Source organism: Heptranchias perlo, unplaced genomic scaffold (genome assembly GCF_035084215.1).
Source record: "Heptranchias perlo isolate sHepPer1 unplaced genomic scaffold, sHepPer1.hap1 HAP1_SCAFFOLD_56, whole genome shotgun sequence".
Lineage (NCBI taxonomy): Eukaryota > Metazoa > Chordata > Chondrichthyes > Hexanchiformes > Hexanchidae > Heptranchias > Heptranchias perlo.
Window position 1 is genome coordinate 5,460,284 of NW_027139581.1, and position 72,089 is coordinate 5,532,372.

The following is a 72,089-nucleotide window of genomic DNA, read 5'->3' on the forward strand; positions in this document are numbered from 1 at the left end:
ACTGCTTCAATGTGAGAAACACAGCCGACATACTGCACACAGCAAGATCCCACAAAGAGCAATGTGAAATTGAACAGATCATCTGGTTTTAGTGATGTTGGTTGAGGCATAAATATTGGCCAGGCCAGCGGGGAGAACTTCTCTGCTCTTCTTCGAATAGTGCCATGGGATTTTGTACATCGACTTGAGGGGACAGACTGGCCCTCGGTTTAACGTCTCATCTGAAGGACAGCACCTCTGACAGTGCAGCATTACCTCAGTACAGCACTGAAATGAAGATATTGTGTTCAAGTCTCTGGAGTGGGTCTATGAACCCACAACCTTCTCAACTTCTAACTCAGAGGCAAGAGTGCCACCCACTGAATCACAGCTGACACCTGAAAGGGAGTAATGGAGATGGGGAGAGTGAGGGAGCACATTCTGGGGCGTGGATGTGGCTTAAGAATAAGCTGCCAATAGTAGGCCAAAGAGACTGTGGATACACAAGCAGCCAGGGGTGGAGGAGAAGAGAGAGGGGCTGTAAAGCTGGGGGCGGTTGCAGAGATACGGAGGGGTGAGGTTCTTATGCATTTAAGTTTCTAAGAAAGAAAAAAATAAATACTTCGGAGACTGGAAGCCAATGCAGCTCAGTGAGGGCTTGGATGATTGGTGAAGGAGTTAGTAAGGGAAAGGTTACAGACAGCAGAATTTTGGATGAGTCGAAATTTTTGGAGATGCCGGAGAGGAGAACAAAGGCCAGAGAGGGTAGATAGGCATGGTAAGGGTTTTAGTAGCAGATTGGCAGGGCGAGTGGAACGGGAGTTATTCCGGACCCGGAAGTCGGCGGTCTTTGTGATGGAGAGGATATGGGGTCAGAAGCTCAGCACGGGGTCGAATACGACGTCAAAGTTACGGTAAGTGAGGAATCTCAATGGGACACTTTCAGTCTCCGTCCCCTAATATCACCCACAGTCATTTCTAGGCTGCAATCCTCAACCTGCCCTTTAAATCTCCTCGTGTTAGAGACTCAGAATTCATATTATAACTGGGAAACTGCAGGAAAAGAGTGGAACGGGTCTGGTTGAGACCCTGGATTTAATGTACACTGCGGATAAATCGGTATAAATTTTAAATGAATCGCAAAGAGTGAACATGGCCAATACAATTATATGAAAACTGTAAATGAAGCCGCTCATTATTGTTGGATCAGTCCTGTATGAGCACAGATTTTAACTTTATTCCTGAGAGAGGTCTCATTAAGTTAATGTCCTGGACTTTGAGATGTTTGTGATATATCCACCGCATTATTTATATCGGAGTCAAAGCTGCTGATGTTGACGATACCGGATTCTTTACTCTTAGTCTGGTTCAGCAAAACTGAAAGCGAATACACTTGAAAGTTTTAACACAATTTATTAGCTGCAGCTGGCCGTATCTATAGAATTGATTCCAACTCTTGACAGAGTCTGGTCAATCTCATAGAACAGGCAAATTACACAGTCAGAGTTCACACAATTGTACATTTTCAGAGTGGGGAGGGACATGAGTAGCAAGGGGTTAAAACCAATCATAAGCTGAGTCTGGGCAAGCCATACCAACTGACATAATGACCGACCACTCACAGGTGATACCTGTTCATACGTAGGTCACAGGAAAGGGAGTCTCACTTATCTCAGGCCTGGGATGTTTTTCGACCTTGTCCGAAATAAGGATCCATTCATTCGGTAGCTGCAAAACAACACTCCCTACACCTGCTTACCCCAGAATTCAGCTTATCATATCGCTTTGCTTGATTTATAATAAAGCATACATTTTCATACAGGAAATTAATAACATAAACGAATGCTCAAGGATAAACTCATTTGAAAAGCTCATTGTTCTAATTCCAGCGAGCAAAATGGGCCACTTATATTAACCCTTGGTTTACCATACTGCCATTTTGTTATGGAGGCATCTTATTGAGCGACTGAAAGCTTACTACATATGCATTTCATTAGAGGGGCACCTCGTAGGTATTCTCAATGTAATGTGTTTGTTTAAATGACTGTAACTAATAGCAATGATCAGGAGTATAACCGTGTCAGTGGAGTCTTGTCCCCTGTATAAATCAGGGTTCATTGGAATGTATCAGCTCAGAGTACGTGCCGGAGTTATGGTTACCAGAACAACGGAAGTGACTGCTTCTCACAGAAATGGAATATCCAATAATTTATCAGATAGAAGATATTTACTATCCTGCCCTTGCAGTAATTGGAGTGCCGGGTAAGCTGTTATCTCAGCTGTTAATTGTGTAAATCGGTGTTAACTGTGCTGCTGTACTTGGCAAAATATTTTTGCTCCCTGAATGTCTCACACAGTCGCCTGTTCTGTTCTACCAGTTGACTGATGGAGTCTCTGCTCTTTCAGTTACAGGACTGAGCAGTAATGATCTTTGTGTATCCAACCCTGACCTTGTTACTGGATAATTGTCTGCACTAAGTGTACTGTTCAATAATGGCATCTCTTCAATTGTAAACTTTCGGTCTTGTAGCAATTCCATTATATCTGTAATGAACTTTTTATGTCCAACCCTGGCATTGTCACTGAATTATTCTCTGTACTAAATGTATTGGAATCAGGTGTCTGGGCTAAGAGCTGGTATCAGACCATCAGGAGCTCGGAACAGTTTCATGTTGTGGAACGAACGTGTCCTGCAGTATTTTTTCAAAAATATGTTTTGAGTGATTGATAACGAGACAGCTCACGGTCTCAGTGTTACAAGGAGGCAGCGCAATGTCCTCCCTCCCCAGTAACATGGTTCAGCTTAACTGGGATTTCAATGTATTTATTGGTTCTCACTCTTATGAAATATTATTTCATTGTGTGTATCTGGCGCAGCTCCAAAGTTCTGGCTACTGAACTGAGTTTGCTGCTAACTCTTTCACATCTCCTTCTCTGTGTCACGGTGGATGAGTTCATTGTAAAATGTAATGTTTTGAGGGTATGATAAATCAGTTTGCACTGTATCCATTGGAATCCTGAGCCCTTCTATTTATCTGTCGATTCTTTGCAGCAGCGGTGATGTTGGCGTTTTGTGAATTGACCAACAGCTCCATCTAATGGTGTACTTTATAATTACAGGAGAAGGAATTTCAATTATTGTGAGGTCTGTCTGGAAGAGATATTTGATTCTGTTTCTTCCATGATTTGCAGATGAAGTTAACAGTGTAGGTGAACAGGTGGAGACTTGGATCTTCTGTAGAAACATTAAACTATTCCACAGAGGATTCACAATTTAACAAACTGACACTGAGAATCGGATCCGTGGAACAGAATGCGCTGCAGGATGTTAGGATTGAATCGGATGTGAAAAGGGGCATTGAGAAAGAGTAGAGATGGCAGAATAATAGATAGAGAAGCGATAGAGACAGAGACGGAGACGTAAAACGAGAGGGAGGGGGAGAACGAACGTGAGAAGAGAGAGAGAAAGAGAGAGAGAGAATGGGAGAGAGACAGAGATAAAGCGGCCATGCGGTGAATCATTCATCGGAATGAACTGTTGAAGCTTCCAGTACAATTATGAAGAGGAAATGTGACTTGAGGATGTCAATAAGAAGTTGTCAGATTGTGAGAGTTTTATTGCACTCTCGCTGGGTGTGTTTATCGTTATCAGGGCCTCAGTCTGTTTTGGTGATTGTTACTTTTCCTTATTCACTGACTGAATAAATAAACATAATTCAAATGTAATTAAAGAATAGAATTAGTGATTTCTTGATCCTAATGAATTATTAGGATACTGTATTCAAAAACTCAGAATCAGCAGAATTCACTGAAGAACGTGGTTGATTTAATTCATATATTTTAATTTAGTTTTAATTGAATGTGCAAAGTAAATTTAATGAACACATTTTATATCCAACCAGCTGTTCCCTGACACCAATAACCACTGAAATGAACCGTTCAGTGTATTAGTTGGATTGTGTGAGTGGGACCGATAGATTAGATTTCCTCTCACACTCTGCGGCAGTCTCTCCCTGTGAATCCCAGTCTCTCCAACCACCACATTGAATCCTCTGTCTCCTCATCCATTGCTTCAGTTTATCCGCTTTCCCAAACAATCTGTTCCTAACTCCCCTCCTGCTCCGACATGTCCTTTTCCTTGTCTCCCTCCCAATCTCACTCATTGCCTCTGTCTCCAGCTGCCTCTTCCAATCCGATCCGAAGCCTCAAACTCACGGCCACCGCTTTCGGCCTTTCCCCGTTTTGTGCCAGCCTCTGTCGGTTCTCTTAACCCAGGGCAACAAACCAGCTGCACCTCCCTTGTCCCCTTACCTTCCCGGCCTTCGCTCTCTTTCCCGTCAATCTGGAGCCCAAATTCGGCTTTAACCCGGATTCCCGCTCGGTAAAACTCCTTCTCCCTTCCCCACCGGCACTGCGCTCTCACTCGGCCCTTCCAGTGGATCCGGTGCTCATTTATTCACTTTCTTTATCGCTCTCACAATTCGTTATTGATAATTGAGTTTATAAACATCTCTCAGCCTGAAAGCGCTGTCCAGGTGAATGAATCAGTTTCCACCGTTCGATGCAGCAACAAAGCTGGAAATTTAACCTCAGATCCTGTCAAATTGCTGCTTTGGCTCCAGGTCTGATCAGTAATTTCTCTTCTTCCTTTTCTCTCTCTTACAGTTAACTTGTTGGCGATTGTGATCCTGTCCCGAGGAAAGTGCGGGCTCTCCAAGTGTATCAGTCGCTACCTGCTGGGAATGGCAGCGGCCGATCTCCTGGTCGGTATCACTGATCTGATATTGACACGGGTTGGTCTAAGTTATTTCCCCAATTCATTCTTGTTCATTACTCCCGTGTGTCGTCCCATTATGTTCTTGGGTTCTGCAGCCACAGTGGTTTCTGTCTGGCTCACAGTCGCTTTCACCTTTGATCGATTTGTGGCCATTTGTTGTGAAAATCTTAAAAGAAAATATTGCACCGAGAAAACGGCGGCTGTAGTTATAGGAACAGTGAGTGTGTTGGGCTGTTTAGAGAGTGTTCCCTGGTACTTTATATATCAACCTTACCTTATAATTGATAATGTTCCCCGGTATTGTGTCTTTAAACTGAACTTCCGCACTTCCCCAGTGTGGGCCGCATATGAGTTCGTTCACCTCATTTTAACCCTTTGTGTCCCGTTCTTTCTGATTTTGCTGCTCAATGTTCTGACGGTCAGACGTATTTTAGCAGCCAGTCGAGTCCGCAGGGGACTCCGGGGCCGCAGCAATGAAGAGAATCAGAAGGATCCAGAGATGGAGAACCGAAATAAATCCATCATTTTACTCTTCAGTATATCGGGCAGTTTTATCCTATTATGGGTGACCCAGGTTGTAAATAACATTTATCGGCGAATTTCAGACACTCGGTATTATAATTCCTACACTGACCCTCGTTATATCACAGAAGCCACATCACGAATGCTACAGATTCTCAGTTCCTGCACAAACACGTGTATTTATGTCCTGACCCAGGCTAAATTCAGAGAGGAGCTGAAGAACGCGGTGAAATACCCACTCAATCTAATTGTTAAATTCGTTAAATCGTAGAAAGGGCTGAAGGGTTTCAAGCACAATAACTATTTCTAGCCATTTCATACTCCACCCCCTGCACTACCCACCGGATGGAAAGTACATTTTATATTCGCTGAAATAATCTTGCATCTGATTCTGATGTTACATTATATTGATAATCTGCCCCATTGAGGCGTGATTCGCTCTGCAGACAACACATGAATTGTTGCTCCAACAGGCGGCACGAAAGAGCTCAACTGGACTTCAACGAAATGGCCGCCCTGCAAAATGGGAAAACCTGTCAATGAAAGTAGCGACTGTGGGCCTGATCAGAATGGGTGCACTCCACATAAATGGAGAGATAGAATGACAGAGAGAGATAGACAGACAGACAGACCAACAAACAGATAGATAGATCGTTTGATAGATAGATACATAAAGGCATGGAGAGGAAGAGACAGAGTTACACACAGAGATAAACTTACAAAAAGAGGCAGATAGAAAGGGGAAATGAGAGACAGTTAGAGCCATAAACAGAGAGAAAAGCAGATCATTGAGAAAGAACTAGTGAAGAAAGAGATAGAAAGGAAGACGTAGAGAAAAAGAAAGTGAAAGTGACCGAAGAGCAGAAAGCGGCAGAGAGAAAAGGACTGTTAACAAGTTGAAGAAAGACGGAAAGAAACAGAGTAAGAGATTTAGATGGAGAAACAGCTACAGACAATCAGGAAGAAAAGAAAAAAAACAGAAAAGAGGGAGAGAGGGAGAAAGAATAAAGGGCAGAAACAGAGAGGGGACAGGAAGATAAATAGAAAAGACAAGAGAGATGGAAAAACATGAAAGGAGAAAAATATAATGAGAAAGAAATACAGGGAGAAAAAGCACAAACAGGAAAGGAGCATATTTCCATTGGAAATCAGAGACAGGAAATGAATAACACAGATTAAGAGAAAGAGAGGGAATTTACCAGCGAGAGCTAGTTGAGAGAAACAGGTGGACAAATGGAGAAAGAAACTCAGAGGTGCAGAAGGAAAATGGACAGAAAGTGAGAGGCACACAGGGAAAATTGCAAAGAGTGATTGAAACAGGGCGATAGTGACAAAAGAAGTGAAACAAAGAGAACTGGAGACACAGAAAGAATCAGTGCAGGAGAGAGACAGACAGCAAAAGAGACAAAGTGAGACAACAAAAGAAAGAGGCGGATATTTGCTGGTCTACAAATGGACAATGTAATTCATTAAAAAGGAATTTGTACAGTGCCCTTTATATTAACACATCTCAAAACACTTTACACAATGAATTAATTCTGAACTGCGGAGACAGCTATGTAAATAAATATGTTTATGAATATAATTACTATGTATGTATCTGAACAGAAGAAATGGGTATTTTTATGTTGAAAAAAACATCCAATTTTACTGTTACTTTTTCTTCATTTGTATAAAAGATAATGTTGGACTAATGTGCAAGAATTAATTATGCATTTACGTAGTCTGCGTACAACCAAATTAAAGTTGATTGTGAATTCATAAAAAAGAAGGAGATGGAGAAAGTGAAGAGAGAAATAAAGAAAAGGAGAGACAGAACAGAGAGAGTGAAAGGCAGAGCGAAAGAGAGAGAAAGAGTTGAAAAGGGGGTGAGAAGGCAAAAAAGACAGAGATAGACAGAGAGAGTGGGGAGAGAACGAGCGAGAGGGACAGCGAGGCAAATGGAAAGAAGAGATAAAGATGGAAGACAGAAACCTAGAGATATAAAGAGAGAAGCAAAGGGTGACAGAGAAAAAATATAGAAATGGAACAGTGATACAGAGACAGAAATTAAAAGAGGATGAAGTAACAAGACAGAAAAATGCCAGAAAGACGACTGAGAAAGATAAATATATTGACAGAGAGACAGAACCAGTGAAAGGCAGACAGATAAAAAAAAACAGCAAGGTAGAGACAGGAATGTGATTAACACACAGAGAGCACGAAATAATCATAAAACAACTCATTGTAATCAGCTTGGAGTGGGTGAGTGCAGACTCGCAGAATAGCAGCAGATGAAGCAGGCGAGCCAGTTAATGTCTGTTCTGGGGGAACAGGTTTTGGGTTTAATTTTGACAGTTGTAAAGATGATGCCTGGAGGCTGCACAATAAAGTCACTCAGTCTTGTGTAACTGACCCTGTCCTTTATTTACAGCAGGAGTTTTATCAGCTGCTCTGTACAGTGTGTAACTTTCCCAGTGACCTGCTGGATTCTGTATTAAATCAGCCTGTACTCTTACCCCTTCTGTTGTGTTAGCAAACTGGACAGAGTCCCACAGCACTGCAACAAAAAGCAAAATATTCTAAATCTGAAAGAACAAAGGTTATCGTTTCGGGCGTGGAGAATCTTCTTCATCAAAATTCTTCCAATCAGAAGAATAGACGTGGGCAATCTACACGTATATACATTAAAAAAAACAATATTTATGTATGCAAAAAGCACAAATCAAGAGAGGAATCATGGGTAGAGGGGTGTATCAGATTATCTCAGTCAAATGACCCAATGCAGAATGAGAAAGATAGAAAGTCTTGCATGTCTATAGCGCCTTTCCCAGTGTCACGTTGTCCCAAAGCGCTTGACAATCAATGAAATACTTTTAACTGTACTCACTGTTGTAATGCAGGCAGCCAATTTGAGCACAGCAAGCTCCCATAAACAGCAATGAAGAACATGATGAGATAATCTGTTTAGATGTTGGTTGAGTGATAAATATTGGCCAGGACATCGGGGAGAACTCCACTGCTCTTCTTCGAATAGTACCATGGGATCTTTTACATCCACCTGTGAGGTCCTCAGTTTCACGACTCATCCGAAAGACGGCATCTCCAACAGTGCAGCGCTCCTTCAGCACTGCACTGGAGTGTCAGCCGAGATTTTCTGCTCAAATCCCTGGAGTGTAAACTGTGCCCAGGCAAGGACCATTTTTTACCAATCAATATTTGAAAGTTAAGCGTCCAGCAATCAGGCATCAGCTCATGTAACCTGAACTCCAGGTTACAACAATTCTCTCAAAATGATTGCTGATTTTATTTTCATCCGCCATTTGCGGAGTGTCCATAAAATAAGGTAAACGGAATAAAATGAAAACAAAAAAGATTCTTCATGATAACATAAATCAATACCAGCAGTGGTAATATAGGGAATGGCATCAAACAGGGAATGAGAGATGCAAGTAACAAGGGCATTGTAGTTATCATGGGTGACTTTAATCTACATCTTGACTTGGCCAAACCAAATTGGTAATAATACTGTGGAGGATGAATTCCTGGAGCGAGTCTGAGATGGTTTTTTAGACCAGTACGTTGAGGAGACAACTCGGGAACAGGCTATCCCTAATTGGATATTGTGCAATGAGAAGGGGTTAATTAATGATCTTGTTTGCGTGGTCCTTTTGGAAAGAATGGCCATAACATGATAGAATTCTTCATTTAGATGGAAAGTGAAATAGTCCAATCGAAACTAGGGTCCCAAATCTAAACAAAGGAAACTACGAAGAATGAGGAGTGAGTTGGCTGTGATAGATTGGGGATTACCATGATGGTGGATAGGCAATGGTTAACATTTAAGGAATGAAGGCATGAACTGCATCAATTATACATTCCTTTCTGGCGCAAAAACACAAAAGGAAAAGCGGCCCAACCATGGCTAACAAAAGAAATTAAGCATAATTTAAAATCCAAAGAGGAGTCATATAAAGTTGCCAGAAAATGTATCAAGACTGAGGATTGGGATCAGTTTATAATTCAGCAAAAAAGATTAAAAAGGGAAAATAGAGCATGAGAGTAAACTTGCAAGGAACATAAAAGCAAACTGTTAAAGCTTCTACAAGTATGTAAAAGAAAAAGATTAGTGAAGACAAATGTAGGTGCCTTACAGTCAGAAACGGGGAATTTATAATGGGGAACAAGGAAATGGCAGAGCAATTGAACAAATACTTTGGTTCTGTCTTCACGGAAGAGGACACAAACAACTTCCCAGATATGCTCGGGAACCAAGGGTCTCGTGAGAAGGAGGTGTTAAAGGAAATTAGTGTTTGTAAAAAATAGTGCTGGAGAAATTATTGGGACTGAAAGCCGATAAATCCCCACGGCCTGATAATCTGCATCCCAGAGTATTAAAATAGTTAGCTATGGAAATAGTGGATGCATTGGCTGTCATCTTCAAAAATTGCATAGATTTTGGAGAAATCCCTGCAGATTGGAGGGTGGCAAAGGTAATCACACTATTTAGAAAAGTGGGGGCGGGGGGGAGAGAGAAAACAGGGAACGACAGACCGGTTAGCCTAACATCAGTAGTAGGGAAAATGCTCGAGTCTGTTGTAAAATATATGATAACAGGACACTTCGAAAGTATCAATGGGATTAGACAAAGTCAACATGGATTTATGAAAGGGAAATCTTGTTTGACAAACCTACTGGAGGTTTTTGAGGGTGTAACTGGTAGGATAGATAAGGGGGAAACCAATGGATGTGGTGCATTATGATTTTCAGAAGGCCTTTGAGAAACTCCCACATAAGAGGTTCGTGTGCAAACTTAAAGCACAAGGGATTGGGGGTAACATACTGGCATGGATTGAAAATTGGTTAACAGATAGGAAACAGAGAGTAGGAATAAATGGGTCTTTTTCGGGGTTGCAGGTGGTAACGAGTGGGGTACCGCGAGGATCCGTTCTTTGGTCCCCTTATTTGGATGAGGCAACCAAATGTAATATTTCCAAGTTTGATGATGATACCAAACTGGGTGGGGTGGTGAGTTGTGACGATGATGCAAAGAGGCTTCAAGGCGATTTGGACAAGTTGATGGAGTGGGCAAATACATGGCAGATGCAGTATAACGTGGATAAATGTGAAGTTATCCACTTCGGATGGAAAAACAGAAAGGCAGAGTATTATTTAATTTGTGATAGATTGGGAAACGTTGATATAAAAAATGACCTGTGTGTCCTTGTACACCAATCACTGAAAGCAAGCATGCAGGTGCAGCAAGCAGTTAGGAAGGCGAATGGTATGTTGGCCTTCATTACAAGTGGATTTGAGTGCAGGAGAAAAGAAGTCTCACTGCAGTTATACAGGGCCTTGGTGAGACCACACCTGTTTGTGTGCAGTTTTGGCCTCCTTCCCTAAGAAAGGATATACTTGCCATGGAGGGAGTGAAGCGAAGTTTCACCAGATTGATTCTTGGTACAGCAGCGTTGTCGTATGAGGAGATATTGCGTCGACTAAGCCTGCATTCACTAGAGTTTAGAAGAATAAGAGGGGATCTCATTGAAACGTATAAAACTCTGACAGGGCAAGACAGGCTGGATGCAAGGAGGATGTTTACCCTGACTGGGGGGGTCCAGAACGAGGGGTCACAGGCTCGGAAACGGAGCAGGACATTTCGGACTGAGATGAGGAGAAATTTCTTCACTCACAGGGTGGTGAAGCAATGGAATTCTCGACCCAGAATGTCACTGAGTATATTTAAGAAGGACATTGAAAGATTTCTAGACACAGAAGGCATCAAGGGGTATGGGGAGAGAGCGAGAATATGGCATTGAGATAAAGAATCAGCCATAATCATATTGAATGGGAGAGCAGGCTCGAAGGACCGAATGGTCTACTTCTCCTCCTATTTTCTTTGTTTCCATGTTTCGATGTAAAAAGGAAGAGAGTAGCAAAAGTAAACGTTGGTCCCTTCCAGGCTGAGACAGGAGAAATTAAAATAGGTAATCAGAAAGTGGCAGATCCGTTAAACAAATATTTTTTTATCTGTTTTCAGAGTGGAAGACACAAAAAGCACAACAAGAATAATGGGGAACCAGTGGGTAAATGAGAGGAAGGAACTTAATACAATTAATATCACTGGATAAAAAGTACTGGACAAACTCATGGGACTAAAAGCCGACAAATCCCCTGAACCCGATGGCCAACATCCGTGGGTTCTAAAAGAGGTGGCTGCAGAGATGGTGGATGCATCGGTTATGACCTTCCCAAATTCTCTAGATTCTGGAATGGTCCCAGTGGATTGGAAGATAGCATATATTATCCCGCTGTTCAAGAAGGGAGGGGAGAGAAAACAAGGAACCGCACAGCAATTAGCCTGACCTCTGCCGTTGGGAAAATGCTGGAATCCATTATTAAGGAAGTGGTAACAGGGCACTTAGAACATCATAATATGATTAGGCAGAGTCAACATGGTTTTATGAAAGGGGAATCGTGTTTGTCAAATTTATTAGAGTTTTTTGAGGATGCAACTCGCAGGATCGATAACGGGGAACCAATGGATGTCCAATATTTGGATTTTCAAAAGACATTCGATAAGATGCCACATCAAAGTTTGTTGCACAATGTAAGCGTTCATGGAGTTGGGATAATCCATCAGCACGGATAGAGGATTGGTTAACGGACAGAAAATAGAGTACGGATAAATGGGTCATTTTCAGGTTGGCAGGCTGTAAGGAGTGGGGTACCGCAAGGATCGGTGCTTGGGCCTCAGCTATTTACAATCTATATCAATGACTTAGATGAACGGACCGAGTGTAATGTATCCAAGTTTGCTGATGATACAAAGCTAGGTGTGAAAGTAAGCTGTGAGGAGGACACAAAGAGTCTGCAAAGGGATATAGACAGGCTAAGTGAATGGGTAAGAAGGTGCCAGGTGGAGTATAATGTGGGGAATTGTGAGGTTTTACAATTCGGTATGAAGAATAGAATAGCAGAATATTTTTATATGTTGAGAAATTAGTAAAATTTGGTGTTCAGGGAGAATTGGGTGTCCTCGCACAAGAAACACAAAAAGTGATTATGCAGGTGCAGCAAGCAATGAGGAAGGCAAACGGCATGTTGGCGTTTATTGCAAGGGGGTTGGAGTACAACAGTAAGGAAGTCTTACTACAGTTGTATATGGCATTGGTGAGACCTCACCTGGAGTATTGCGCAGAGTTTTGGTCTCCTTATCTAAGGAAGGATATACTTGCCTCAGAGGCGGTGCAACGAAGGTTCACTCGATTAATTCCTGGGGTGAGAGGTTTGTCCTATGAAGAGAGGTTGAATAGAATGTGACTATACTTTCTGGAGTTTAGAAGAATGAGAGGTGATTTCATTGGAACATATAAGATTATGAGGGTGCTTGACAGGGTAGATGCCGAGAGGCTGATTTCTCTGGCTGGAGAGTCGAGAACTAGGGGGCATAGTCTCAGGGTAAGGGGTCGGCCATTTAAGACTGAGATGAGGAGGAATTTCTTCACGCAGAGGGTTGTCAATCTTTGGAATTCTCTATCGCAGAGGGCTGTGGATGCTGAGTCATTCAATATATTCAAGGCTGAGATCGATAATTTTTTGGACTCTCGGGGAATCAAGGGATATGGGGCTCGGAAGTGGAGTTTTGATCGAAGATCAGCCATGATCTTATTGAATGGCGGTGCAGGATCGAGGGGCCGTATGGCCTACTCCTGCTCCTATTTTATGTTCTTACGTTCCTATAATGCTCGATGCTATATTTAAAAAATTTAAAGAAGTGATTTGATTCCCAAACAGAATTAAAACAATGGGATTCTTGTCATTCTCCAGTGATTTGAACCGGCCATTCCATATCCAGACCCAGTGCTACCATGAGGCTATCAATGTGTGTTCATGGATTTCCAAGTGTCTTATATTTAATTCGTGTTGGAGAGAATGTTCCTGTCACGTTTTCAACATTGGAATCTGTGTATTCAGAGAGAAAAATCCACGCGGAAGACCAGGATTCAATTCCCCGGCTGGGAGGTTACACGTTTGCTGTCTTTAACAGATTCACTTTCATTTCTCCTGTAATTTATCTGCAATATTGGATGCGGAAAATACACTGAAAGACAAACTCGGACCATCCCACTTTCCACAATTTAATTTCACTGATATTCCAGCGATTTTAAAAGCTGCTCTCTGCCTCACCCTTCACCTCGATGTCAGAACCAACAGTTCATCTGTTTTTTGGTGGTCTTGATTGAGGGAGGATTATCATCCAGGTTTCGAAGCATGCGCACAACAAGGTCCCACAAACCGCAATGACAAAGTAACAGGTCCATCATGCCGATGGAAAACGAGTGGACCTGAGCAGTATGAAAGTGTAACGGGATTAAATTAAAGAGCTACCGGGAGTGGGGTTCACCCTGGTGTCACATAATTGGATCTCAGTCCTTAACCACTCGGTCTGGTGCTGAATGACACTTTATTTAACTTTCCACGGGCCACTGGTGAAAGAAGATGAACGACCACTTTTCCATCTCTTTGTTGGATCATGTCCAGAGTCAAATTATGTGAGGAACGCGGGAGAGAGTGAGGGAGAGAAAGAAAGAGACAGAAACCCATTCAGAAAAACGGAGAAAGTGTGAGGTGCGTGCGCACACACACACACACACGGAAATATGCACATCGGGTGACTCAAACATGCAGAGAGAGACAGATAATCGGTCATTTGGCACATTTTTGTTCTATTTCAATCGTAGATTCCGTGAAATCATGCAGATCAATTCCAATGAGCATACAACTCGAGGTGTTAAAAGCCGTGCATTTTTTATTCACGAAAGAATGAGTAATTCCACAAGAAGTTTGCTGCATGTTGAAACGCAGACAATGGGATCCGCAGTCGGCAAGATCCGAACCTGCGCGGAGAGATCCCAATGGATTTCTCGTCCATCGTCTGAACCCCTCGGGGAGACTCACCATTAAGTCAACTCAACGGTTAGAATGGCCGCGTGGTCAAGGCATTGGATTCAAAATCCATCTGATTCTGTAATTGGGATGTTTCGAATCCTATTTCTGTTACATTTTGATGCTGCTCATTGACACTCTTGTTCCATCTGCCTCATGCACCTGTCACTCTGTCATTGCTGTTTGTGGGAACCTGCTTTCCTCAAATTTCGAAACCTGGACGATAATCAACACCACCAAAAAGCAGATGAACTGGCCATCCTTTTCATTGCTGCATGTGAGATCTTTCTGGTAAACCTCCTCTGCGCCCTTTCCGATGCCTGACTCTCTCTGTCCCTCAACACCACACTAACGGGTGCCCGAATAACAGGCGAGGATACTCACCACGATACTAACGAGGAGCTGGTGTCGTCTGGTGATGAACATTCACCACAGGTTGCGTTGGACATTCTTCGAATTTCAGTGAATCTGTTGTCAGCATTTATTTGATGACAAAGAAAAGCGTAGTAGAAGTGACACTCAAGTATATTACACATAAAACTCAACTGTGGACGAACCAGGATGGCCGAGTGGTTAAGGCGTTGGATTTAAGATCCAATGGGTTTATACCCGCGTGGGTTCGAACCCCACTCCTGGTAGTTGTTATTTCCGTTACATTTTTTTGCTGCTCATTGACTCTCCTTCCATTTGCATCACAGAATCGTGGAAAGGTCACAGCACGGAAGGAGGCCTTTCGGCACATCAAGTCCGTGCCGGCTCGATGCAAGACTAATCCAGCTCGTCCCACTCCCTCTCCGTATCCCCGGAGCCCTGCATTTTTTTCCTTTCAAGTCCTTCTCCCGTTCCGTTTTGAAAGCCATGATTGAATCGACCTCCATCACCCCCTCGGGGTGCTGAATTAGCCCGGGTCTGCTCACAACTCTGCCTTTCATTTCTTGCTCATTATTGTGGTTCTGACATCGAGGTGACGCAGAGAGCAAGATTTAAAATCGCTGAAATATCAGTGAAATTATACTGTGGAAAGTGGGATTGTCCGAGTAAGTTTATTAGTGTTTATTCACACATCCAATGTTGGAGACAAATGAAAACGAAGGTTTTGAAGGCAGTAGAAATTCATTGTCCCACGTGGATTTGAATCGAGGTTTAATTGTCTGATAGCTGGTGTTATTCATCACGATACTAACGAGTGACTCGCCTGAGCACCCGATCCACCTGAGCGACGGCTGACACCTGTTCAAGTTCTGTGGCTCTGTGTTGCAGAGCGCTGGATTATTGCGATTTTAAGTGAGCAGCATCGCAATTTGAGCAAGTAGTCGTGGCCGAGTGGTTAAGGCGATGGACTAGAAATCCATTGGGGTCTCCCCGCGCAGGTTCGAATCCTGCCGGCTACGGCTCAGATTTTTCCTTTCATCCCTTTCATCTCTGCGTTTCAACCTCAGCGAGTGTGTGTAAAATGAAAATGCCAAAATCCATTATTAAGAAGTAGGAGCAGGACATTCGCGGACTCATAATACAATCTCGAATAGTCAACATGGTTTTATGAATGGGAAATCGTGTCTGACAATTTTATTCGAGTTTTTGAGGTGGTAACGAGCAGGGTGGATAAAGGGGAACCAATGGATGCAGTATATTTGGATTTCCAAAAGGCATTCGATAAGGTGCCACATAAAAGGTGGTATCCCTGCTGCTTGTTATTCTCCACGCTTGCACCCACCCGTGCCTTCTGCCGCTTCCTGCCACGCTGCAGCCACTGCTTCTGGCCTTTACCTCGCAGAGAATAACAGGCACAAGATAAGAGCTCATAGATTGAGGATTGGCGAACTAACAGAAAACAGAGAGTCGGGATGAAAGGGTCATTTTCAAAATGGCGATCTGTAACTGGTGGGTGCCGCAGGGATCAGTGCTGGGGTCTCAACTATTTACATTATATATCAATGACTTGGATGAAGGGACAGAGTGTATTGTGGCCAAATTTGCTGATGATACGAAGATAGGTGGAAAAGCAAGTTGCGAGGGTGACACAAAGTATCTGCAAAGGGATATTGACAGGTTAAGCGAATGGGCAAATATTTGTCAGATGGAATATAATGTTAGAAAATGTGAATTCACCCACTTTGGAAGGAAAAATATAAAAGCAAAATATTATTTAAATGGAGAAATACTACAAAATGCTGCGGTACAGAGGGATCTGGGTGTCCTCGTACATGATACGCAAAAAGTCAACATGCAGGTGCAGCAGGTAATCCAGAAGACAAACGGAACATTGGACTATTGAGAGAAAGACAGAGAAACGGACACTCACACAGAAAAGCTTAGAAAAAGTGAGACACACACACATTACACACAGAGACATGGTCGTTCTTGGTGCCCGTCTGTTGCAGAGCGATGGATCGTGGCAGTTTTAAGTGAGTAACATTGAGCTGAACTCAAGCAGTCGTGGCGGGGGTTGTTTAGGGAGATGGATAAAAAATTCACTGGGGTCTCCCCGTGCAGGTTCGAATTCCTGCCGACTATGGTTCACAACTTTCTTTTCAGACCCCTCACATCTGCGTTTCAACCTACATCTGTCTGTCAGTGTGTGTATCGGTGTGTGTGAGAGTCCGCATGTGTATCAGTGTCTGCTGTGTCAGTGTGTGTGTATTGTGTCTGTGTGTGTGTCTCACTTCGAGTCTATTATAAAGGATATGATAACAGGACACTTCGAAAGTATCAATGGGATTAGACAAAGTCAACATGGATTTACGAAAGGGAAATCTTGTTTGACAAACATACTGGAGGTTTTTGAGGGTGTAACTGGTAGGATAGATAAGGGGGAAACCAATTGATGTGGTGCATTATGATTTTCAGAAGGCCTTTGAGAAACTCCCACATAAAAGGTTCGTGTGCAAACTTAAAGCACAAGGGATTGGGGTTAATATACTGGCATGGATTGAAAATTGGTTAACAGACAGGAAACAGAGAGTAGGAATCAAAGGATCTTTTTCGGGGTTGCATGTGGTAACTAGTGGGCTACCGCAAGGATCTGCGCTTTGGCCCCCTGATTTGGATGAGGCAACCAAATGTAATATTTCCAAGTTTGCTGATGATACAAAACTAGGTGGGATGGTGAGTTGTGAGGATGATGCAAAGAGGCTTCAAGGCGATTTAGACAAGTTGATTGAGTGGGCAAATACATGGCAGGTGCAGTATAACGTGGATAAATGTGAAGTTATCCACTTCGGATGGAAAAACAGAAAGGCAGAGTATTATTTAACTTGTGATAGATTGGGAAACGTTGATGTAAAAAAGGACCTGGGTGTCCTTGTACACCAATCACTGAAAGCAAGCATGCAGGTGCAGCAAGCAGTTAGGAAGGCAAATGGTATGTTGGCCTTCATTGCAAGTGGATTTGAGTACAGGAGAAAATATGTCTCACTGCAGTTATACAGGGCCTTGGTGAGACCACACCTGTTTGTGTGCAGTTTTGGCCTCCTTACCTAAGAAAGGATAAACTTGGCATGGAGGGAGTGCAGCGAAGTTTCACCAGATTGATTCTTGGGATAGCAGCACTGTCGTATGAGGAGATATTCGGTCGACTAAGCCTGTATTCACTAGAGTTTAGAAGAATAAGAGGGGATCTCATTGAAACGTATAAAGCTCTGACAGGGCGAGACAGGCTGGATGCAAGGAGGATGTTTCCCCTGCGGGGGGGGGGGGTCCAGAACGAGGGGTCACAGGCTCGGAAACGGAGCAGGACATTTCGGACTGAGATGAGGAGACATTTCTTCATTCAGAGGGTGGTGAACCAATGGAATTCTCTACCCAGAAGGCTGTGGAGGCCATGTCACTGAGTATATTTAAGAAGGACATTGATAGATTTCTCGACACAGAAGTCGTCAAGTGGTATGGGGAGAGAGCGGGAATATGTTATTGAGATAAAGAATCAGCTATGATCATATTGAATGGCGGAGCAGGCTCGAAGGGCCGAAAGGCCTACTCCTGCTCCTATTTTCTTTGTTTCTATGTTTCGATGTAAAAAGGAAGAGAGCAGCAAAAGTAAACGTTGGCCTCTTAGACGCTGAGACAGGAGAAATTTTCATAGGTAATCAGGAAGTGGCAGATACGTTAAACAAATATTTGTTTCTCTGTTTTCACAGTGGAAGACACAAAAAGCAGAACAGAAATAATGGGGAACCAGGGGTAAATGAGAGGAAGGAACTTAATGCAATTCATATCGCTAGCGAAAAAGTACTGGACAATCTAATGGGACTAAAAGCCGACAAATCCCCTGAACCTGATGACCGACATCCGAGAGTTCTAAAAGAGGTGGCTGCAGAGATAGTGGATGCATCGGTTATGATCTTCCCAAATTCTCTAGATTCTGGAATTGTCCCAGTGATTGGAAGATAGCAAATGTTATCCCGCTATTCAAGAAGGGAGGGGGAGAGAAAACAGGGAGCTGCACGTCAATTAGCCTGACCTCTGCCGTCGGGAAAATGCTGGAATCCATTATTAAGGAAGTGGTAACATGGCACTAAGTACATCATAATATGATTAGGCAGAGTCATCATGGTTTTATGAAAGCGGAATCGTGTTTGACAAATTTATTCGAGTTTTTTGAGGATGCAACTAGCAGGATAGTTGAAGGGGAACCAATGGATGTCGTATATTTGGATTTTCAAAAGACATTCGGTTCATGGAGTTTGGGTAATCCATTAGCACGGATGGAGGATTGGTTGATGGACAGTAAAGAGTATAAGGATAAATGGGTCATTTTCAGGTTGGCAAGCTGTAACGAGTGGGGTGCCGCAAGGATCGGAGCTTGGGCCTCAGTTATTTACAATCTATATTCATGACTTAGATGCACGGACCGAGTGTAATGTATCCAAGTTTGCTGCTGATACAAAGCTAGGTGGGAAAGTAAGCTGAGAGGAGGACACAAAGTGTCTGCAAAGGGACATAGACAGGCTAAGTGAATGGGCAAGAAGGTAGCAGGTGGAGTAAAATGTGGGGAAATGTGAGGTTATTCACTTCGGTAGGAAGAATAGAAAATCAGAATATTTTTATATGGTGAGAAACTAGTAAAAGTTGGTGTTCAGGGAGAATTGGGTGTCCTCGTACAAGAAACACAAAAAAGTGATTGTGCAGGTGCAGCAAGCAATGAGGAAGGCAAACGGTATGTTGGCGTTTATTGCAAGGGGGTTGGAGTACAACAGTAAGGAAGTCTTACTACAGTTGTATAGGGCATTGGTGAGACCTCACCTGGAGTACTGCACAGAGTTTTGGTCTCCTTATCGAAGGAAGGATATACTTGCCTTTGAGGCGGTGCAACGAAGGTTCACTAAATTAATTCCTGGGGTGAGAGGTTTGTCCTATGAAGAGAGATTGAGTAGAATGGGACTATACTTTCTGGAGTTTAGAAGAATGTGGGGTGATTTCATTGGAACATATAAAATTATGAGGGTGCTTGACAGGGTACATGCCGAGAGGCTGATTTCTCTGGCTGGAGAGTCGAGAACTCGGGGGCAGAGTCTCAGGGTAAGGGGTCGGCCATTTAAGACTGAGATGAGGAGGAATTTCTTCACGCAGAGGGTTGTGAATCTTTGGAATTCTCTATCGCAGAGGGCTGTGTCATTCAATATATTCAAGGCTGAGATCGATAATTTTTTCGACTCTCGGGGAATCAAGGGATATGGGGATCGGGCGGGAAGTGGAGTTGAGGTCGAAGATCAGCCATGATCTTATTGAATGGCGGTGCAGGTTCGAGGGGCCGGATGGCCTACTCCTGCTCCTATTTTATGTTCTTATATTGCTCGATACTGTATTTTAGAAATTTAAAGAAGTGATTTGATTCCCAAACAGAATTAAAACGATGGGATTCTTGTCATTCTCCAGTGATTTGAACCGGCCATTCCATATCCAGACCCAGTGCGACCATGAGGCTATCAATGTGTGTTCATGGATTTCCAAGTGTGTTATATTTAATTCGAGTTGGAGAGAATGTTCCTGTCACTTTTTCAACATTGAAATCTGTGTATTCAGAGAGAAAAATCCACGCGGTAGACCGCGGTTCAATTCCCCGACGAGTAGGTTACACTTTTGCTGCCTTTAACAGATTCACTTTCATTTCTCTTGCAATTTATCTGCAATATTGAATGCGACAAATACACTGAAAAACAAACTCGGACCATCCCACTTTCCACAATTTAATTTCACTGATATTCCAGCGATTTTAAAAGCTGCTCTCTGCCTCACCCTTCACCTCGTTGTCAGAACCAAGAATTAATCTGTTTTTTGGTGGTGTTGTTTGAGGAAAGATTATCGTCCAGGTTTCCAGCCATGCGCAAAGCAAAGTCCCACAAACCGCAATTACAAAGTAACAGGTACATAATACAGATGGGAAACGAGTGGAACTTAGCAGTATGAAAGTGTAACAGGATTAAATTAAAGAGTTTCAATTGTTGCTTGTTATTGTGGTTCTGACAACAAATATCCCACATACAGCAATGAGAAGGATGGCCAGTTAATCTATTTTTTGGTGGTGTTGATTGAGGGAGGATTGTCGTCCAGGTTTTCAAAATGCGCACAGCAAGATCCCACAAACAGCAATGACAAAATAACAATTACATAATGCAGATGTAAAACGAGTGGAACCGAGCAGTATGAAAGTGTAACGGGATTAAATTAAAGAGCTACCGGGAGTGGGGTTCACCCGGGTGCAAAACAATTGAATCTTAAGTCCTTAACCACTCGGCCTGGTGCTTCATGACACTTTATTTAACTTTCCACGGGCCACTGGTGAAAGAAGACTGAGCGAACACTTTTCCATTTCTTTGTTGGATCATGTCCAGAGTAAAATTATGTGAGGAACGCGGGAGAGAGTGAGGGAGAGAAAGAAAGAGACAGAGACCCATTCAGAAAAACGGAGAAAATGTGAGGCCCCCACACACACGGACATGCGCAAATAGAGCGACTCAAACATACAGAGAGAGACAGACGATCGATAATTTGGCACATTTTTGTTCTATTTCTGTTGTAGATTTTGTGAAATCTTGCAGATCAATTCCAATGAGCATAAAACTCGAGGTGTTGAAAGCCGTGCATTTTTAATTCACTGAAGAATGAGTAATTCCACAAGAAGTTTGCTGCATGTTAAAATGCAGATAATGGGATCCCCAGTCGGCAGGATCCGAACCTGCGCGGAGAGATCCCAATAGATTTTTAGTCCATCGCCTGAACCACTCGGGGACACTCACCACCCTATAAACTCAGCGAGTTGGATGCCCGCGTGCTTAAGGCATTGGGTTCACAGTCCCATAGGTTTATACCCGCGTGGTTTCAAACCCCACTTCTGATATTGGTTATTTGCGGTGCATTTTGATGCTGCTCATTGACACGTCTGTTCAATCGGCCTTCTGCACCTTTTACTCCATCATTGCTGTTTGTGGGAACTTGCTGTCCGCAAATTTCGAAACCGAGACGATAATCAACAGCACCAAAAAGCCGATGAACTGGCCATCCATTTCATTGCTGTTTGTGAGATCTTTCTGGTGAACCTCCTCTGCGCCCTTTCCGATGCCTTTCTCTCTCTGTCTCTCCCTGTCCCTCACCACGACACTAACGAGGAACTGGCACAGGACGGAAAATGAAGCTTTTAAAGGCAGCAAAGTTTCCACTACCGGTCGGGAAATTGAACCGCGGGTGCAACGAATAACAGGCAAGGATGCTCACCACGATACGAACGAGGAGCTGGTGTCGTCTGGTGATGGACACGCACCATAGATGGCGTTAGACAGCCTTCAAATTTCAGTGAATCTATTTTAAACATTTATTTGATGACAATTAGTTTAACTTCCTCCTTCAACTCACACCACCAAAATGCAAATTAACTGGCCATTCATTTCACTGTTGTATGCGGGATCTTTCTGATAAACCTCCTCTGCGCCCTGATCAGGGCCTCTCTCAGGCTCCGTCTCTCTTCCTGTGTCTCGCTCTCTGTTTCCCTTTCTTTCTATTTCTCTCTCTATCTCTCTGTTTCGGGTTGCTGGATTAGCCCGGGTCTTCTCACAGCTCGATTCGACGTATTCATTACTTGCAAATTTTTGGGGTTCTGACAACGAGGTGAAGGGTGAGGCAGAGAGCAGGTTTTAAAATCGCTGGAATATCAGTGAAATTAAATTGTGGAAAGTGGGATGGTCCGAGTTCGACATTCAGTGTATTTTCCACATCAAATAGTGGAGATAAATTGCAAGATCAATGAAAGTGAAGCTTTTAAATGCAGCAGCACTGGAACCTCGACACAGGAGAATTTAACCTGGATCAACCGCTTGACAGACGGGGATACTCAGCACTGCACTAACGAGGAACTGGCGTGAGCGGGTGATGGACACTCCCCACAAATGGCGTGAGACACGCTTCAAATTTCAGTGAATCTGTTCCAACCATTCATTTCATGACAAAGAAAAGCGTAGAAGAAGTGACAGTCAGGTACATTACACATAGAACAAATTTGCGAATTGACCAGGATGGCCGAGAGGTTAAGGCGTTGGACTTAAGATCCAATGGGTTTATACCCGCGTGGGTTCGAACCCCACTCCTGGTATGTATTATTCTGTTGAATTTTGATACAGCTCATTGACTCTCTTTTTCCATTTGCATCACAGAATCACAGAAAGTTAACACCACGAAAGGAGGCCTTTACGCCCATCGAGTCCGTGCCGGCTCTATGCAAGACCAATCCAGCTGGTCCCACTCCCCAGCCCGATCCCCGTAGCGCTGCAATTTTTTCCTTTTAAGTACTTATCCTGTTCCGTTTTGAAAGTCATGATTGAATCTGCCCCCATCACCCCGTCGGGGTGCTGAATTAGCCCGGGTCTGTTCACAACGCGACTCTGCCTTTCATTTCTTGCTCATTATGGTGGTTCTGACATCGAGGTGACGCGGGGAGTGAGATTTAAAATCGCTGAAGTATCAGTGAAATTATTCTGTGGAAAGTGGGATTGTCTGAGTTATTTTATGTGTGTTTTTTCACACGTCCAATGTTGGAGATAAATGAAAACTTTAAAGGTAGAAGAAGTTCATCGTCCAGGTGTACTTGAAGCCAGGTCGACCAGGGATACCCACCACCAGACAAACGAGTGGCTGGCATGAACATCCGACGCCCTGAGCGACGGTTGATACCGATACCAGTTCCGTGACTCTGTGTTGCAGAGCGCTGGATTATTGCCATTTTAAGTGAGCAGCATTGGGTTTTAAACAAGTAGTCGTGGCCGAGTGGTTAAGGCGATGGACTAGAAATCCATTGGGGTCTCCCCGCGCAGGTTCGAATCCTGCCGACTACGGTTTAGATTTTTCTTTTCAGAGCTTTTATCTCTGCTTTTCAACCAATCCGAGTGTGTGTCAAATGAAAATGCGAGAATTCATTATTAAGAAGCAGTGGCAGGACATTCGCGGACTCACAATACAATCTAAAATAGTCAACATGGTTTTATGAATGGGAAATCGTGTCTGACAATTTTATTTGAGTTCTTTGAGGAAGTAACGAGCAGGGTGGATGAAGGGGAACCAATGGATGCAGTATATTTGGATTTACAAAAGGCATTCGATGAGATGCCACATAAAAGGTGATATCCCTGCTGCTTGTTATTCTCCACGCTTGCACACACCCGTGCCTTCTGCCGCTTCCAGCCACGCTGCAGCCACTGCTTCTGGCCTTTACCTCGCAGAGAAGAACAGGCACAAGATAAGAGCTCATGAATTGAGGATTGGCGAACGAACAGAAAACAGAGATTCGGGATAAAAGGGTCATTTTCAAAATGACAATCTATAACTAGTGGGGTCCCACACGGATCAGAGCTGGGGCCTCAACTATTTACAATATATTTCAATGACTTGGATGAAGAGACAGAGTGTATTGTGGCCAAATTTGCTGATGATACGAAAATAAGTGGAAAAACAAGTTGTGAGGGTGACACAAAGAATCTGCAAAGGGATATTGACAGGTTAAGGGAATGGGCAAAACATTGGCAGATGGAATATAATGTGGGAAAATGTAAATTCATCCACTTTGGAGGAAAAATAAAAAAGCAAAATATTGTTTGAATAGAGAAATACAACAAAATGCTGCAGTACAGAGGGATCTGGGTGTCCTCGTGCACGAAACACAAAACGTCAACACACAGGTGCAGCAGGTAATCCAGAAGGCAAACTGAATGTTGGACTATTGTGAGAAAGACAGAGAAACGGACACTCCCACTGAAAAGCTCAGAAAAAGTGAGACACACACACATTACACACAGAGCCATGGTCGTTCTTTGTGCCCGTCTGTTGCAGATTATCTATCTGTGTATCAGTGTCTGTTTGTACATGGCTGCGTGTGTGTAATGTGTCTGTGCGAGTGTGTCTCACAGCTGAGTGCAGTGGATACAACAAAAGCTACGGGCCCCGAAACATCCCGGCTCTCGTGCTGAAGACTTGTGCTCCAGAACTAGCGGCGCCTCCAGCCAAACTGTTCCAGTCCAGGTACAACACTGGCATCCACCCGACAATGTGGAAAGTTGCCCAGGTGAGTCCTGTCCATAAAAAGCAGGACACAACCAATCTGGCCAATTACCGCCCCATCAGTCTACTCTCAATCATCAACAAAGTGATGGAAGGTGTCGTCGACAGTGCTATTAAGCGGCACCTGCTCACCAATGCTCAGTTTGGGTTACGCCAGGACCATTCGGCTCCAGACCTCATTACAGCCTTTGTCCAAACATGGACAAAAGAGCTGAATTCCAGAGGTGGGGTGAGAGTGACTGCCCTTGACATCAAGGTTGCATTTGACCGAGTGTAGCACCAAGGAGCCCTCGTAAAATTGAAGTCAATGGGAATCAGGGTTAAAACTCTCCAGTGGCTGAAGACATACCGAGCACAAAGGAAGATGGTTAGTGGTTGCCAAAGGCCAATCATCTCAGCCCCAGGACACTGCTGCAGAAGTTCCTCAGGTCCATCCACCACCCTAAACATTCACTCCCTTCACCACCGGCGCACAGTGGCTGCAGTGTGTATCATCTACAGGATGCACTGCAGCAACTCGCCAAGGCATCTTCGACAGCATCTCCCAAACTCATGACCTCTACCACCTGGAAGGACAAGGGCAGCAGGCGCATGGGAACAACACCACCTGCACGTTCCCCTCCAAGTCACACACCATCCCGACTTGGAAATATATCGCCGTTCCTTCATCGTAGCTGGGTCAAAATCCTGGAACTCCCTTCCGAAGAGTACTGTGGGAGAACCTTCAACACACGGACTGCAGCGGTTCAAGAAGGCGGCTCACCAACACCTTCTCAAGGGCAATTAAGGATGGGCAATAAATGCTGGTCTCTCCAGCGACGCCCACATCCCATGAACGAATAAAATAAAACAACGCGACTGTTTATTTCATTTCTTGCTCATTATTGTGGTTCTGTTATCAAGGTGACGCAGAGAGGAAGGTTTAAAATCGCTGGAATGTCCGTGAAATTATATTGTGGAAAGTGGGATCGTCCGAGTCACTTTCTCAGTGTTTTTTCACGCATCCAATGTTTGAGATAAATTGCAAGAGAAATGAACGTGAAACTTTTAAATGCAGCGAAAGTGCAACCTCCCCGTTGGAGAATTGAACCCCCGGTCACTTGCGTGATAAGCGGTGATACTCACCAGTACACTAACGAAGAACTGGTGTGGGTCAGTAAAGGACACTCACCACAGATGGCGTTAAACATGCTTCAAATTTCAGTGAATCTATTCTAACCATTTATTTGATGACCTTTCGTCTCTGCGGTTCAATCTACACGTGTGTGTGTCTGTCAGTGTGTGTACCTGTGTGTGTGTGTGTGTGTGTGTTAGTATCTGTCTATGTATCAGTGTCTGCGTGTGTACATGGCTGTGTGTGTCTAAAATGAAAATGCTGGAATCCATTATTAAGGAAATTATCCTTCCTCCCTCAACTAACAAAACCAAAACGCAGATTAACTGGCCATCCATTTCATTGTTGTATGTGGGATCTTTCTGGTAAACCTCCACTTGCAAGAGGAATGAAAGTGAAGCTTTTAAAGGCAATAAAAATGTAACCTCCCGGTGGGGAAATTGAACCCTGGTTTCCAAGGGCCACTATTGAAAGAAGACTGACCTTTCACATTTCCATCTCTCTGTTCGTCAAGGTCCAGAATAAAGTGATGTGGGGAGAGCGGGAGGGAGTGACAGAGAAAGAAAGACAGAGAAAGAGAGACCCACTCAGAGAAGCTTAGAAAAATTGAGACACACACACACACACACATTTCGACACATTACACACGCAGGCATATATATATATATATATATATATATACACATACACACAGGCACATTACACACGCAGGCATACACACATATACAAACATTTTTATACTCGAATTTTTGGAGCAAAACCAGACGAAAGTTCAAGTTTATTGGAAAGCTTTGCGCACAAAGGGAGAGTGGGAAGCTTCCTCAAGCTCGCACCTCACTCTCAAAGAAACATCAGCACTAAACATACACACAGGCACATTACACAAAGAGGCATAATCGTTAAATCTCTCTCTCTCTCTCTCCCTCTAAGTTTCAATGTGTGTCTCACGATCAGTCTTTGTGTGTGTCTCTCTCTCTGTCTCTGTCTCTCTGTCGCTCTCTCTCTGTCTCTTTGTCTCTCCCCTCCCTCTCTCTAATACCCGCAGATCTGAGAATCACAGGGTCAAAGAAGGAAACAGATCGGAACACATTTGTGCTCTGCAACAGGCGGGCCCCAAGAATTCAGTCCCCAAACAGTCTCCGCTCAATAATATTCTGAAAGTGACAATCACCTGTTTCATTCTTTTTCTGTTCTATTTTTCTCTGTCGTTTTTGAAGAAGAAGCGAGGCAAACAAGTAAAATTTGTAATTGGCGTCTTAAAAATGCTTCCTCCCCGTCGGGGAGCTAAATCCCTGGCTGAGGGGGGATATCTCACCACGATGGAGAATATCCAATTGGAAATGATTTTTCCGAAGCCTTTTAATCGCCCCACGTCCCCGTGTCTCGCCATCTCAGGGAAGAGGTCAAAGTCGCCAGAAAAACTTTGACCATTTAACGATTCAACCGGAGCCGTTTTCCTGGGAGTCGGTTTTGAAACAGGACACAGGCTCAATGTGTTCCAACATGTTTCCTTCTTTGACCCTGTGATTCTCAAATCTGCGGGTATCAGACAGATGGAGGGAGAGAGACTGACACAGACTCAGACAGACCGAGAGAGTCTCTTTCTGTCCCAGTGTCTCTCTCTCTTTCTGAGTGTCTCTCTTTATCACTCTTTTCCTCGCACCCCACATCACTTTATTCTGGATCTTAACAAACAGAGAGATGGAAATGTGAACGGTGAGTCTTCTTTCAACAGTGGCCCGTGGAAAGTTGAACAAACTGTCATCAATTCGGTCATTTCGTTAAAATTTATAGCCTGAAGCAGGTGCGGACGGGGATCGAACCCGCGCTCTTCGGTTTACGAGACCGACGCCTTTCCACTTGGCCACCGCACCTCATAAGCCAAACGCGGATGATAATGTTCTTCAGCGGGTGAAGTCATGTCAACAGGTTTTTGCAACTGATTGCGACAATCGACTGATTGAGGAATCATGGATTTCAACTCATCCGCCTGAACTAATAATTTCATCACAGTTTATTTAACGGGCAATTGTGGAAAGAGTCAAAGAGAGAGAGAGATAGAAAGAGAGAGAGAGAGAGAGAGACAGATAGAGAGAGAGAGATGGACAGATGGAGAGATAGACACAGATGGAGACAATGGAGCGGGGCGGAGCGGGGGGGGGGGCGGAGAGAGAGACCTTAATAGAGTTTAAAATTGCTGGAATATCAGTGAAATTAATTTGTCCAAACTGGGATGATCCGAGTTAGACTTTCAATGTATTTTCCACATCAAATATTGGAAATACATTTCTTTCTGTTCGTTTCTCTCTCTCTCTCTCTCCCTCTCTGTTTCGAGCGGCTGAATTAGCCCGGGTCTGCTCACAGCTCGATTCTGCGTATTCATAACTTGCACATTATTCGGGTTCTGAAATCGAGGTGAAGAGTGAGGCAGAGAGCAGGTTTTAAAATCGCTGGAATATCAGTGAAATTAAATTGTGCAAAGTGGGATGGTCCGAGTTCGACTTTCAGTGTATTTTCCACATCTAATATTGGAGATCAATTGCAAGTGAAAGTTTTTCGGACGGAGGGAGGTGTACAGTGGTGTTTCCCTTTAGGTCGGTATTGGGACCACTGCTTTTTTGATATATATGAATGACATGGACTTGGGTGCACAGGGCAAAATGTTAAAAATTGCAGATGACACAAAACTTGGAAGTGTAGTGAACAAATATATATTCCTTAAGGCACAAAAACCCAACAGGAAAAGTCGTCCAACCGTGGCTAACAAGATAAATTAAAGATAGTATTAAATCAAAGGAAGAGGCAATAAAGTTGCCAGAAAAAGCAGTAAGCCTGAGGATTGGGAGCATTTTAGAATTCAACAAAGGAGGACCATCACCCAGAGCCCTGTGAGAGTCTGAATTCATCAGCCCACAGATACACCCACACCCAGTGCCATGTGAGAGTCTGAATTCATCAGCCCACTGATATACCATCACCCAGAGCCCTGTGAGTGTCTGAATTCATCAGCCCACAGATACACCCTCACCCAGAGCCCTGTGAGTGTCTGAATTCATCAGCCCACAGATACACCCTCACCCAGAGCCCTGTGAGAGTCTGAATTCATCAGCCCACAGATATACCATCACCCAGAGCCCTGTGAGTGTCTGAATTCATCAGCCCACAGAGACACCATCACTCAGAGCCCTATGAGAGTCTGAATTCATCAGATCACAGAGACACCATCACCCAGAGCACTGCGAGAGTGAATTCATGAGGTCACGGGCGCGATATTCCGCAGGGTTTCCCAGTTCATCAACCTTGACATGTCCCCAGATCGACAAAGGAATCGGTCTACCGTGTTCCACAGGATTGCTGGATTCCGCAAATGGAGAGGCCTACCGTGTTCCACAGGATCGCTGGATTCCGCAAATGGAGAGGTCTACCGTGTTCCACAGGATCGCTGGATTCCGCAAATGGAGAGGTCTACCGTGTTCCACAGGATCGCTGGATTCCCCAAAGGGAGAGGTCTACCTTGTTCCACAGGATCGCTGGATTCCCCAAAGGGAGAGATCTACCATGTTCCACAGGATCGCTGGATTCCCCAAAGGGAGCGGTCTACCGTGTTCCCCAGGATCGCTGGATTCCCCAAAGGGAGAGGTCTACCGTGTTCCCCAGGATCGCTGGATTCCGCAAATGGAGAGATCTACCATGTTCCACAGGATCGCTGGATTCCGCAAATGGAGAGGTCTACCGTGTTCCCCAGGATCGCTGGATTCCGCAAATGGAGAGGTCTACCGTGTTCCCCAGGATCGCTGGATTCCGCAAATGGAGAGATCTACCATGTTCCACAGGATCGCTGGATTCCCCAAATGGAGCGGTCTACCGTGTTCCCCAGGATCGCTGGATTCCGCAAATGGAGATGTACACCGTGTTCCCCAGGATCGCTGGATTCCGCAAATGGAGAGATCGACAGTGTTCCACAGGATCGCTGGATTCCCCAGAGCTCAGGGTGCTGTCGATGGTACCCATGTGATGTGGAAGGCACCCAATGAGGCACCTGTCACTAACATCAACAGGAAGGGGTTCAATTGGTTCAATGTGAGGATCCTTTGCGATGCCGACCTGTGGATCATGAGTGTAAATACAGATCACAAGGGAAGTGCCCATGATGCCTTCGTCCTTCGCCACTCAGACTTGCAATGATACCTTCACCGGAGAGCAGCAAGGATCTGGATGGATATCAGGTGACAAGGGATACCAGCTGAAGCCGTGGCTGATGACACCCTGCCACAGGACCAATAGTCCAGCTCAGGAGAGGAACAACCGTGCCCAAGTGTGCTCGCGCCAAGTCATGGAGAAGAGAATCGGGGAGCTGAAATCACGCTTTCAATACTTGGACAGGTCGGGGGATCTTTGCCGTACTCACCTGTCAAGGTGACCAGGGTTGTGGTTGTCTGATGCGCATTGCACAACTTTACACTGCGGGAAGGACTGACCTTTGACCAGGAAGACGAGATGCCGCTGGGAATGGACGAGATGCAGGATGACAACTCGGATGTTGCTGTGGCCTTGTTTGGTGCCGACACTCCCACCCCCGAGGAAACCGTCGCTGCAGGGGACAGGACAGCGAGAGAGCACCCAGTGGCTGATGCTTTTAGACATCGATGAAAATGGGTAATTGTCTCCCCGCCCCCTCCCGGGAAAGCAGATAACAGGACAAGCAAGATTGAAAGTGAAACAGTGAGCTTTAATTGCAGCATCAAAAAATTAGTGCAAAACGTTACATTAACATTTTGAAGTCGTTAGTTATTGCAAAACTTTATTGTGCACATTGAGGTGTGTAGTGCAAAACTTTGAATAAAAATTACGTTTACTTATTAATTTTTTTGATTGAAAGCATTTGTGATGTTAACATGGTTAAGATTCAGAAAATCTTCGAACAATTACAAATGACTTCTGACTAAGATTGAAGGGCAGCAGCAGCAGCAACAAAAAATATCACACAAACAATCAGGAGCGATTCATTACATAATAAAATATCAACAAGCGAATAAAAACAAACAACCAAAACATCAACCGAACAAACAGCAATAAGATTTACAGACGCCCCCTTGCGGCATGCTCGAGGGTCGCTGTGACACTCGGAACAAGAGAAGGTGAACTCTGTGCGAAAGGAGCATCCGATTTCCTCGTGGCCCCCATCCCTCCCTGTGATCGAGCCCCTCTTCAGCCAAGGGCACGAAATCTGTGTCTTACAAAATGGCTGTAATCAGGGAGTTCGGAGCTGGGGTGCTGCTGTTCCATGGGGACATGAATAAAAGTAGCGTCAGGTGCAGGAATAGCTCCTGGCTCTTGGGCCTGTACTCTGTCTGCGGCAGGAAGTGGCACGGGGTGTGTCACGGGCTTCAGGTGCAGCACAGCGGTACTCGCATTCAACTCCATGAAATGTACGAGAGCCTGGTGAATATTTGTCAGCTGGGCAATGTTCTGTCCAGTATGGGCCAGCTGGGCAATGTTCTGTCCAGTATGGGCCAGCTGGGCAATGTTCTGTCCAGTATGGGCCAGCTGGGCAATGTTCTGTCCAGTATGGGCCAGCTGGGCAATGTTCTGTCGAGTATGGGCCAGCTGGGCAATGTTCTGTCCAGTATGGGCCAGCTGGGCAATGTTCTGTCCAGTATGGGCCAGTTGGGCAATGTTCTGTCCAGTATGGGCCAGCTGGGCAATGTTCTGTCCAGTATGGGCCAGCTGGGCAATGTTCTGGCCAGTATGGGCCAGCTGGGCAATGTTCTGTCGAGTATGGGCCAGCTGGGCAATGTTCTGTCCAGTATGGGCCAGATGGGCAATGTTCTGTCCAGTATGGGCCAGCTTGACAATGTTCTGTCCAGTATTGTCCAGCTGGGCAATGTTCTGTCCAGTATGGGCCAGCTGGACAATGTTCTGTCTAGTATGGGCCAGCTTGACACGAATGTTGTGTCCAGCATCCTTGATCTCCTGTCTCATCGAGACGAAACAGTCATGGTAATTGTCGCTCTCATCAGCCGTCAATCGTCTCACTTGTTGACCGTTGATGTCCTCTCCCAATTCATCATGCACATGGGGGCGAGGGGGGAGGGGGATGACGTCTACGTCGCCTCACGGGGGACTGGGGCACATCTACCCCAACTCGCATCGGTTCCTCACACCCCGACAGGTCGGACTCAGCTGACGGCTGCCTGTGAGAGGGGGATTGTGTGTTTCTCGCACAGAGCCAGAGGGGCCTGGGGTTGGAGAGGCGGTGAGGTGAGGCTCATCATAGTAAAGCGCTCCCCCCACATCAACACCCTGAGGGTGGCAGGTGGGGTCAGGAGCTGAAACACCATCACCCTCGGCAGCTCAAACACCATCACTCTCTGCAGCCCAAACACCATCACTCTCTGCAGCCCAAACACCATCGCTCTCTGCAGCACAAACACCATCACTCTCTGCAGCCCAAACACCATCACCCTCTGCAGCACAAACACCATCACCCTCTGCAGCACAAACACCATCACTCTCTGCAGCAAAAACAACATCACTCTCTGGAGCACAAACACCATCACGCTCTGCCGCCGCCGACTCACCACCTTCTGCAGCCCGAGTGTCCTCAGACGGCTGTGAACCTGTGGGAAGGAAGAACAAAATGTTCCACTGGTGAAGCATGTTCATCGGTCACATCACAGACGCCCACACGCTGCACGAGCATGGTCAGACTCTAATCTCCTTTTCCCATCCTTCAGACAACACGCAGGTTTTAAACATGCAGCTGGCCAATAGAGGAATGTGAAACTCACCTTTCCTCGCTCCAGTGTCTGATCGGTCACCAGGCACTAAACTGGAAGTGTTGCCCTGCAGCTGAGTGGCCCTTTCTTCATGCTCGGTCATCTCCCTCATAAAGGCTGAACCGCCGCCGCTCTTCGACCTCTCACGGTTAGTAAAAGCCATTTTACTCTACAGGACATTTAACAATAAAAATCAGTTTGTGCTTGTTTGTGTGAGAGAGATAAGTTGGGGGTTTGGAGACGGGGTCTAATTCACTAATTTTAATTCAACACCTCAAATCTCTGGAGTTGGGATAAGAGATCTCTCAAAGCATTTAGTGAGACCCGTCCACAATGGTAACTGAGTTTTACGACAAGTTGCCATGAGATTGAACCTTGACCACACCACCCAGAAACAACCTGTGTTTATGCATTCGTTAAACTCAGCTCATTTAAATCTGAACTTTTGAATTTCAAAAACTCTCTATACATCCTGGCCGACTGCATTAAATCATTGATTATTTGCGGCCCTGTTCCGCTCTCCGTGACACGGTGCTGTTTGTGCTCAGAACCTGTGCCACCTCCTTCCACACCAACACGCTAACTTTCTGTGCCGCCCGAGACTTCCGTTCCCCAGAAGCCGCCGAAGCCTCACCTCAACCTCATTGAGGAGTGTGTAGAGGTCTTCATCACAACATTTGTTTCACCTCTTCTCATTCATCTTTTGCTGTTCCATCATTTTTCTCAGTGTAAAAACAGCCTTTTCAAAAACAGTTCATTTTATTTTACACTCCTTTTTAAAGACTGTTTATTTAAGTTTGTGATGTTAACATGGTTTATATTCAGAAAATCTTCGAACAATTACAAATGACTTCTGACTAAGATTGAAGGGCAGCAGCAGCAGCAACAAAAAATATCACACAATCAGGAGCGATTCATTACATAATAAAATATCAACAAGCGAATAAAAACAAACAACCAAAACATCAACCGAACAAACAGCAATAAGATTTACAGACGCCCCCTTGCGGCATGCTCGAGGGTCGCTGTGACACTCGGAACAAGAGAAGGTGAACTCTGTGCGAAAGGAGCATCCGATTTCCTCGTGGTCCCCATCCCTCCCTGTGATCGAGCCCCTCTTTAGCCAAGGGCACGAAATATGTGTCTTACAAAATGGCTGTAATCAGGGAGTTCGGAGCTGGAGTGCTGCTGTTCCATGGGGACATGAATAAAAGTAGCGTCAGGTGCAGGAATAGCTCCTGGCTCTTGGGCCTGTACTCTGTCTGCGGCAGGAAGTGGCACGGGGTGTGTCACGGGCTTCAGGTGCAGCACAGCCGTACTCGCATTCAACGCCATGAAATGTACGAGAGCCTGGTGAATATTTGTCAGCTGGGCAATGTTCTGTCCAGTATGGGCCAGCTGGGCAATGTTCTGTCCAGTATGGGCCAGCTGGGCAATGTTCTGTCGATTATGGGCCAGCTGGACAATGTTCTGTCCAGTATGGGCCAGCTTGACACGAATGTTGTGTCCAGCATCCTTGATCTCCTGTCTCATCGAGACGAAACAGTCATGGTAATTGTCGCTCTCATCAGCCGTCAATCGTCTCACTTGTTGACCGTTGATGTCCTCTCCCAATTCATCATGCACATGGGGGGGAGGGGGAGGGGGATGACGTCTACGTCGCCTCACGGGGGACTGGGGCGCATCGACCCCAACTCGCATCGGTTCCTCACACCCCGACAGGTCGGACTCAGCTGAGGGCTGCCAGTGAGAGGGAGATTGTGTGTTTCTCGCACAGAGCCAGAGGGGCCTGGAGTTGGAGAGGCGGTGAGGTGAGGCTCCTCATAGTAAAGCGCTCCCCCCACATCAACACCCTGACGGTGGCAGGTGGGGTCAGGAGCTGAAACACCATCACCCTCTGCAGCACAAAAACCATCACTCTCTGCAGCCCAAACACCATCACTCTCTGCAGCCCAAACACCATCACTCTCTGCAGCCCAAACACCATCACTCTCTGCAGCACAAACACCATCACCATCTGCAACACAAACACCATCGCTCTCTGCAGCACAAACACCATCACTCTCTGCAGCCCAAGCACCATCACCCTCTGCAGCCCAAGCACCATCACCCTCTGCAGCACAAACACCATCACTCTCTGCAGCCCAAGCACCATCACTCTCTGCAGCCCAAGCACCATCACTCTCTGCAGACCGAACACCATCACTCTCTGCAGCCCAAACACCATCACCCTCTGCAGCCCAAACACCTTCACCCATCTGCAGCAAGAACACCATCACTCTCTGCAGCCCAAACACAATCACCCTCTGCAGCCCAAACACCATCACCCTCTGCAGCCCAAACACCATCACTCTCTGCAGCACAAACACCATCACTCTCTGCAGCCCAAACACCATCACCCTCTGCAGCTCAAACACCATCACTCTCTGCAGCACAAACACCATCACCCTCTGCAGCCCAAACACCATCACCCTCTGCAGCACAAACACCTTCACCCTCTGCAGCCCAAACACCATCACTCTCTGCAGCCCAAACACCATCACCCTCTGCAGCCCAAACACCATCACTCTCTGCAGCCCAAACACCATCACTCTCTGGAGCACAAACACCATCACTCTCTGCAGCCCAAACACCATCACTCTCTGCAGCCCAAACACCATCACTCTCTGCAGCCCAAACACCATCACTCTCTGGAGCACAAACACCATCACTCTCTGGAGCACAAACACCATCACCCTCTGCAGCACAAACACCATCACTCTCTGGAGCACAAACACCATCACTCTCTGGAGCACAAACACCATCACCCTCTGCCGCCGCCGACTCACCACCTTCTGCAGCCCGAGTGTCCTCAGACGGCTGTGAACCTGTGGGAAGGAAGAACAAAATGTTCCACTGGTGAAGCATGTTCATCGGTCACATCACAGACGCCCACACGCTGCACGAGCATGGTCAGACTCGAATCTCATTTTCCCATCCTTCAGACAACACGCAGGTTTTAAACATGCAGCTGGCCAATAGAGGAATGTGAAACTCACCTTTCCTCGCTCCAGTGTCTGATCGGTCACCAGGCACTAAACTGGAAGTGTTGCCCTGCAGCTGAGTGGCCCTTTCTTCATGCTCGGTCATCTCCCTCATAAAGGCTGAACCGCCGCCGGTCTTCGACCTCTCACGGTTGTTGAAAGCCATTTTACTCTGCAGGATATTTAACAATAAAAAAACAGTTTGTGCTTGTTTGTGTGAGAGAGATAAGTTGGGGGTTTGGAGACAGGGTCTCATTCACTAATTTTAATTCAACACCTCAAATCTCTGGAGTTGGGATAAAAGATCTCTAAAAGCATTTAGTGAGGCCCGTCCACAATGGTAACTGAGTTTTACGACCAGTTGCCATTAGATTGAACCTTGACCACACCACCCAGAAACAACCTGTGTTTGTGCATTAGTTAAACTCAGCTCATTTAAATCTGAACTTTTGAATTTCAAAAACTCTCTATACATCCTGGCCGACTGCATTAAATCATTGATTTTTTGCGGCCCTGTTCCGCTCTCCGTGACACGGTGCTGTTCGTGCTCAGAACCTGTGCCACCTCCTTCCACACCAACACGCTAACTTTCTGTGCCGCCCGAGACTTCCGTTCCCCAGAAGCCGCCGAAGCCTCACCTCAACCTCATTGAGGAGTGTGGAGAGGTCTTCATCACAACATTTGTTTCACCTCTACTCATTCATCTTTTGCTGTTCCATCATTTTTCTCAGTGTAAAAACAGCCTTTTCAAAAACAGTTCATTTTATTTTACACTCCTTTTTAAAGACTGTTTATTTAAGTTTCCACTGCTTTTTAAAAATGCATTTAAATTCGGCTTTTTATAAAAACTTTGTTTTGAATTTACAATTACATGAAGAACACTAACTTTCAATGAGAAGTCTGTTCACCTCTTTGAGCAATGAAGGCTGGAGCTGTGGGCGTGACTTCACTTCCTGACAGATTTTGTGGGCGTGTCTTCTCCTCTCAGACATTTCCAGCCGCGGCAACCAACGCTGCTCAGAGGCTCGGGGGACAGAGCAGGATTGGATTCATGGTCCAATTCAAACAATTCGACGCAGAAAAGCCCGCCGGAAGGAATTTCGTTAATTTAAATCGAAGGAACGGCGGTGACCGTTGATTCGACGCTCCGAGCGATTTCTGGCAAGATCTGCCTCATGGATCCTTCCTGACAATTGTATTATCAGACCCCATGTATCCTTACTGACCATTGTATTATCAGCCCCATTGTATCCTGACTGACCATTGTATTATCAGCCCCCATGTATCCTTACTGACCATTGTATTATCAGTCCCCATGTATCCTCACTGACCATTGCATTATCAGTCCCCATCTGCCCTTACTGATCATTGTATCATCAGTCCACATGTATCCTTCCTGACCATTGTATTATCAGCCACCATGTGTCCTTACTGACCATTGAATTATCAGCCACCATGTATCCTTACTGACCATTGAATTATCAGCCCCCATGTATCCTTACTGACCATTGTATTATCAGTCGCCATGTTTCCTTAATGATCATTGTATTATCAGTCCGCATGTACACCGACTGACCATTGTATTATCCGCCGCAGTGTATACTTACTGACCATTCTATTGTCACTCCCATGTATACTTAATGACCATTGCATTGTCAGCCCCGTTTATACTTACTGACCATTGTATTATCAGCCCCTGTATACTTACTGACCATTGTATTATCAGCCCCTGTATACTTACTGGCCATTGTATTGTCAGCCCCCATGTATATTACTGACCATTCTATTATCAGCCGCCGTGTTTTCTTACTGACCATTATATTATCAGCCCCCATGCATCCTTACTGACCATTGTATTGTCAGCCCCCATGTATATTACTGACCATTCTATTATCAGCCGCCGTGTATACTTACTGACCATTATATTATCAGCCCCCATGCATCCTTCCTGACCATTGTATTATCACCCCCCATGTATATTACTGACCATTCTATTATCAGCCGCCGTGTATACTTACTGACCATTGTATTATCAGCCCACATGTATACTTACTGGCCATTGTATTATCAGCCCCCATCTTTACTTACTGTCCATTCTATTACCACTCCCATGTATTCTTACTGGCCGTTGTATTATCGCTCCCATATATTCTGACTGACTGTTGCATTTCCACCTTCATATCTTCTTACTGACCATTACATTATCTTTCCCATGTATTCTTACTCAGCATTGTATCAGCACACCACATATATCCTTACTGACAATTGTTTGTATTCTTACTGACCATTTTATTTTCATCCACATGCATTCTCACTGACAACTGTATTATCTGCATCCAAGTATCATTACTGACCATTGCACTGACACATCCCAGGTACTCTTACTGACCATTGTATTATCCCACCACATGTATTCCTACTGACCATTGCATTATCACACAATATGTGTCCATACTGACCATTCTGTGATCACCCCCATTTTTACTTACTGACCATTGTATTCTCACTCCCCATGTATCCTGACTGACCATTGTATTATCACTCCCCGTGTATCCTTACTGACCAACGTATTATCAATCCCATGTATTCTGACTGGCCATTCTATTATGAACCTTCATGTATTCTTAATGACCATTGCATTATCACTCACACGTATTCGTACTGACAATTGTAATATCTGTGTCCAAGTACCTTTACTGACCATTGTATTACCACCACCATGTGTTCTTACAGACCACTCTATTATCAGCCCCCATGTATCCTTACTGACCATTGTATTATTTGCCGAAAGTATCCTAAATAAGCATGTAAATGGCAGATCCTATGTATTCTTACTGACCATTAAATTAACGGCCCCATGTATCCTGAATGAATATTGTATTATCAGCCCCGTCTATTTTTATGGATCATTGTGTTATCACCCCCGTGTATTTTTACTGATCATTGTATTATTACCACCGATGTATCCTTATTGCCATTGCATTATCACACCCCATGTATAATTACTGACCATTGTATTATCAATCCCATCTCTCCTTACTGACCATGACATTATCAGCCCCCAAGTATCCTTACTGCCCATTGTATTATAACCCCCATGTATCATAATTGACCATTGTATCATCTGCATCCAAGTATCCTTATCGACCATTGCATTATCACATCTCAAGTATCCGTACTCACCATTGTATTATCACCCCTACACATTATTGGTGACCATTATATATTCTGCCCCATTTACAGTTACTGACCATGGCAGTATCACACCCCATGTATCCTTACTGACCATTGTAGTATATACCCAGGTATTCTTACTGACTACTGTATTATCATTCCGCTGTGTTCTTACTGACCATTACATTATCACACAAATGTGTTCTTCTGCAAATTGCATTAGCAAACCCCGCTGATGATCATTGCATTATCTGCATTCAAGAATCCTTACAAAACATTCAGTTGTCACCCACATGTATCCGTAAAGGACATTGCATTTACACCAAATGTGTTCTTACTGACCATTGTATCATCAGTCCCCGTGTATCCTTACTGACCATTGTATTATCAGTCCCCATGTATACTTACTGACCATTGTATTACCAGTCCCCGTGTATCCTTTCTGACCATTGTATTATCAGCCCCCGTGTATCCTTGCTGACCATTGTATTATCAGCCCACATGTATCCCTACTGACCATTGTATTATCATCCCCCATGTCTCCTTACTGACCATTGTATTATCAGCCCCCGTGTATCCTTACTGACCATTGTATTATCAGCCCCCGTGTATCCTTGCTGACTATTATATTTTCAGTCCCCATGTATCCTTACTGACCACTATATTATCAGTCCCAATATATACTGACTGACCATTACTTTAATCTATCCTTGTTGTCTTTTGCACTTTTGTTAACTCCACCCCAGAAAACGTATTTGAAAAATTCTGAAATTGCCGGCTGAATTCACAGAAATAATCTGAACTCTGTCAGTGAAGCTGCTCTCTCTTCACATCAGTACTGTCAGACTGCGGGATTCATATTTTCTTTTTTTACTTCATTTTCTTTAAGTAATATTCAGAACTTTCGGTAGCTTCACTTCACATCAGTAAAATGCTTGTTTACCTGTAATTTTCAATATGGAGTGACGGTGTTAAGGGATTTACCTAACCTGTTTGTTTACTGACCTCAATTAATGTCAATGTGTCGTTTAATTGTCTCACTGGAGAGTTCCCTCAGGCCATAAATAGGGACTGTTTTCAAGGCGTCACATCAGAGTGTTTGATGCAGCTTTGCCTCCAGTACAAACAGTGATCATTGGATCTCAGAGATAATGAAAGAATGTTCTGGTATATTCCAATTCAGCTTCGGATTCTGTGGGCAATTATTGATGCACAACAGATTTACTATCCGCTCCTCGCTGCTGTTGGCGTTCCTGGTAAGTCATTATTTCAGCAGTTAATTCTGTAAACCATGTTTAACTGTTCTTGTCCTTTAGACCCGGTTATTAATTGTATTCAGTGTAATCCTCTTGTTCAGTGTCTGGTAATGCACCTTGTTTCCTTCATGTAACATGTGAACAGTTCCCGATTCACTGCCCCAGTTCGATGAACACCATTTCCTTTTCATAACTTTCTTCAACTGATGGTCATTTTTTAGGATTTGACTGTTATTTGAGTCTCGTACACAAGGAATGTTGGGTGGACGATTCTCTTTATTGAACAGTTTGCCGTCTGCTCTCTGCACTGAACCCTAGTATCGGATCAGAAATATGTGTTCATAGAGTAAGACAGCTGCCTGGAGCTGAATCATTATTGGATATTGTCCAATATTTCAGAGTGTATTGGTGACCTATCTGTCAGCGCTGGTTTCCACAGATCAGTGTCATTAACTATAACCAGCAGACCTTAAAACTCCTGTTACCTGTGAACAAGTAACTTGAATTGTCTTTCCCAAGGGTTTCTATCTGTTTCAGCATTGTTTTTTCCAAGTTGTTTTCTGTTGAGGTTCTGATCAGTTGTTTTGAGAACCGAAAGCCAGTTCGAAGCTTTTCGAAGCTTCTACTCATCGTTGCTTTCATTCAGATCAGTTGTTGTTGAAAGCTGAAGCTTCTCAAAGTTTCTGCACATTGCTGCCTTTGCAGTTTAAACTTACAATGTCCAAATGTAAAGTCCAAAGGGGCAAAGTTAACTCTTTCATTCACGGTTCTCTCTCGTCTCCTCTTCAAATCTGCCGTCATCACCCCATCCTCAAAAAAAATCCATGACCCCTCGGTCCTTGTAAATTACGGCCCCATCTCCAACCTCCCTGTCCTCTCCTTGAACGTGTTGTCTTTTCCAAAATCTGTGCCCATCTTTCCTGCAAATGCATTAGCAACCTCTCCAATCAGGTTTCCACCACTGCCACAGCACTGAGACGGCCCGAATCAAAGTCACAAATGACATCCCATGTGACTGACCGTGGAAAACTATCCCTCCTCTTCCTTCTCGGCCTGTCTGCAGCCTTTGACACGGGTGTCCACACCATCCACCTCCAACGCCTCTCGTCCGTTGTCCAACTGGGTGGGACTGCCCTCGCCTGGTTCCATTCCTATCAATCCAGGCTGAGCCAGAGAATCTCCTGCATTGATTTATCTTCCAGCCCCCGCACCGTTATCTCTGGTGTCCCAAAAGGAACAATCCTTGACCTCCTCCTATTTCACATATTCAAGCTTCCCCTCGGTGACATCATCCGAAAACACAAAGTCAGATTCCACATGAAAATGACACCCAGCTGTACCTCACCACCGCCTCTCTCGACCCCTTCACTGCGAATCCAACGTCCAGTCCTGGATGAGCAGAAGTTTCGTCCATTAGAAAGACTGAAGCCATTGTCTTCGAACCCCATCAAAAATTCCGTTCATCCGCTACTGATTTCATCCCGTTCCCTGGTCACAGTCTGAGGCTGAACCGGACCAGTAGGCGTTCTATTTGACCCTGAGCTGAGCTTCTGATCCCATATCCTCTCCATCACCAAGATCGCCGACTTCCACCTCCCGAACCTCGCCCGTCTCCGCCCCAGCCTCAGCCCATCTACTGCTGAAATCCTGACCCATGGTTTTGTTACCTCCGGGCTCGACTATTAACTTGAGCTCATCCAAAACTCTGCTGCCCGCATCCAAACTCGCACCAAGTCCCGTTCACCCATCACCCCTCTGCTTGCTGACCTACATTGGCTCCCGGTCGAGCGAAGCCTCTATTTAAAAATTGCTAAACTCGGGTTACATCGAATTACATAGAATTTACAGCTCTCAAACAGGCCATTCGGCCCAACTGGTCTATGCCGGTGTTTATGCACCACACGAGCCTCCTCCCATTCTACTTCATCTCACCCGATCAGCATATTCTTCCATTCCTTTCTCCCTCTTGTACTTAGTTAACTTCTCCTTAAATGCATCTATTCTATTCGCCTCAACTATTCCTTGTGGTAGCGAGCTCTACATTCTAACCAGTCCCTGGGTAACTCAGTCTCTGCTGAACTGCTTATTGTAAACAATTTTACAACACCAAGTTATAGTCCAGCAATTTTATTTTAAATTCACAAGCTTTCGGAGATTTTCTCCTTCCTCAGGCAAATGTAAAACATTTGCCTGAGGAAGGAGAAAATCTCCGAAAGCTTGTGAATTTAAAATAAAATTGCTGGACTATAACTTGGTGTTGTAAAATTGTTTACAATTGTCAACCCCAGTCCATCACCGGCATCTCCACATCAGAACTGCTTATTGGATTTGTTGGTCATTATCTTATCTTTATGACCACGAGTTTTGTCCCCCCACTACACCACAAGTGAAAAAAAGGAGAGAAAAGAGCCCCAGCCTGTTCAGCCTCTCCTGATAAGTATATCCTCTCAGTTCTGGTATCATCATTGTAAATCTGTTTTGCACTCACTCCAGTGCCTTTAAACCATTGTTATTAATGGAGATCACAACTGTGCACAATACTCCAAGAGTGGACTAACCACTGGTTATAAATCACTGGTCAGGCCTCAGCTGTCCAATTGTCTCCAATTATGGGCATCACACTTTAGGAAGTATTTCAAGGCCTTGGAGAGGGTGCAGAGTAGATTTAGTAGAATGTTCCCAGGGATGAGCGACCGGGCTGCTGCTTTTACTCTCAGTCTGATGTACAATTCCCTGTTTTTCTCTTCCTTACAGTGAACTTAGTGACGATTGTGCTCCTGTCTGGAGGAAGGTGCGGTCTCTCCAAATGTGTCACTCGTTACCTGGTGTCCATGGCAGCGGCGGATCTCCTGGTCGTTATCACTGATTTGATATTCAGGCAAATTCCTATTCTTTTTTGGACTCAGTTTCAGTTCATTTGGGGCTTTAAAGTGTGTAATATCCACGCCGTCCTGCTTTACGCAGCCACAGACTGTTCTGTCTGGTTTACAGTCACTTTCACCTTTGATCGATTTGTGGCTATTTGTTGCCAGAAGCTGAAAACAAAATATTGCACCGAGAAAACGGCGGCTGTGGTTCTGGGAACAGTGAGTGTGCTGTTCTGTGTGAAGAACACTTTCTGGTACTTTATGCTTGGAGGTGAATATTGGATTAGTAATTCTCCCTGGTTTTGTTTTGCATCAGATTATGTTCGTTATTCACAGGTGTGGGCAGTAATTGAATTCCTTCACTATATTGTCACCCCATTTGTTCCATTTGTTCTGATTCTGCTGCTCAATGCTTCAACCGTCAGACACATTTTAGTGTCGAGCAGAGTCCGCAGGAAACTCCGGGCCCACAGCAGTGGGGAGAGTCCCAGTGACCCAGAGATGGAGAAGAGAAGGAAATCCATCATTTTACTGTTTGTTATATCGGGGAATTTTATCCTGTTATGGGCGGTGTTTCTGTTGTTTTCTGTATGGAAACGATTATATGTGTTAGACTTTATTCCTGTGATTCTACCTAAATTTGTACAAGAACTGGGATTTATGCTCCAGCTCCTGAGTTGCTGCACCAACACGTGTATTTATGCCGTGACCCAGACTAAATTCAGAGAGGAGTTGAAGAATGTGGTGAAATATCCCTTTACTGGAATTGTTAAATTAATTAAATAATGAGAAGATTTTCCATCATCACAAGGTGTTGGTCTGGTGTTCTGCCCAATCCCCTCATCTCTGTGATACAAACACAGTGAGGCCGGTTTTCATCTTTCACCGCCCGGATTTAATGACTGACAGGGACGGTCGAGGTGGGGAAGTCCGCGGAGATCAGTCCCGCTTGATTCCTTCTGGTTTTTAGCCCCGTTCAGTCCTCTGGTGCGGCCTGGGGCGGGTGGATGAAGCTCCGGTCCGCCAGGCTCTTGTTTCATGTGTTTACACAAAGCGGGCGGGCGGGGCACACATGCAGCCCGTGGTGTGAGGACCAGAGAATCGTATTTTAAGAATCATTTTACTTCACCTTAGGAACAGAGGAACAGGAGTCGGCCATTGAAACCATCGAGCGTGTTCCCCCATTCCATTAGATCAAGTTCGATCTGTGTATGAACTCAATTTACCCGCCTTGGATTTGAACACTTAATACCCGCGCCAAACAAAAATCGATCAATCTCAGTTTTGAAATTTTCAATTGATCCCCAGCATCAACAGCTTTTTGGAGGAGAGGGTTCCAGATTTCCACTGCCCTTTGTGTGAAGAAGTGATTCCTGACATCACCCTTGAACGGACTACCTTTAATTTTAAGGTTATGCCCCCTTGTTCTGGACTCCCCCACCAGAGGAAATAGTTTCTCTCTATCTTCCCCATCAAATCCTTTAATCATCTTAAATACGACCATTAGATCTGCTCTTAATCTTCTGTACTGAAGGGAATACAAGCCTGGTCTGTGCAGTCTGTCCTCATAATTTAACCTTTTTAGCCCCGGTATCATTCTGGTGAATCTGTGCTGTACCCCCTCCAAGGCCCATATATCCTTCCTGAGGTGCGCTGCCCAGAACTGAATTCAGTCTCCAGATGGGGTCGAACCAGAGCTCAGCACAGCTTTAACATAACTTCCACCCTTTGTGTTCCAGCCCTTTTTGATCAGGCTCAAAGTTCCATTCGTCTTTTCAATTATTTTTTGTACCTATCCTTCAGCTTTTAGTGATTTCTGGACTTGGACTTCACAATCTCTCTGCTCTTCCACAGACCCGAGCATCTCACCATTTAGATAACCGGATCTAACTTTCTTAGGTCGAAAGTGGATGACCTCACACTTTCCCACATTGAACTCCATCTGCCACAGTTTTGCCCATTCATTTAATCTTTCAACGTCCCTTTGCAACTATCTGCTCCCATCTACAATATTTATTGTGCTTCCTAACTTATTGTCGTCAGCGAACTTAGATATACGGCTGTCTATTCCTTCATCCAAGTCATTTATAAATACAGTGAAAAGCTGCGGTCCCAGTACAGATCCCTGGGGACACCACTGGTCACATCCTGCTGATTTGAGTCCATACCCATTATCCCCACTCTCTGTCTCCCACCACCTAACCAATTCCCTGTCCAAGCCAATGGGTTGTCTCCAATTCCATGCACTCTCGATTTTGTGAACGGACTCTTATGTGGAACCTTGTCGAACGCCTTCTGGAAGTTCATATAAATAACATCCACAGACACTCCTAATCTACCACATTAATTCGCTCCTCAATAAAATCAACTAGCTTCGTCAGACATGGTAGCAGGACAGGTAGATAAGGTGGTTAAGAAGGCAGCTGGAAGGCTTTGCTTTATTAACTGAGGCATAGAATATAAAAGCAGGGATATTATGCTGGAACTGTATAAAACACTAATTAGGCCACAGCTTGAGTACTGCGCACATTTCTGGTCAACACATTATAGGAAGGATGTAATTGCACGAGAGAGGCTGCAGAGGAGATTTACGAGGATTGTTGCCAGGACTGCAGAATTATCGCTCTGATGACAGATTGGATAGTCTGGGGTTGTTTTCCTTGGAACAGAGGAGGCTGAGGGGTAATTTGATTGAGGTGTACAAATTTGTGTCGGGCCTCGGTAGAGTGAATCAGAAGGACCGATTTCCCTGAGCGGAGGGATCAATAACCAGGGGGCATAGATTTAAAGTGATTGGTGGAAGGATTAGAGCAAAAATGAGGAAAATGTTTTCACCCAGAGGGCGGTGGGGGCCTGGAACTCACTGCCTGAGAGGGCGGTAGAGGCAGAAACCCTTAACTGATTTAAACAATACCTGGATGTGCACCTGAAGAGCCGTCACCTGCAGGGCCACGGACCAAACTCGGGAAAGTGGGATTGGGCTGGGTGGCTCGTTTCTCAGCCGGCGCGGACACGATGGGCCGAATGGCCTCCTTCTGGGCCGTAAATTTTCTATGATTCTATGATTCTAAGAGGTCCAGGATCAATTTATAGCTTATTGAGTAAGACTTGTCACTGTCTCAGACTTTCCCTGTCCCTCAGTATCTGTGTCCGGGGAGAAGCTGATGGATTTGTGTTACCTTCTTCAGGTGAATCTTTGTGCTCATCGAGGTGATCGATGTCAGAGTCTGGAAATGGGACATTTAATCAGTTAGAGCACCTCTTGTCAGTGTCCGGGACTCCCAGGTCAGGCACAGAGCAGTTTACATACAACAACGACAACTTGCATTTATGTAGCGCCGTTAACATAATAAAAGGTCCCAAGGCGTTTCACAGGAGCGATTATCAAACAAAATTTGACTCCGAGCCACACAAGGAGATATTGGGACCGGTGACCAAAAGCTTGGTCAAAGCGGTAAAATTTAATGAGCGTCTTAAAGGAGGAGAGAGAGGCGGAGAGGCGGAGAGGTTTAGGGACGGAATTCCAGAGCTGAGGGCCGAGGCAGCAGAAGGCACGGCCGCCAATGGTGGAGTGATTTTGGAGAAGGGCAGAAATCTCGGAGGGTTGTGGGGCTGGAGGAGGATACAGAGATAGGGAGGGGCGAGACCATGGAAGAATTTGGAAACAAGGATAAGAATTTTAAAATCGAGGTGTTCCCAGACCGACCAAAAGCAAGCACAGGGGTGATGGATGAACAGGACTTGGTGCGAGTTGGAATACGGGGAGCAGAGTTTTGGATCAGCTCAAGTTTATGGAGGGTGGAAGATGAGAGGCCGGCCAGGAGATCATTGGAGAAGTCAAGTCTCGAGGTAACAAATGCATGGATGAGGGTTTCAGCAACAGATGAGCTGAGGTGGGCTGGAGATGCGCAATGTTACGGAGGTGGAAGCAGGCAGTCTTGGTAATGGAGAGAATATGTGAGTAAATCTCTCTCTTCACTGTCCCATCAAACACACCCGGGCAGGTACAGCATGGGTCAGATACAGAGTAAAGCTCCTTCTACACTGTCCAATAAATCATTCCCAGGGCAGGTACAGCACGGGTTAGATACAGAGTAAAGCTCCTTCTACACTGTCCAATAAAACACTCCCAGGGCAGCGACAGCACGGGTTAGATACAGAAGAAAGATCCTTCTACACTGTCCAATAAAACACTCCCAGGGCAACGACAGCACGGTTTACATTTTTTTTTTCGTTCATGGGATGTGGGCGTCGCTGGCGAGGCCGGCATTTATTGCCCATCCCTAATTGCCCTTGAGAAGGTGGTGGTGAGCCGCCTTCTTGAACCGATGCAGTCCGTCTGGTGAAGGTTCTCCCATGGTGCTATTTGGTAGGGAGTTCCAGGATTTTGACCCAGCGATGATGAAGGAATGGCGATACATTCCCAAGTCGGGATGGTGTGTGACTTGGAGGGGAACATGGAGGTGGTGGTATTCCCATGTGCCTGCTGCTCTTGTCCTTCTCGGTGGTAGAGGTCGCGGGTTTGGGAGATGCTTTCGAAGAAGCCTTGGCGAGTTGCTGCAGTGCATCCTGTGGATGGTACACACTGCAGCCACTGTGCGCCGGTGGTGAAGGAAGTGAATGTTTAGGGTGGTGGATGAGGTGCCAATCAAGAGGGCTGCTTTGTCCTGGATGGTGTCGAGCTTCTTGAGTGTTGTTGGAGCTGCACTCATCCAGGCAAGTGGAGAGTATTCCATCACACTCCTGAATTGTGCTTTGTTGATGGTGGAAAGGCTTTGGGGAGTCAGGAGGTGAGACACTCGCCGCAGAATACCCAGCCTCTGACCTGCTCCTGTAGCCACAGTATTTATATGGCTGGTCCAGTTAGTTTCTGGTCAATGGTGACCCCCAGGATGTTGATGGTGGGGGATTCGGCGATGGTAATGCCGTTGAATGTTATGGTGAGGTGGTTAGACTCTCTCTTGTTGAAGATGGTCATTGCCTGGCACTTGTCTGGCGTGAATGTTACTTGCCGCTTATGAGCCCAAGCCTGGATGTTGTCCCGGTCTTGCTGCATGCGGGCTCGGACTGCTTCATTACCTGAGGGGTTGCGAATGAAACTGAACACTGTGCAATCATCAGCGAACATCCCCAATTCTGACCTCATGATGGACTGTAGGGGAATCAAGAGATCTGGGGATCGGGCGGGAAAGTGGAGTTGAGGTCGAAGATCAGCCGTGATCATATTGAATGGCGGAGCAAGCACGAGGGGCCGAATCGCCTATTCCTGCTGCTATTTCTTATGTTCTTATCTTCTTATACAAAATCACAGATGGTGTAATGAATGTTGATTTCAGACAGTAAGGATGGAGGGAGGAGGGAGAGTGTGTGGAATGGGGAATTTACAGATTAGGAGGGACAGGAGGGGACTGAATATTCGACAGAAACACCAACAACTTGTATTTATACAGAGCATTTAATGAAGTAAAACATCCCAAGGTGCTTCACAGGAGTGAAATCAAATAAAATGTGACAGTAGAATTTGAAACTGGAGACAAGAAACGAGAATTGTCTGTTCTGAAATTCTATCCTGTAATTAAAGTAGGAACTTTGGTAAACTCCTTTTACAGGATATTAGAAGGGGAGGATTTACAGATGGGAAACTCAAACCAAACATCACGTCAAGGTCTGACAGTCACTCGATTCATCAGGACCTGAATATCATCGGCCTTTGGATGTCGAAGGAAAAATCACCAATCACAGCGGTGACAAACTGGTCACGTGTTCTGTGTGTGAAAATCCTTTCAGCCAATCGTCTGGCCCGTGAGACACAAACACAGATGTGCCGGGAATCAACAGTGCAAATGTGGGGACTGTGGGAAGGGATTCAGTTGCTGGAAACTCATCGACCCAGTCACACGGGGAGAGGCCGTTCGCCAGCTGAGTGTGGGAATGGATTCACTCGCTCATCTCACCTACTGCCACACCTGAATCTTCGTAATGGGGAGAATCCGTTCACCAGCTCTGTGTGGAAAGGGATTCACTCGATCATCCCATTTACTGACACACCGGCACAGTCTCACCGGAGAGAGACCGGTTAGAGAAAAAGTACCAGGTAAACTAATGGGTCTAAAGGCTGACAAGTCCCCTGGACCTGACGGCTTGCATCCAAGGGTCTTAAAGGAAGTGGCTGCAGAGATAGTGGATGCATTGGTTGTAATCTTCCAGAATTCACTAGATTCTGGAAAGGTCCCAGCGGATTGGAAAACCGCAAACATAACACCCCTATTCAAGAAGGGAGTGAGACAGAGAGCAGGTAACTATAGACCAGTTAGCCTAACATCTGTCATTGGGGAAAATGCTAGATTCCATTGTTAAGGAAGTAGTAGCAGGACATTTGGAGACTCATAATACAATGAAGGGGAGTCAACATGGTTTTATGAAAGGGAAAACATGTCTGACAATTGATTAGAGTTCTTTGAGAATGTAACGAGCAGGGTGGATAAAGGGGAATCAATGGATGCAGTATATTTGGATTTCCAAAAGGCATTCGATAAGGTGCCACATAAAAGATTACTGCACAAGAGAAGAGCTCATGGTGTTGGGGGTAATATACTGGCATGGATAGAGGATTTGCTAATTAACAGAAAACAACGAGTCAGGATAAAAGGGTCATTTTCAAAATGGCAATCTGTAACTAGTGGGGTGCCGCAGGGCTCAGTGCTGGGGCCTCAACTATTTACAATATATATCAATGACTTCAATGAAGGAACAGAGTGTCTTGTGGCCAAATTTGCTGATGATACAAAGATAGGTGGAAAAGCAACTTGAGATGAGGACACAAAGTGTCTGTAAAGGGATATTGACGGGTTAAGTGAATGGGCAAACATTTTGCAGTTGGAATATAATGTGGGAAAATGTGAAGTCATCCACTTTGGGAGGAAAAATAAAAAAGCAAAATATTATTTCTATGGAGAAATACTACAGAATGCTGCAGTACAGAGGGATCTGGGTGTCCTCGTACATGAAACACAAAAAGTCAACATACAGGTGCAGCATGCAAACAGAATATTGGCCTTTATTTCGAGGGGGATGGAGTATAAAAGCAGGGAAGTCATGCTACAACTGTACAGGGTGCTGGTGAGACCACACGTGGAGTACTGCGTACAGTTCTGGTGCCTTTATTTAAGGAAGGACATACTTGCATTGGAGGCAGTTCAGAGAAGGTTCACGAGGTTGATCCCGGGTATGGAAGGGTTGTCTTATGAGGAAAGATTGAACAGGTTGGGTCCATACTCATTGCAGTTTAGAAAAATGAGAGGAGATCTTATTGAAACATACAAGATTCTGAGGGGACTCGACAGGATCGATGCTGAGAGGATGTTACCCCTCAGGGGGAATCTAAAACTCGGGGTCATTGTCTGAGAATAAGGGGTCGCCCGTTTAAGACAGAAATGAGGAGGAATTTCTTCTCCCACAGGGTCGTGATTCTTTGGAAATCTTTACCCCAAAAGCTGTGGAGGCTGAGTCATTGAATACATTCAAGGCTGAGTTAGACAAATTGTTGATCAGCGAGGGAGTCAAAGGATATGGGGAAAGGGCGGGAAAGAGGAGTTGAGGTAAAAATCAGATCAGCCATTGAATGGCGGAGCAGGCTCGAGGGGCTGAATTGCCTGCTCCTGCTCCTATCTCTTATGGTCTCCCCGGTGCCCCGTCATGTGATCTCCCCGGTGCCCCGTCATGTGATCTCCCCAGTAGTTGCCTGAAGTTGATCTTCCAGTTAGTGGTGGGGGTAAAAACCTCAAGTTAACCGAGGGAACTTAGACTGGGGAATCTGAGGTTTGTATGAAAGGAGTGAGTAATAAAAAGGAAATTAATAAAAACTGATTGAATAAGAGAAAGAAACAGGTGAATTATACTAAAGTGAGCAATAAAAAGTAACTAAAAGAATACAAATTAAACCCATCTGCTAATCAATGTTTAGTATTAAAATATGAATCAATTATCTCTGGAAATTGATAAATAAATAACTGCAAAGAAAGAATGAAATCTCCAGGACCTGACGGTTTTCCCTCAGGGTATTAAAGGAAACAGGTGGGGAAATTACAGAAACATTAGTCATAGTTACCCAAAGCTCTCTGGACTCGGGAATTGTGCCTTTGGATATGAAAGTACCACTCCAATATTTAAGAGAGGAGGAAGAGAGAGAAAAGGAAACGACAGATCTGTCAGTTTAACGTCAGGAGTGGGGAAGTTACAGGAATCTATCACCAGAGACAGAATGATTGAGGACTTTAACAAGTCTGAGCTGATCAAAGAGTGTCAGCGTGGATTTGTGAAGGGTGGGTCATGTCTGACTAATCAAGATGAATTTTTTGAAGTCACTAACAGGCTGGACAGGGAGTGTCGATGGACATTGTCTGTGTGGACTTCCAGAAGGCATTTGATAGGGTTCAGCACAAGAGATTATTCGCAAAAATAAAACTGCACAAAATTGAAAGTGACCTTGTGACTTGTGTTGGGAGGTGGGAGACAGAGAGTGGGGATAAAGGGAACGTTCTTTGATTGGTGGGATGTGACAAGTGGTGTTCCCCAGGGATCTGGACTGGGGTCTCAGCTTTTCACCATATTTATCAACAACTTGGATGAAGGAATAGAGAGTTTTATATCCAAGTTTCCAGATGACACTAAGATCGGAGACACAGTAAGTTGTGTGGATGGGAGCAGGAAGTTACAAAGGGACAGATTAAGTGAGTGGACAAAACTGTGGCAGATGGAGTTCAGTGTGGGGAAGTGTGAGATCATCCACTTTGGATACAAGAAGGAAACATTGGAGTATTTTCTTAAAGTGAGAGACTGGGAACTGTGGAGGAGCAAAGGGATTTGGGGGTCCATGTACACAAATCACTAAAAGCTAGTGCCCAGATACAAAAAGTAATCACAAAGACGAATGGAATGTTGGCCTTTATCTCGAGGGCTGGAATACAAAGGGGAGGAAGTTATGCTTCAGTTCCACAGAGCCTCGGTCAGAGCCCCTCTGGAGTACATATATCCAGAATATTAAACTCCAGCCCAGTTCTGAGGGTTATTTCCATCAGAAACAAACCCCAACTGTCAGAATGAACATGGTTCAGTCCTGGATGTGATGAACAGCAGAATGCAACCCCCGCATCACAGGTGAACTCGCTGGTGTGTCAGAAGGTGGGATGAACGAGTGAATCCCTTCCCACACACGGAGCAGGTGAACGGCCTCGCCCCAGTGTGAACTCGCTGGTGTTGCAGCAGGTGTGACGACTGAGTGAATCCCTTCCCACACACGGAGCAGGTGAACGGCCTCTCCCCAGTGTGAGTACGTTGGTGTCTCAGCAGGTTGGATGAACAAGTGAATCCCTTCCCACACACGGAGCAGGTGAACGGCTTCTCCCCAGTGTGAACTTGCCGGTGTTGCAGCAGCTTGGAAGACTCATTGAATCCCTTCCCACACACGGAGCAGGTGAACGGCCTCTCCCCAGTGTGAACTTGCTGGTGTTGCAGCAGCTTGGAAGACTCAGTGAATCCCTTCCCACACACGGAGCAGGTGAACGGCCTTTCCCCAGTGTGACTGCGTTGATGAGTTTCCAGCTGGGATGGGTAATTGAATCCCTTCCCACAGTCCCCACATTTCCACCGTTTCTCCGTGGTCCGGGTGTCCTTGTGTCTCTCCAGGTTGGACGATCAGTTGAAGCCTCGTCCACACACAGAACACGTGGACGGTTTCTCCCCTCTGTGAATGGTGCGATATTTTTTCAGGCTGTGTAACTGGTTAAAGCTCTTTCCACACTCAGTGCACTGGAACACTCTCACTGGGGTGTGTGTGTCTCGGTGATTTTCCACTCACACTGATGTTTGATATCTTTTCCGACAGACAGAACAGACAAACATTTCTCCTTCCACATTCAAAGGTCGATGATATTCAGGACCTGATGAATCGAGGGACTGTCAGATCCTGACGTGAGGTTTGGTTTGAGTTTCCGTCTGCAAATCCTCCCCTTCTAATACCCTGTAAAAGGAGTTTACAAAAGTCCTCACTGTAAATACAGGATAGAAATTCAGAACAGAAAATTCTAGTTTCTATGGAACATTCTTCCCGCTCATTCCCCCAGACTGTAAATCCCCGTCCCACACACTCTCCCTCCTCCCTGTGCTGAAATCCACACCCATCGCACCATCTCCATCATTTCTTCCCTCCACTCCCAGTTTCCTCCCTCCCTCTACTCTGGTCGGGTTCAGTTCTCCACCCCCTGGGAGCAGAGTGAGAGGAAAATAAATGAGGCACAGGGACCCTGAAGCCCCGCCCACTCTTTGTTCACAGTCACAGGGACCCTGAAGCCCCGCCCACTCTTTGTTCACAGTCACAGGGACCCTGAAGCCCCGCCCACTCTTTGTTCACAGTCACAGGGACCCTGAAGCCCCGCCCACTCTTTGTTCACAGTCACAGGGACCCTGAAGCCCCGCCCACTCTTTGTTCACAGTCACTGGGACCCTGAAGCCCCGCCCACTCTTTGTTCCCAGTCACTGGGACCCTGAAGCCCCGCCCACTCTTTGTTCACAGTCACAGGGACCCTGAAGCCCCGCCCACTCTTTGTTCCCAGTCACTGGGACCCTGAAGCCCCGCCCACTCTTTGTTCACAGTCACAGGGACCCTGAAGCCCCGCCCACTCTTTGTTCCCCGTCACAGGGACCCTGAAGCCCCGCCCACTCTTTGTTCACAGTCACAGGGACCCTGAAGCCCCGCCCACTCTTTGTTCACAGTCACAGGGACCCTGAAGCCCCGCCCACTCTTTGTTCCCGGTCACTGGGACCCTGAAGCCCCGCCCACTCTTTGTTCCCGGTCACAGGGACCCGGAAGCCCCGCCCACTCTTTGTTCACAGTCACAGGGACCCTGAAGCCCCGCCCACTCTTTGTTCACAGTCACAGGGACCCTGAAGCCCCGCCCACTCTTTGTTCCCGGTCACAGGGACCCTGAAGCCCCGCCCACTCTTTGTTCCCGGTCACTGGGACCCTGAAGCCCCGCCCACTCTTTGTTCCCGGTCACAGGGACCCTGAAGCCCCGCCCACTCTTTGTTCACCGTCACAGGGACACTGAAGCCCCGCCCACTCTTTGTTCCTGGTCACTGTGACCCTGAAGCCCCGCCCACTCTTTGTTCACCGTCACAGGGACACTGAAGCCCCGCCCACTCTTTGTTCCTGGTCACTGGGACCCTGAAGCCCCGCCCACTCTTTGTTCACCGTCACAGGGACACTGAAGCCCCGCCCACTCTTTGTTCCTGGTCACTCGGACCCTGAAACCCCGCCCACTCTTGAGCAAAGATGGCTGCGCATGCGCCGTGAACCCTGAACTCTGACCAAGATGGCGGCCAGTTCCCCGCTCACCCGGGCGGCTGCCGGTCGGGCCTGTCACCGCGGTGTGAACACGGGGCCTGTGGGCTCTTATTCGGGGCCTGAGGCCTACACCGGGTGTTTATGAAGCTTCCCTGCCCACCCACGGGTCCAATTCCTCCCCCGCGCCCACCGTCTCCGACCGGATCCCGACCCGCCTGTTCCGCCTCAGTCCATCTCCACCACTCGCACCGCGCATGCTCAGAGCACCGCCCAGTCCCGCGCCTGCGCACTGGGCTCCTGTAGTCACTGATAGGGCACTTTCTGGGCCGCGGGGGATTCTGGGTAAACTCTCCGCCATTGAAGGTCCGAATCGGTGAACAGAAATTTCGTCATCGCATCGAGATTGGGGCCGGAGGGACAATAAACATTAAACAAAATCAATCAATAAATTATTCAGAATCCCGAGTGCCCGGGCCCTCAGACAGGGAGCGAAGTTCACCGGTCGCCACTTTTCCTTCACCAACTCGCACCTCAGGCCCCGCCCAGTCTGGTTCAATTGATCAATGTTTTCCAACTGTGTTTTCCAACTCGAGTTCAGGCCTGTCATTCTCAGAGAAACTTCGAGGCCTCATTTTTTCTGTGTGCTGTAAGAACCGATATCGTTCATCTTGATCTATTTCTAGTTTAATAAGTTTTGCTGAAGCCTTCTTTGCAGAGGCGGGTACAATTTTGTCTTTTAAAAAGCATTTGGACAGTTACATGGGTAAGATGGGTATCGAGGGATATGGGCCAAGTGCAGGCAATTGGGACTAGCTTCGTGGTATAAACTGGGCGACATGGACATGTTGGGCCGAAGGGCCTGTTTCCATGTTGTAAACTTCTATGATTCGATTCTATGAATGTGGCCCAGGCCAAGTGTCAGGAGATTGGATCAGGCCCACCATAGAAAATGAGTTTGACCCCCCTGAGATAGTCAATGTGAACCGGATTATCCTCATCCACTGACCCAGCAACTTCCTCAAAAAACTCAAGCAAGTTTGTGAGACGCGACCTTCTTTTCCGGAAGCCGTGTTGAGTGTCTCTCACGGACCCTCCCCATTCCCCTCGCAATAAACGCCAACATTCCATTTGCCTTCCGAATCACTTCTTGTATCTGCAGACCAACTTTCTGTGATTCATGTACTACGATACCCAGATCCCTCTGTACTTCAGAATTCTGCAATCTTTCTCCATTTAAATAAAATACTGCTTTTCTATTCCTCCTGCCAACGTGGACAAGTTCACATTTTCCCACATTATAGTCCATCTGCCAAATTTTTGCTCACTCACTTAACCTATCCATATCCATTTGCAGACTCCTTATTCCTCTTCACAACTTATTTTCCTACCTACCTTTGTCTCATCAGCAAATTTAGCAACAATTCATTCGCTCCCTTCATCCAAGTCATTGATATCGATTGTAAATATTTGAGCCAGATCTTTACAAAACACTGGTCAAGCTTCAGCTGGAGTATTGTGTTCATTCTGGGCAGCACACTTCAGGAAGGATGTCAAGGCCTGAGAGAGGGTGCAGAGGAGATTTACTGGACTGGTACCAGGGATACAGGATTCAGTTACATGGAGAGACTGGAGAAACTGGAGTTGTTCTCCTTGGAGCGGGGAAGGTGAAGGGGAGATTTAATCGAGGTGTTCAAAGTCATGAAGGGTCTTGATAGACTGAATGGTGAGAATCTGTTTCCAGTGGCAGGAGATCAGTAACCAGAGTACACAGCATTCAGGTAATTGGCAAAAGAACTAGAGGTGAGATGAGGAGAATATTTTAACGCAGCCATTTGTTATGAGCTGGAATACACTGCATGAAAGGGTGGGGGAATCAGAGTCAATTATAATTTTCAAAAGGGAATTGGATAAATACTTGAATAGGATAAATTTGCAGGATAAAGGGCATGAGAATGGGACTAATTGGATAGCTCTTTCCTAAAGCCAACACAGGCATGATGGGCCTAATGGCCTCCTTCTGTGCTTTATCATTCAATGATTCTATGATAAAGGGCCAGACACTGCTTCATCCTTCACTAACAGGGTCCCTATTAACAGTCGCTCCCTTCTGTATTCAGTGCAGTGAATGGAAACCTGTCTATTTTAGTGAGTTCAGCCTTTCTAAAATCTCTCACTATTTTCGAAGATCCATTTGACACACTTGTTTCATTTTGAAAGACTTCTGATTTTTCTACTGTGTGTCGATGGTTTTGTTTAAAGGTGGAATGACATTTGTTTCAAAATATTCTGTTCTAACCCCCGGCCCAGTTTAAAACCCTCTGCACTACTGACCAGGAAGATCACAAGTCCAATCCTTGATCTCAGCCAAGGCAGCAGTTCAGGGGCTGGAATTGGCCTCAGTACCACTGGGCTAAATAAGAGTAACCCTGCTCTCGAAGGAGATCCAGTGACCTCAACTGGGAAATTTATGGCTGTCATTTGAGGGCAGGACTGGCCTCGACCGTGATGCCTACCACAGTGGATAGTCCTGCTGTCACTCACTGTGTGGGCTCATGTATAAATGTTCCCTTACTGTTAGATTATTCACTATGTCTGGCTCATTACTCATTACTGAATCTAGTCCACCCTCCTTAAAACCTACCTCTTTGACCAAGCTTTTGCTCACCTGTCCTAATATCTCCTTATGTGGTTCAGTGTCAAATTTATTTTGTTAATCACTCCTGTGAATGGCCTTGGGACGTTTTACTATGTTAACGGCACTGGATAAATTGATCAATAAAACAGGGAACTCTTGGAAACACACTGTAGGTCCTTCTTTATCTGGACAGCAAATCACTGCTGTTGTGTTGAACCAGCAGTTAACATAAGAACATAAGAAATAGGAGCAGGAGTCGGCCATATGGCCCCTCGAGCCTGCTCCACCATTCAATAAGATCATGGCTGATCTTCTGCCTCATTTAACATGTATCCAGAATATTAAACTCCAGCCCAGTTATCGGGGTTATTAACATCAGAAACAAACCCCAACTGTCAGAATGAACATGGTACAGTCCTGGATGTGATTAACAGCAGCAATAACAGCAGAATCCAACCCCAGAAGTCACAGGTGAACTCGCTGGTGTCTCCGCAGGTTGGATGAATGAGTGAATCCCTTCCCACACACGGAGCAGTTAAACGGCCTCTCCCCAGTGTGAACTCGCTGGTGTGTCAGAAGGTGGGATGAACGAGTGAATCCCTTCCCACACACAGAGCAGGTGAACGGCCTCTCCTCAGTGTGAGTGCGTCGATGATGTGTCAGCAGTTCCCATTTGCTCTTAAAGCTCTTCCCACATTCAGAACATTTAAACGGTCTCTTATCAGTGTAAACAAGTTGGTGTGTCAGTAGGTGCTGTGACTGAATGAATCCCTTTCCACACACGGAGCAGGTGAACGGTCTCTCCCCAGTGTGAGCACGCTGGTGGGCAATGAGAGTGGATGACTGCCTGAACCTCTTCCCGCAGTGAGAGCAACTGAACGGTCTCTCGTCAGTGTGAATTCGCTGGTGTCGAATCAGTCCCTCCGAGCTTTTAAACCTGTTCCCACAGTCAGAGCATTTAAAAGGTCTCTCCGCAGTGTGAATAAGCTGGTGTGTTCGGAGGGCGGATGACTGAGTGAATCCCTTCCCACACAGAGAGCAGGTGAACGGCCTCTCGCCAGTGTGACTGTGTCGATGAGTTTCCAGCTGGGACGGATAATTGAATCCCTTCCCACAGTCCCCACATTTCCACGGTTTCTCCGTGGTCCGGGTGTCCTTGTGTCTCTCCAGGTTGGACGATCAGTTGAAGCCTCGTCCACACACAGAACACGTGGACGGTTTCTCCCCGCTGTGAATGGTGCGATGTTTTTTCAGGCTGTGTAACTGTTTAAAGCTCTTTCCACACTCAGTGCACTGGAACACTCTCACTCGGGTGTGTGTGTCTCGGTGATTTTCCACTCACACTGATGTTTGAAATCTTTTCCCACAGAGAGAACAGACAAACATTTCTCCTTCCACATTCAAAGGCCGATGATATTCAGGTCCTGATGAATCGGGTGACTCGGTCTGATCTTGACGTGATGTTTGGTTTGAGTTTCCCGTCTGCAAATCCTCCCCTTCTAATACCCTGTAAAAGGAGTTTACAAAAGTCCTCACTGTAAATAAAGGATAGGAAATCAGAACAGACAATTCTAGTTTCTCTGGATCATTTTTTCATCTTTTGAGCCTCGAAAGCTGTAAATCCCCGTCCCACACACTCTCTCTCCTCCTTGTGCTGAAATCCAAACCCATTGCACCAACTGCAACATTTATTCCTCTGCTCTTTTGAATTCAGTTCCACACTCACTGGTTCCCCTCTCTCTCCTCCCCTGAAGGTGCTGACTGTCCTTCCCGGATCCTAACTCGCACCAAGTCCCATTCACCCATCACCCTTGTACTTACAGACCGACAGTGACTCCCGGTCCAGCAATGCGTCATATTTAGATTCCTCATCCTCGTGTACAAATCCATCCATGGCCCTCGCCCATCCCAATCCCTGTAACCTCCTCCAGCCCTCCGACCCTCCCCTATCTTGTAACCTCCTCCGACCCTCCCCTATCTCTGTACCCTCCTCCGACCCTCCCCTATCTCTGTAACCTCCAACATGGCCCGCCGACCCTCCCCAATCTCTGTAACCTCCTCCATCTCTGTAACCTCCTCCAGCCCTCCGACCCTCCCCTATCTCTGTAAGCTCCTCCAGCCCTCCGACCCTCCCCTGTCTCTGTCACCTCCTCCAGCCCTCCGCCCCTCCCCTATCTCTGTAACCTCCTCCAGCCCTCCGACCCTCCCAGATCTCCGCTATCCTCCAATTCCGGCCTCTTGCTCCTCCCCCATTCCCTTCGCCCCACCATTGGGGGCCGTGCCTTCAGCTGTCTGAGCCCCAAGCTCTGGAATTCCCTCCCTGAACCTCTCCCCCTCTCTCTCCTCCTTCAATCCCCCCTCTTTGACCCAGCTTTCGGTGCCCTGTCCTAATCTCTCCTCATTCCTCTCTTCCCGCTCCTGTGAACCCTCTTGACCCATTTTGCTCCGTTAAAGGCGCGATAGAAATGCAAGTTGTTGTTGACTCTGCGGGTTCAGTTCGAGCGGAGATTGGGTCGGGCCCGATCCCGGGAAGCGGCGGGTAGTGGAGGGGGGATAATGCCGCCTGTTTTCTCTCGGGTCCTGGGCCCTACACTCGGTGTTTCTGGGCCCTGTGATCCCCGCCCTTTATTAACCCGCTCTCTCCACACCTCCTCTGACCTGCTCGAACCGCGCTCTCTGCCTCAGACCCTTCGGGCCGCGCATGCTCAGCTCACACTGACCAACAATCAGCCTCTCCTGCGCCGGCGCACTGGGCTCCTCTCACATCGATAGGGGACATTCCGGCGCGCGGTGCAGTCTGGGGACGGACCGCCGCCATTGGAGCTCCGATCCGACCCTCAGTTTCTCTGATGGGACTGAGATTGAGGGCGGGGGAAAAGCGCTTTTGGAGCAGCGGAGGGCGGAGCGGAAATAATAAAATAAAAATAAACCTAAACCCGAGAGCCCGGGGCACTCTGGGTAATGGAGACCGCCATTAAACCGTCAGAAACACTCAGAGCGCAGGCGCGCACCGCCTCGCCTCGAGAAAACTTTGGGAAATGTATGTTTCCCCAAAACTGTTGGTAATTTAGTCTCATTACACATTGGAACTGACGGGCTGGATTGATGTTTATTTTCCAATTGCAGCTCAGGACCTTCAATCCCAGCGTCAACCCGGAGCAAATGCGCTGCCGACCAATAGGAAGAGCGGAGAGGGACTGGAGGACCGAGCGGGCGGTTGGTCCTCCAACCAATAGGAGTGTGTGAGGGGTGGGACTTGCGGCGGACGGTCTGAGCCCGGATCTCACTCCTTCTCTGGAATTCTGCCTCATTTTTGAAACTTGATTTATCTGAAGATAAAACTCCAGAAGAAAACTGGACCTTTCAGTTGTGGCTTCAAACAGATGAAACCCTGTGGTGTCGAGCAAACAGTTCAACATTTGTGAGTAAAATGACTATGATGAAGTAATGGAGTGCCATGTATCCAAGTTTGCTGATGAGATTGAGTAAAGAGGCACAGTGAATAGTGTAGATGGGAGCAGAAAGTTGCAAGGGGGCAATAATAGATTCAGTGAGTGGGCAAAACGGTGGCAGGTGGAGTTGAATGTGGGGAAATGTGAATTCACCCACTTTGAACCTAAGACAGAGATCAGAGTATTTACCAAACGGCAAGCAGCGAGAAACTGGAGGAGCAGAGAGATTTCGGGGTCCAAGTACCGAAATCACTAAAAGCTAGTGGACAGTTACAAAAAATAATTTTAAAGGCTAAAGGAATGATGGCCTTCATCTCAAGGGGGCTGGAATATAAAGGGGTGGAAGTGATGTTACAGTTGTACAGAGCTCTGGTTAAACCCCATCTGGAGACTGCCTTCAGTTCTGGGCACTGCACCTCAGGGAGGATATACTGGCCTTGGAAGGGGTGCAGCACAGATTCACCAGAGTGATACTGACAGGTTGCATAGACTGGGCTTGTTTTGAGTGGAGTTTGGAAGATTAAGGGGTGATCTAATCGAGGTGTTCAAGATGATTAAAATATTTGATAGGGCAGATGGAGAGAAATTACTTCCTCTGTTGGGGGAGTCCAGAACAAGGGGGCATAACCTTAAAATTAGAGCGAGGCCATTCAGGGGCGATGTCAGGAATCACTTCTTCGCACAAAGGGCAGTGGAAATCTGGAACTCTCTCCCTGAGAGCAGTCGAGGCTGGGGGTCAAGTGAAAATTTCAGATCTGAGATTGATAGGTTTTTGTTAGGCGAGGGTATTAAAGGTTATGGTACCAAGGCGGGTGGATGGAGTTAAGATACAGATCAGATATGATACAATTAAATGGCGGAACAGGTTGGAGGGGCTGAATGGCCTCCTCCTGTTCATAATGATTAAATGTTCCTATTCTCTGCACAATTACAGAACGGACCGATTGTTAATAGGAGCTCCGTTAGTAAAATCCCCGAACATTCAAAGATAAACGGGACTGTCCCTTTAACTGTAAACAAAGGGGAGTGCCTGTCCCTTTAAATATCTGCCCCATTCCCACAGGCAGTGGGAGGAGGAACAGCGCGCGGTCTCATTCCGCCCAAAACCAGCGGGGCCTCGCGCGAGGGAGCAGCTCCATGAGGGGGCGGGGCCAGTGTGTGAGGGCGGGGCCTCGGCTCTGAGCCCAGGCGCGGGAGAGGCTCTGCGCGTTCGCCAGACGGAGTCGGAGGGTCGGGAGCAGGTAGGCGGGGGGCCGGGGACAGGACACTGAGAAACCGGGCGGAAGCCGCGCCCCACGGCTTATAAACATGGAGCGAGGCCGCAGGACCCGAGTCGGATCCTCTGGTCCCGAGTGTGAGCAGCCGGGCGGCAACTGCGGGACTTCTCCCCGGGGACAGGCCCGGGTTACCGGCCGCCATCTTAGTACAGGAGGAGGGATCGTCACGGCGCATGCGCGGCCATCTTGGTACAGGAACAGAGTGGGCGGGGTTCAGGATCTCAACCCGTGCTGTCCCTGCCCCGGGAGTGTTTGATGGGACAGTGTGGAGGGAGCTTTACTCTGTATCTAACCCGTGCTGTACCTGCCCCGGGAGTGTTTGATGGGACAGTGCAGAGGGAGCTTTACTCTGTATCTAACCCGTGCTGCACCTGCCCTGGGAGTGTTTGATGGGACAGTGCAGAGGGAGCTTTACTCTGTATCTCACCCGTGCTGTACCTGCCCTGGGAGTGTTTGATGGGACAGTGTGGAGGGAGCTTTACTCTGTATCTCACCCGTGCTGTACCTGCCCTGGGAGTGTTTGATGGGACAGTGTGGAGGGAGCTTTACTCTGTATCTAACCCGTGCTGTACCTGCCCCGGGAGTGTTTGATGGGACAGTGCAGAGGGAGCTTTACTCTGTATCTAACCCGTGCTGCACCTGCCCTGGGAGTGTTTGATGGGACAGTGCAGAGGGAGCTTTACTCTGTATCTAACCCGTGCTGCACCTGCCCTGGGAGTGTTTGATGGGACAGTGCAGAGGGAGCTTTACTCTGTATCTAACCCGTGCTGTCCCTGCCCCGGGAGTGTTTGATGGGACAGTGTAGAGGGAGCTTTACTCTGTATCTAACCCGTGCTGTACCTGCCCCGGGAGTGTTTGATGAGACAGTGCAGAGGGAACTTTACTCTGTATCTAACCCGTGCTGTACCTGCCCCGGGAGTGTTTGATGGGACAGTGCAGAGGGAGCTTTACTCTGTATCTAACCCGTGCTGTACCTGCCCCGGGAGTGTTTGATGGGACAGTGTAGAGGGAGCTTTACTCTGTATCTAACCCGTGCTGTACCTGCCCCGGGAGTGTTTGATGAGACAGTGCAGAGGGAACTTTACTCTGTATCTAACCCGTGCTGTACCTGCCCCGGGAGTGTTTGATGGGACAGTGCAGAGGGAGCTTTACTCTGTATCTAACCCGTGCTGTCCCTGCCCCGGGAGTGTTTGATGGGACAGTGCAGAGGGAACTTTACTCTGTATCTAACCCGTGCTGTACCTGCCCCGGGAGTGTTTGATGGGACAGTGTAGAGGGAACTTTACTCTGTATCTAACCCGTGCTGTACCTGCCCTGGGAGTGTTTGATGGGACAGTGTAGAGGGAGCTTTACTCTGCATCTAACCCGTGCTGTACCTGCCCCGGGAGTGTTTGATGGGACAGTGTAGAGGGAGCTTTACTCTGCATCTAACCCGTGCTGTACCTGCCCCGGGAGTGTTTGATGGGACAGTGTAGAGGGAGCTTTACTCTGTATCTAACCCGTGCTGTCCCTGCCCCGGGAGTGTTTGATGGGACAGTGTGGAGGGAGCTTTACTCTGTATCTCACCCGTGCTGTACCTGCCCTGGGAGTGTTTGATGGGACAGTGTGGAGGGAGCTTTACTCTGTATCTAACCCGTGCTGTACCTGCCCCGGGAGTGTTTGATGGGACAGTGCAGAGGGAGCTTTACTCTGTATCTAACCCGTGCTGCACCTGCCCTGGGAGTGTTTGATGGGACAGTGCAGAGGGAGCTTTACTCTGTATCTAACCCGTGCTGCACCTGCCCTGGGAGTGTTTGATGGGACAGTGCAGAGGGAGCTTTACTCTGTATCTAACCCGTGCTGTCCCTGCCCCGGGAGTGTTTGATGGGACAGTGTAGAGGGAGCTTTACTCTGTATCTAACCCGTGCTGTACCTGCCCCGGGAGTGTTTGATGAGACAGTGCAGAGGGAACTTTACTCTGTATCTAACCCGTGCTGTACCTGCCCCGGGAGTGTTTGATGGGACAGTGCAGAGGGAGCTTTACTCTGTATCTAACCCGTGCTGTACCTGCCCCGGGAGTGTTTGATGGGACAGTGTAGAGGGAGCTTTACTCTGTATCTAACCCGTGCTGTACCTGCCCCGGGAGTGTTTGATGAGACAGTGCAGAGGGAACTTTACTCTGTATCTAACCCGTGCTGTACCTGCCCCGGGAGTGTTTGATGGGACAGTGCAGAGGGAGCTTTACTCTGTATCTAACCCGTGCTGTCCCTGCCCCGGGAGTGTTTGATGGGACAGTGCAGAGGGAACTTTACTCTGTATCTAACCCGTGCTGTACCTGCCCCGGGAGTGTTTGATGGGACAGTGTAGAGGGAACTTTACTCTGTATCTAACCCGTGCTGTACCTGCCCTGGGAGTGTTTGATGGGACAGTGTAGAGGGAGCTTTACTCTGCATCTAACCCGTGCTGTACCTGCCCCGGGAGTGTTTGATGGGACAGTGTAGAGGGAGCTTTACTCTGCATCTAACCCGTGCTGTACCTGCCCCGGGAGTGTTTGATGGGACAGTGTAGAGGGAGCTTTACTCTGTATCTAACCCGTGCTGTACCTGCCCCGGTAGTGTTTGATGGGACAGTGTAGAGGGAGCTTTACTCTGTATCTAACCCGTGCTGCACCTGCCCCGGGAGTGTTTGATGGGACAGTGTAGAGGGAGCTTTACTCTGTATCTAACCCGTGCTGTACCTGCCCCGGGAGTGTTTGATGGGACAGTGTAGAGGGAGCTTTACTCTGTATCTAACCCGTGCTGCACCTGCCCCGGGAGTGTTTGATGGGACAGTGTAGAGGGAGCTTTACTCTGTATCTCACCCGTGCTGTCCCTGCCCTGGGAGTGTTTGATGGGACAGTGCAGATAGAGCTTTACTCTGCATCTAACCCGTGCTATACCTGCCCTGGGAGTGTTTGATGGGACAGTGTAGAGGGAGCTTTACTCTGTATCTAACCCGTGCTGTACCTGCCCTGGGAGTGTTTGATGGGACAGTGCACAGCAATCAATGACCAATGATTAACCCTATTAAAATCTGGGATATAGTTTCTGAACAGCTTCATCAACGGAGCCTCTCACTTTTCCTCTCCCTATTCTTCTTCCCAAAATCTATCACTTCACATTTCTCTGCATTAAATTTCATCTGCCATCTATCTGTCCAATTTATTATCCAGTGTCCGTGACACTGAAGTCACTTCCAGTCCTCTTCACAGTTCCCCACACTCCCCATCTTGGTGGCATTTGAGTTATCTGGAGATTTTCATCTTGTGCCCGAAATTCCTGAGCCCAGATCATTTCCCTGTATTGAGAAGAGCAATGGTCCCAACACTGACCCTGGGGGACACCACTGTTTACATCCCTCCAGTCTGAACAATATCCATTATCCACGACTCTCTGTTTTCTGCCCTTTCCCCAACTTCCTGTCCACGCTGCCCCACTCCCTTCAATTCCGTGAGCCTTAATTTTATCAACAAGTGTGCGGCACCTTCTCAAACACCTTTAGACAATCCATCCACACAACACCCACTGCATTCCCTTTCTCACCACACTGTGTTATTTCCTCAAATAATCCCTGCTGTCTGTCCTGAATTCATCCATTTTACTAACAAATGTTGAAATGTTTGCTCCACCCCACAGGGTTCCATCTGTTTAAAGCCACACAGAGAGAGGTGGGGGAGGCCCACTGTTGGACAGTGTGAGCTGAGGGGTGGGAGAGGCTCATTGTCGGACAGTGTGAGCTGAGCAGGCACAGGAGACGCAGACTTGCGAAAACACCGAGTGCCGCCCCAGACCCCAATATAAAACAGTCAACAGTTTCCCCCCAGACCCCAATATAAAACAGTGAACATTATCCCCCAGACCCCAATATAAAACAGTGAACATTATCCCCCCAGACCCCAATAGAAAACAGTGAACATTATCCCCCAGACCCCAATACACAACAGTGAACATTATCCCCCCAGACCCAAATATAAAACAGTGAACATTATCCCCCCCAGACCCAAATATAAAACAGTGAACATTATCCCCCCCAGACCCCAATATAAAACAGTGAACATGATCCCCCCAGACCCCAATATAAAACAGTGAACATGATCCCCCCAGACCCCAATATAAAACAGTGAACATGATCCCCCCCAGACCCCAATATAAAACAGTGAACATTATCCCCCCAGACCCAAATATAAAACAGTGAACATTATCCCCCCCAGACCCCAATATAAAACAGTGAACATTATCCCCCCAGACCCCAATATAAAACAGTGGACATTATCCCCCCAGACCCCAATATAAAACAGTGAACATTATCCCCCCAGACCCCAATATAAAACAGTGAACATAATCCCCCCAGACCCCAATATAAAACAGTGAACATTATCCCCCCCAGACCCCAATATGAAACAGTGAACATTGTCCCCCCCAGACCCCAATATAAAACAGTGAACATTATCCCCAGACCCCAATACAAAACAGTGAACATTATCCCCCCCAGACCCCAATATAAAACAGTGAACATTATCCCCCAGACCCCAATATAAAACAGTGAACATTATCCCCCCCAGACCCCAATATAAAACAGTGAACATTATCCCCGCGAGACCCCAATATAAAACAGTGAACATTATCCCCCCCAGACCCCAACAGAAAACAGTCAACATTATCCCCCCCAGACCCCAATATAAAAGTGAACATTGTCCCCCCCAGACCCCAATATAAAACAGTGAACATTATCCCCAGACCCCAATACAAAACAGTGAACATTATCCCCCCCAGACCCCAATATAAAACAGCGAACATTATCCCCCCAGACCCCACGATAAAACACTGAACATTATCGCCCAGACCCCAATATAAAACAGTGAACATTATCCCCCCAGACCCCAATATAAAACAGTGAACATTATCCCCCCCAGACCTCAATATAAAACAGTGAACATTATCCCCCCAGACCCCAATATAAAACAGTGAACATTATCCCCCCCAGACCCCAATATAAAACAGTGAACATTATCCCCGCGAGACCCCAATATAAAACAGTGAACATTATCCCCGCGAGACCCCAACAGAAAACAGTGAACATTATCCCACCAGACCCCGATATAAAACAGTGAACATTATCCCCGCCCCACACCCCAATAGAAAACAGTGAACATTATCCCCCAGACCCCAATATAAAACAGTGAACATTATCCCCCCAGACCCCAATATAAAACAGCGAACATTATCCCCCCAGACCCCAATATAAAACAGTGAACATTATCCCCCCCAGACCCCAATATAAAACAGTGAACATTATCCCCCCAGACCCCAATATAAAACAGTGAACATTATCCCCCCAGACCTCAAGAGAAAACAGTGAATATTATCCCCCCCAGACTCCAATATAAAACAGTGGACATTATCCCCCCAGACCCCAATATAAAACAGCGAACATTATCCCCCCAGACCCCAATATAAAACAGTGAACATTATCCCCCCCAGACCCCAATATAAAACAGTGAACATTATCCCCCCAGACCCCAATATAAAACAGTGAACATTATCCCCCCAGACCCCAATATAAAACAGTGAACATTATCCCCCCCAGACCCCAATATAAAACAGTGAACATTATCCCCCCAGACCCCAATATCAAACAGTGAACATTATCCCCCCCAGACTCCAATATAAAACAGTGAACATTATCCCCCAGACCCCAATATAAAACAGTGAACATTATCCCCCAGACCCCAATATAAAACAGTGAACATTATCCCCCCCAGACCCCAATATAAAACAGTGAACATTATCCCCCCAGACCCCAATATAAAACAGTGAACATTATCCCCCCAGACCCCAATATAAAAGAGTGAACATTATCCCCCAGACCCCAATATAAAACAGTGAACATTATCCCCAGACCCCAATGTAAAACAGTGAACATTATCCCCCAAACCCCAATATAAAACAGTGAACATTATCCCCCCCCAGACCCCAATATAAAACAGTGAACATTATCCCCCCCAGACCCCAATATAAAACAGTGAACATTATCCCCCAGACCCCAATATAAAACAGTGAACATTATCCCCCCCAGACCCCAATATAAAACAGTGAACATTATCCCCGCGAGACCCCAATATAAAACAGTGAACATTATCCCCCCCAGACCCCAACAGAAAACAGTCAACATTATCCCCCCCAGACCCCAATATAAAACAGTGAACATTGTCCCCCCCAGACCCCAATATAAAACAGTGAATATTATCCCCCCCAGACCCCAATATAAAACAGTGAACATTATCCCCCAGACCCCAATATAAAACAGTGAACATTATCCCCCCAGACCCCAATATAAAACAGTGAACATTATCCCCCCCAGACCTCAATATAAAACAGTGAACATTATCCCCCCAGACCCCAATATAAAACAGTGAACATTATCCCCCCCAGACCCCAATATAAAACAGTGAACATTATCCCCGCGAGACCCCAATATAAAACAGTGAACATTATCCCCGCGAGACCCCAATATAAAACAGTAAACATTATCCCCCACAGACCCCCAATATAAAACAGTGAACATTATCCCCCCAGACCCCAATACAAAACAGTGGACATTATCCCCCCAGACCCCAATATAAAACAGTGGACATTATCCCCCCAGACCCCAATATAAAACAGTGAACATTATCCCCCCCAGACCCCAATATAAAACAGTGAACATTATCCCCCCCAGACCCCAATATGAAACAGTGAACATTGTCCCCCCCAGACCCCAATATAAAACAGTGAACATTATCCCCCCCAGACCCCAATATAAAACAGTGAACATTATCCCCAGACCCCAATACAAAACAGTGAACATTATCCCCCCCAGACCCCAATATAAAACAGCGAACATTATCCCCCCAGACCCCAAGATAAAACACTGAACATTATCCCCCCCAGACCCCAATATAAAACAGTGAACATTATCCCCCAGACCCCAATATAAAACAGTGAACATTATCCCCCCCAGACCCCAATATAAAACAGTGAACATTATCCCCGCGAGACCCCAATATAAAACAGTGAACATTATCCCCCCCAGACCCCAACAGAAAACAGTCAACATTATCCCCCCCAGACCCCAATATAAAACAGTGAACATTGTCCCCCCCAGACCCCAATATAAAACAGTGAACATTATCCCCAGACCCCAATACAAAACAGTGAACATTATCCCCCCCAGACCCCAATATAAAACAGCGAACATTATCCCCCCAGACCCCACGATAAAACACTGAATATTATCCCCCCCAGACCCCAATATAAAACAGTGAACATTATCCCCCCCAGACCCCAATATAAAACAGTGAACATTATCCCCCAGACCCCAATATAAAACAGTGAACATTATCCCCGCGAGACCCCAATATAAAACAGTGAACATTATCCCCGCGAGACCCCAACAGAAAACAGTGAACATTATCCCACCAGACCCCGATATAAAACAGTGAACATTATCCCCGCCCCACACACCAATATAAAACAGTGAACATTATCCCCCCACACCCCAATATAAAACAGTGAAAATTATCCCCCCAGACCCCAATAGAAAACAGTGAACATTATCCCCCCCAGACCCCAATATAAAACAAGGTACATTATCCCCCCCAGACCTCAATATAAAACAGTGAACATTATCCCCCAGACCCCAATATAAAACAGTGAACATTATCCCCCCAGACCCCAATATAAAACAGTGAACATTATCCCCCCAGACCCCAATATAAAACAGTGAACATTATCCCCCCAGACCTCAATATAAAACAGTGAATATTATCCCCCCCTGACTCCAATATAAAACAGTGGACATTATCCCCCCAGACCCCAATATAAAACAGTGAACATTATCCCCCCAGACCCCAATATCAAACAGTGAACATTATCCCCCCCAGACTCCAATATAAAACAGTGAACATTATCCCCCAGACCCCAATATAAAACAGTGAACATTATCCCCCAGACCCCAATATAAAACAGTGAACATTATCCCCCCCAGACCCCAATATAAAACAGTGAACATTATCCCCCCAGACCCCAATATAAAACAGTGAACATTATCCCCCCAGACCCCAATATAAAAGAGTGAACATTATCCCCCAGACCCCAATATAAAACAGTGAACATTATCCCCAGACCCCAATGTAAAACAGTGAACATTATCCCCCAGACCCCAATATAAAACAGTGAACATTATCCCCCCCAGACCCCAATATAAAACAGTGAACATTATCCCCCCCAGACCCCAATATAAAACAGTGAACATTATCCCCCAGACCCCAATATAAAACAGTGAACATTGTCCCCCCCAGACCCCAATATAAAACAGTGAACATTATCCCCGCGAGACCCCAATATAAAACAGTGAACATTATCCCCCCCAGACCCCAACAGAAAACAGTCAACATTATCCCCCCCAGACCCCAATATAAAACAGTGAACATTGTCCCCCCCAGACCCCAATATAAAACAGTGAACATTATCCCCAGACCCCAATACAAAACAGTGAACATTATCCCCCCCAGACCCCAATATAAAACAGCGAACATTATCCCCCCAGACCCCACGATAAAACACTGAACATTATCCCCCCCAGACCCCAATATAAAACAGTGAACATTATCCCCCCCAGACCCCAATATAAAACAGTGAACATTATCCCCCAGACCCCAATATAAAACAGTGAACATTATCCCCCCCAGACCCCAATATAAAACAGTGAATATTATCCCCCCCAGACCCCAATATAAAACAGTGAACATTATCCCCCAGACCCCAATATAAAACAGTGAACATTATCCCCCCAGACCCCAATATAAAACAGTGAACATTATCCCCCCCAGACCCCAATATAAAACAGTGAACATTATCCCCCCCAGACCCCAATATAAAACAGTGAACATTATCCCCCAGACCCCAATATAAAACAGTGAACATTATCCCCCAGACCCCAATATAAAACAGTGAATATTATCCCCCCCAGACCCCAATATAAAACAGTGAACATTATCCCCCAGACCCCAATATAAAACAGTGAACATTATCCCCCCCAGACCCCAATATAAAACAATGAACATTATCCCCCCAGACCCCAATATAAAACAGTGAACATTATCCCCCAGACCTCAATATAAAACAGTGAACATTATCCCCCCCAGACCCCAATATAAAACAGTGAACATTATCCCCCCAGACCCCAATATGAAACAGTGAACATTATCCCCCCCAGATCCCAATATAAAACAGTGAACATTATCCCCCTCAGACCCCAATATAAAAGAGTGAACATTATCTCTTTCCTCCTCCCCCCCCCCCCCCCGCACCTGCTCAAAACCAGACCTGAATGATGATGGATCAGGGAACGTCTGTCAAGGAAGCAGAAATGGTTACGGGTCACAGAGTGTCTCATTCAAAGAAAAATTGGGATGTATTCGTGAGCGTTTGTACAAGAGGGAGAATTGGAGATGGGTCAAGGAGAGCCCATCACCAAAATTGGGAGATGTTGCAGATGGACAGTATATCGGGAGGGACAGAGTGTTGGGAAGAGGGGGAGAGAGCACGTACACACAGACAGAGTCAGTAACTTCAGGGGAGGAGAGAGAGGGGAACCAGTGAGTGCAGAACTGAACCCAGTCAGAGTCAGCACCTTCAGGGGAGGAGAGAGAGGGGAACCAGTGAGTGTAGAACTGAACCCAGTCAGAGTCAGCACCTTCAGGGGAGGAGAGAGAGGGGAACCAGTGAGTGTCGAACTGAACCCAGTCAGAGTCAGCACCTTCAGGGGAGGAGAGAGAGAGGAATCAGTGAGTGTGGAACTGAACCCAGTCAGAGTCAGCACATTCAGGGGAGGAGAGAGGGGAACCAGTGAGTGTCGAACTGAACCCAGTCAGAGTCAGCACATTCAGGGGAGGAGAGAGAGGGGAACCAGTGAGTGTGGAACTGAACCCAGTCAGAGTCAGCACCTTCAGGGGAGGAGAGAGAGAGGGGAACCAGTGAGTGTAGAACTGAACCCAGTCAGAGTCAGCACCGAAAGGTGAGGAGAGAGAGAGAGAGAGAGAGAGGAACCAGTGAGTGCAGAACTGAACCCAGTCAGAGTCAGCACCTTCAGGGGAGGAGAGAGAGGGGAACCAGTGAGTGTGGAACTGAACCCAGTCAGAGTCAGCACCTTCAGGGGAGGAGAGAGAGGGGAACCAGTGAGTGTGGAACTGAACCCAGTCAGAGTCAGCACCTTCAGGGGAGGAGAGAGAGAGAGGAACCAGTGGGTGTAGATCTGAACCCAGTCAGAGTCAGCACCTTCAGCGGGAGGAGAGAGAGGGGAACCAGTGGGTGTGGATCTGAACCCAGCCAGAGTCAGCACCTTCAGGGGAGGAGAGAGAGGGGAACCA

The 72,089-nt window shown here is 46.3% G+C and overlaps 5 non-coding genes and 1 pseudogene across 5 annotated transcripts; 4 read left to right on the forward strand and 2 right to left on the reverse strand.

Moving 5' to 3' along the window:
- The first annotated feature begins 14,761 nt into the window (after positions 1-14,761).
- trnal-uaa (transfer RNA leucine (anticodon UAA)) lies at positions 14,762-14,844 on the forward strand. The gene has a single exon. It is a non-coding gene; the product is annotated as a tRNA-Leu (tRNA).
- Positions 14,845-15,515: 671 nt separating this feature from the next.
- trnas-aga (transfer RNA serine (anticodon AGA)) lies at positions 15,516-15,597 on the forward strand. The gene has a single exon. It is a non-coding gene; the product is annotated as a tRNA-Ser (tRNA).
- A 7,107-nt stretch (positions 15,598-22,704) lies between these two features.
- Positions 22,705-22,787, forward strand: trnal-uaa (transfer RNA leucine (anticodon UAA)). Its single transcript has one exon. It is a non-coding gene; the product is annotated as a tRNA-Leu (tRNA).
- Positions 22,788-23,444: 657 nt separating this feature from the next.
- On the forward strand, positions 23,445-23,526 carry trnas-aga (transfer RNA serine (anticodon AGA)). Its single transcript has one exon. It is a non-coding gene; the product is annotated as a tRNA-Ser (tRNA).
- A 4,135-nt stretch (positions 23,527-27,661) lies between these two features.
- trnat-cgu (transfer RNA threonine (anticodon CGU)) lies at positions 27,662-27,733 on the reverse strand. The gene has a single exon. It is a non-coding gene; the product is annotated as a tRNA-Thr (tRNA).
- Positions 27,734-51,557: 23,824 nt separating this feature from the next.
- Positions 51,558-61,805, reverse strand: LOC137315775 (zinc finger protein 551-like; annotated as a pseudogene).
- Positions 61,806-72,089: the final 10,284 nt, after the last annotated feature.